This window comes from Bidens hawaiensis, unplaced genomic scaffold (genome assembly GCF_021521415.1).
Source record: "Bidens hawaiensis isolate Kalapana, Puna unplaced genomic scaffold, B.hawaiensis_p1.1 tig00030168_1, whole genome shotgun sequence".
Lineage (NCBI taxonomy): Eukaryota > Viridiplantae > Streptophyta > Magnoliopsida > Asterales > Asteraceae > Bidens > Bidens hawaiensis.
In genome coordinates, this window is record NW_027495007.1 from 79,669 (window position 1) to 150,672 (window position 71,004).

A 71,004-nucleotide genomic window follows, 5' to 3' on the forward strand; every position below is an offset into this window, starting at 1 on the left:
TCCACTTGAATTTGGTCAATTCAACTTGTATAGTACTTACTATACCTATACATTTATATGAAATTTTATATTAGTTTTGACATTTTTTTCACGCGTTACCGACGTTATTTCATTTCACACGTATAACTCCTACCCTACCACACTTCAGTTAATGCACGTATGCAATATGCTCATAGAAAAGTCCAAGAAACCTGAAGAAACACTAACCGGACCCCGGGCAGATTACTGGTAACCTGGGGGTTAGATAGATGTTTCCCACGAGGGGTTAGACCCTGAGAAGATGGTTCTTCTGATAACCTGCAAAACAGACACCGTGAGCTTGTCACTGAGAAGGGGGGGGGGGGGGTTCCTCCTTGTGACCACCCTCCGGCGTGAGAATCAGACTAGATTGCTCTTTAAATATAAATGTATATTAAGAGATTGCTAGAGCAGATATCAGGTATAATATGATGATAATATGTTAAGATGAGATGGTCATACCATTTGTGGTATTTATAGCCGAAGGTAGGTTTCCAAGGAGGTGTGGCCGGCTGCAACAGTATTCCTGTTCCACCAACAGTGGCCTACGCACGTGCCCTGCTGGTAGTTGGTGGGTAGGCAGCGGCTGATAGTGACCAGGCCTGCTGTGTACTATTCCTTTTCCACCAACTGCCGGCTATGCACGTGGTATGGCAGTAGTTGGTGAGTAGGCAGCGGCTAATAGTGACATACAGTACAGGAGCATGCTGCTCGCCATACTGTTGTCAATAAGCTGTCGTATCTTTAGTCAGATCTTTTTCCCATACCTCGTCAGGTACAGTACAGAAGATCTTCCTGTATCGTACGGACTGGCTTATTTGGGCGGGAGTATTCCCCCTCCCGCCACTGTGCGGGATTGTTCCCGGCTTTGCTCATTCCTTCAGGTGACACTGAATGATTGAGAGCTAAGTGCCTTGTGCGTGTAGCCTTGCTGCGCGAGTGGCCTTCCTTGATGGCTTGTATCCGAGGCTGCGGGGACAGGCGGAGTCCTTCACCATTGGGAGGCATTTCCTGCGGGAACAGCTTGCGTACTACGCGTAAGGACGTCACGTCTCTGAGCATGGTTGGTCCTGCGGATCCAGTTGGTTTCTGCGCAGACGTTCCTCTTCAAGGTGAGTCTTGCGGGTCTAACCGGGCTCTGCTGGGACCTACCTCTTCAAAACCTAATGAGTTTGTGAGAATCTGGTGTTGAAGCGTGGCTTCGTGACGAGGCGACAAGATCATGAGAATATAAGGGTGTTGATGACAGTGACAGATCCATGAATTTTTTTCAGGTGGTACACTAGTTTTAAATATTCTAATTTCATGAAATTGAATATAAAAATTTTGGATCGGTTTGACGATTCGTGTTGGTTCATTTTTACATTAGAATGTTTTACCACTGGTTTAATTTGCTAATTTGTAATTAAAAGTTAACAAATAGCTTAACAATTAACAAAATGAATCTAAGCTTATAGTCACGGGTGGAGGATTCGAGGAAGAGTAGCAACTAGCAAGGCTGGAGGAAGGCGGACAGCGGTGGTGTCGACCGGATGCCCGACTACTCGAGGAAGGAGTTGTGGCGCCTGTGTAATCATGGTGGAGAGAGGATAAAGGCATAAAACGAGTTTGTAATTGTATCTTTGTTTAAAAGTTTTGGTTTATGAAATCCTAAAAAACTGCATAAAAAGTTAAAAATATTAGTTTAAAGAGTTTCGAACCTATGACTTTAGTTATAGTTAACCAACTCATACGTTATCCACCAGACCATCAACTTATATTCTAATTAGAATGGTTCCTTTTAATTTATAAGGTGATTCACTATATTATTTTCTATATTCCAATACACTATTATTTCGAAACTCGTGTGGTTCCTGAGAACCACCCACAGATCTGCCCTTGGATGATGAGTATGTATTTGTCACATGGTATATCAATGAATTAATATATTATAGCAAACTTAAACATGTTTACATTTATAAGTTAGCTTAAGTTATTAAAAAGAATTGAACATATAAAAAACATTATGTATGTAATTATTGTATGTAATTATGTGAATGAATGACAAGATGTCTAAGAATTAACAACTTATTTACGTAAAATAAGCAAGTAAAGAAATGAGATCTTAAATTAAAATTTTCAAGTACATAACTACTTGTTTTTTATATTAACAAAGAAATCTTGTTTTCTAAATTAGAAAATAAAAGAAAAAAAATGGTTAGGGGAAGATTTGAAGCCCGGATCCTAAATAAGAATTCAACTCGTTTTTTTTTAAGAAAGAAAATATTAAATTCTTAACGTTGAAATGCCCATATTACCAGTAGGGGTGTTATTCGGGTTAGATATTGAAATATTGTTATCAAGATCTTTGTTTCGCATGCATCTCTCTATAATATATTTAATCTTTATTTTAGGACAATGAGTATGTATGCATAAAACTCCCGTGGGCCAATGTTGCTACTTGCTACATGTGAAACTAGAAGGGTCAACTAGATACCATGTCAATTGTCATACCAATTAATATGGGCTGCTGCTACTACTCTAGAACAAATAATTAAATAAAGACTAAATTCTTTGGCATAATGAATAATATTAAAAAATAAAAACGGTGACAATATATATATAAACATAAGAATGCATAACAGAATTTGAATGTTCTTTTTCTTTTAATAAATAAGCAGAGATACAATATGATAGCTCACCGAGAGTGTTGTAGAAATCTCTAGTTAATAGTTAGGCCGTGAAGTGAGAACTAAGGATTGATCAAGATTAATCAGAATTAATTAAACTGAACTTTAATGTATAATGATCTGTTTTATATATACACACAAATTTCTGTATATATTTTTTGTTTATATATATATACACTAACACATTTTGGCTAGAAATTAGGTGAAATCTCACTAGAAACCGCTGATTTCGGCCGGAATCTCGACGAAAACCGTCAATTTTGGCCAGATTTGACCATTGATCGATTAATTGGCTGACTAGCCCAAAATTAGCTAATGGTTGAGGACTAGCAATTAGTTGGGGATTAATCGACACCTATCGGAAATTTTACAACACTGTCACCAAGTATCAAAAGACACCTAGGAACTTGGGTCGCGTATTTTTTAAGGGCGCCAACAAGCTGAGCCATTCGTGAGTTACTCAAGACCAGGTAAATAATTAACTTGACACGAGCCAAGTCTAAGTCAAGCCAAACTTAGACTTGTTTAATGGTTTTATCAAATATATATAAATAACTAAAACACATATACATGAATACATAATAATAAACGAGCCAAGCTCAAGCTTGAAAAAACACTCACAAACCAAGCTTAAGCTTTAGAAAAAGAGCTCAGAATGAACAGAGCTCGAGCTCTCGTAAGTCAAGTCGTCACGTTTACACTAGACATGGTTTAATAACAGATGAACATAGATCAACAAAATAAATCTAGATCTTCATAAAGTCAAACTCAAAGCCCTAAATCAAGTAGTTTATTACTAGATAACAAATATTCTCAACATTTGAATTAAAATAAATATATGCTATAATGGTAAAATGTAAAATAGCTAGCAGCCTGCAGCTTCATTTACATAATTCCAACCTGCTACAAGTATAATTTTTAAACAAATCAGCTCAGCATCTATTTGGTGTCTGCTTTCTCTAAGCTTGCCATATATGTCATGTAAACTGTCCATATATACGCAAACGAGTTGCTCACCAGCGGCTGCAACATCACGAAATCAACTTCCTTATTTTTAGTAAACTTAAAATTACAATATTAGTTATTAAATAAAATGTTACCTGCAAATGAACCGGAATGAATCTGAACGTGATGAAATCACAAACGGGCCAGAACATAACACCATTGATCAATGTAGGCACCAAGTCACGTTTCAATCTCGCAACAATTTCCGTACCACTTTCACCTAACAATTTATTTAACATGATTAATCACAATTTTTTTAGACATCAAAATGTATGCAAGAGAAAGAGGCTAACGCGTACCTTGTAGACCGGCATTGACGGAGAAGAATACAACAGTCATAATAGGCCCGAATACCGCTTGGCCCATGAACATTTTCTTGAAAGTTGAAATTAGGTCCCTCTTTGGAAATAATCTTGACATAAAATTGAACCAATAATGCAGTGACGGGCCTAATACTATCATTCCGTATCCGGCCATGCGAATGGTTCTTACAAGATCATAAGACTCTTCAGATGACCCTGCAATTGTCTAAATATATAAAGGATAAAAATCCAAGCTTGGAGTCGGTTAACGAGTAGAATTTAAATTATCTCTAACGGGTAAAACAAGTAATCACTGGGACCGTAGTAAAAATAAATTCATGAATCCTATCAAAACAATTGCACATGTTTCGATTAAGGGTATTTGGGATTTGCTAATTGTGTTTCTTAAACATATGGCACTTTAGAGTGATTGGATGAAGCAAAGTGCTTATGCATATTTCCTGAGAAATTATTTCTTTTTGGCAAAACAAGTAGCGGTGTAATTCAAAACAAGACGATCTTAAACGAGCTCAAGACCTAGCACGAGCTTTTATCAAGACTCATTCAATAAACGAGCTTGAGCTTCACATATTGAGCTAATTGAACTTTATATTTGTATGAATTTTATTTAAATAATTTGGATAATAACTATTATTATATAAAAAATTATTACAAAACAATTCACGAGCCAAGCTTGAGCTTTAAAATTGAAGCTTTAAGCGAGCTGGAACTCGGATGGGCTCGGCATGTTTACACCTCTAAAAACAAGTAACCATAGGTTGTCCCATATTAAAATTGACCTCAAGCATTAAAACAATTGTAGTCATTTTGAATTGTAAATTGTAATAAACTGATTACTAAAAATAACTAACTTCACCATAAAATAATAATCAGCTAAACATAATAACTTTAACCTACATTTTACCAAATTTCAAGACTTTCTGAAAATTAAGCTAAAATAAAATAATCTTAAAATTAAAACAAAACAACTAATTATCATACAATCAAATAATAATAATAATAATAATAATAATAATAATAATATACCTGAGAAGATAAATCAGCAGCAGTATAAATAAAGGCAGAAGTAATGCTTTTAGTCAAAATGGGTCGGGTTTTGACCAGACCCAAATACCACCCGATAACCACATTATTCGAAATCGAAGAAAACCGTGATACACCCTTAATACCAGTAGCAGCAGCAAACGGAACCGAGAACTCAATCTCTTTCAGCTTTCTTTGAGTAGGAAATCTAGAATAATAAGCTTTGGGTTGTTGGAAAACGGGTGGTCTTCGGGTAATCGGAGCTCCGATTGAATCGGAAACGGATCGTGTCTTCCATAAGGTTTTGTAGAGGTGTGATTTGTTACTAGTGTTCTTAAGGAAACAAGCACACATTTTGATTTGATGATCAGAACAGAAATCCCCAAATTGTGGGTTTAATGGTTGAAATTGGCAGGAAGTCGGCTGGCTTTGTTTGCAGCTTCGGCAGTAAACACGTGTCATTGTCTAGAAAGTTGTTGAATATATACATGATGATAGGTCAAAAAAGGGAAAATATTAAATAAACTTTCAACAAATCAAAATTATTATTGCTACCCGAGAGATTTGGTGTTTTATTACCCTATATACTTGATATCGCTGATCTATCATCGTTGTATAAGTGATATATTTGTTATTGGTTTATTGTCGAAATACATAATATCAGTAACGATAATATCAATGATATTGACACTGATATTTGGTCGATGTATCACCGATATTCCCTATATCAGGGTGATGATGGGAGATTAGACGAGATGGTGGCTTTCAATTGTTGGATCATTAGAATGAACGATTTTTCTCACCGCATTGTCAAGCGAGTGTTCACAAACATTGGCCTTAGGTGAGGGAAAAGCATATGCATCCTGATGTGATGAATTTAGCTAGTAGCCTATTTGAAGAATTCGTTATGGTTAAAAAATTATATGGTTGCCATTTTTCTTTTTTGATTGCCTAGAAAATAAATTTATAAGGAAAAACAAAAACAAGGACCTTGGGTGAGGAACGAGAGGCCCGTAAACAAACAGTGTCCTTACAAGTTAATGACCGAAACAAAACAAAGAAACTTAAACACATTAGTTATAAAGGAAAATTTATGAAGTTAAATTCACACCAAATCTTTCAATATAAGCTTGCTCTTTTACTTCTATTTTACACCCAAAGAAACGAGAAGGCTTTTACATCTTCTACCAACTTTGAGATCAAGCACTCCTTATGTTTGAAAATTTTCTCGTTACTTGCTTTCCAAGTTAACCACAATGACACCGTCAATTTTGACACCTTATGTTTTTCAGGTAGTTCTAAAAATGATTGTCCCGGGTTATTGTCAAGGTTCAACAAAATTAAACATGTTCCTTTAAAAGAATTTAATTTTAATTTCTTGTCCAAAATGACGGATTTATGGTCGATGATATGGTCCAAAATGACTAGTTTGTAATCCGCTCCGTTGAATCTGCATTGTGTAATGTGAGAAACATAATCGCAAACAGGTGAAGTAAAGTACTAAGAAACATAAAACATACTAATATGTACAATTAGATCAAACTGACACATTTTTCTGACACTTGTATGGATTTTGCAAAGTATTAACAACAAATAAAATACAGTTACTCTGATAATGTTACAATTGTTGGCTTTCTATATAATAATATAATAATAACATAATAAATGTCACAGATTGTGACTTGTCTTTGTAAAGAACGCGTCGATTGGAATATGCTTACTGTTTGAGGGAGAATGTTTCGGTTTCTTCTTGCCTTTGCTTTGGCTAACATCACCCTCTTTCCGCCTCATCCTGATACAAAATTTATAGCAAACAATAAATTCGTATACGAAATTCAATACTCTGCATTATGCATAACTGCATACCTGTTATTGAGTGGAAGCGTGCACCTTGATTCTTCTTCCATCTGCAGCTTTTCAGCAAGATGAAAATCAAAATGTTCTTGCCTTTCTTCCGAAAAACTGGGAGGCAATTCTACACCACATAGTGAACACTTGTAATCATCCAACCATATTAATACTTTATCATATGATGATGAAGACACGGTTTCATTCTCGATCACGGTCAAACGATCTTGGTTTCTTCCCTCCAATGAATGTGTGTCTGTGACTGTCACGTTTGCAGAAGACTTCAACGAGTTCCCAACCTGAGTGTTCTCATTAATCTGTCACAGAAAATAAGTTTCTTGAGGCTAAATGAGAAAAGCGATGAATTTCATATATGTATATATATCCTATATTTCTCGATATCATAAAACATAACCGAAATCAACGAATTTGTATTTAAATAATCAAAATTGCCACTTTTTAACAGTACTATACGGCTATACGCTAAGTTTGTATTTTTAGTACAGGTACCTGGTGTTTGAATTCATGGTCTTCAAGACCATTATCCTCCATTACTTGCTCACTATTATCAATTAGCTCTGATAGATGGTCACGGGATGGATCGGTATGTGAAGCACAATGTGGCTCAGGGTCGTCTTTAACATCTGAATGTTCTTCATCAACAAGTTTCATGTTATCATCTCAGGGCTTCATATAATTAAGAAGTGTTCTTTGTGTAGGATCAGATAGAGTATCATCTTTGTCTTCATTGAAATGAGACATGCGTAGTCCTGCGTGAACACAAATTCATTATCCTATGTCAAAGGTAGCTTCTTTTTTTGCATAAAATACCAATTTACTTTCACTTTTGTCTTGTTTTAGTCATTGTGGTTTCTTTGGAATATCCAAGTCATTAAAAATGGCTTTATTGTCCAGTTTGGGCCATTATGGGGACGTTTTGTACCGTTTTATATGGGATTGTTGTGAAAGATTGTCTTGTTTGGGTCATCATTACAATATTATTGAAGCTTGCTGCTATAATTGAACATTATATTCTCGTAAATAGGATCAGAAGTATATGTCTTTATCCTATAAATATATAAACACCGCATGTTTTCTTACCAATGAGTCTAAGTGATACGGGCAATTCAGCCTTGAGAAGCTTTGAAGCATGCTTCAATATATCATTACTTGACTGTATATAACTTTGCAAAGTCAAAGCTCGAGTTTTGACCTGAACATGACCAAACTTGAAGATTATGAATCAAATCATTTCACTCTACACCAAAAAACGCACGAAACTGTACCTCAAAAGATGCAGTCTTTAGTTTTAGTGTTAGTGTTTGCCCATGTAGACCTTCTTTCTCCATGTCAGCAGAAAGCATCTCTGAAAGTTCGACTGCGAAATATATATAACAAGGGTTCTATTATATTTACATGTATATTGTCATAAAGTAATATGTCACTTGTTGCAACAAGAAAACAAGCAAATAAAAATCACGTTTGACAAATATTTTCTTTTACCTAATTTCTGATGGAAGAATGTTTGGTCCTTAGTTGCAGAAAATGTTCTCTCGTTGCTAATACTTTTCCTTGATCTAACTTGAGGTGCATCTGTTCCTCCAAGTCCTAAGCCCACGGATATAAAAAAGTCTGCTGATGAAGGAGAGAATAACGCGCAAAGGAAAGAACTTTTTTGCAGCAAGTCTTCACATGTTTTAATCTCAAACACATCTTTTAAGATATGTTCTGTCACTTTACCAATTCCCCCAATCTGAGTAAAGATTGCAAATATATTTAAACAAAATGCCATAACTGAAAATAAATCAATGGATATGATTTAGTACCTTTTGTATAGGAAGTGATGATATAAATGTCATGATAGCAGCCCGATCTTTAGGTAAAAGAAACTGACCATTTGGCTTATTTATATCCGAGCACACCTGATCATTATATAAATTCTAATTACAAATCCTACATAAAACTTGTGAAATGTGAAGTAAATAAAATTCAAGTTACATGCATTTTGAGTAATGACTAATGACGCATATTTAAACCAAAAAGAAAATAATTATATAATCAGTGACCATAGTTTCTTTATTACACAAAATACAACACCTTAGCAAGTAAGCGATTTGGAGCAACTCCATCACTACATGTCAATCCAGTAGCTTTGTACACATTTTGTCTAAGCTCTTCAGTGACCTTCAATAATACAAAATAACAATCGAAAGTGACTAACACTTAACATTTTCAACACGTAAGATTGTGCGTTTGTGTGTGTGTGTTTAACTTACTTCTTCAGCAGTCATATCCCTTTCCTTGCAGACATTAGTAATATCCAGGTAGGCCTCATCAAGACTAGCAGCCATGAAATTGGGATCATATACTTGAAAGACTGATTTAAAATAACACATTATTATAACATTGTATATAAAAAAAATAATAATAAATAATAATAATAAAAAGTATTTGCATATAACTTACAAAAAGGTAAAGCATCTGACCTTTTCTAGTTAAGTCACTATAATATGTATATTTCTTAAAATCTGTAGGCACAAATATTAACTCTGGACATAATTTACACGCTATAAAACCAGGCATTGCAGCACGAACCCCAAATTTCCGAGCCTGCAACGATTTCCCTTTAACAGAAGAACGAAAGTGGATTGCAATAAAACAAAACTTTGAAATTTAAACCTCATAATTAGCAGTAGATATCATAGACATGCCACCTACAGCCATTGGCTTGCCTTTTAATGAAGGATTGCTCAAGGTTTCAACAGCTGCATAAAAAGCATCCATGTCTACATGCAACCACGTCCTTGATAAATCACGTGTAGCTTCTAATTCAACAATTTTTTTATCAGCAACCTATATTAACACAAGGATTTTAAAAAAATCATTAAAAGTATAACTGCAAAGGTGGTTAAATGTTTTATAAACATACATTAACATACAAAATAACAATGTTACCCTTTGGTAATGAGATAAATCAGTAGGCTTTAGCTTTGCACGTTGAGCACGCATATTTTCGATCTTTTGTTTCATATATGCCTCCTTTCGTTCCTCGTTTTCAAAATACTTTGATCCTTTGCTCATTTCGTACACCACTCTTCGCACTTTTTCCTTATCAACCCCATCCATACCTATCAACATCATCATCATCATCATCATCATCATCATCATCATAATAATAATAATAATAATAATAATAATAATAATAATAATAATAATAATAATCCAGGCAAACTACCAAAACACCAAAGATGTTAACCTAAGTATAATCTTCATTTCAGTTTTAAGTGTCAAATTAAATAAGTTCAAACTTCAAATTTGAAAGATCTTAACTTGATTATGAAGAAATTTCCTATTAACTGTAAGAACTCATTTGAGCGGAGAAAAGTAAGTTACAACTAAAAGTATTTATATGAATTCAATAAAAATAAGATGAATTTGCTTATTATGTGGGAATGTGTAACGTTTTAGCAATAATCTAAGCTTCTATATAGGCCTATAAACGAACCGAGCGAACATGAACACATAATTGAACAATTTTGTTTGCTCATTAATAAAATGAGCATGTTCGTGTTGTTTCGATTATTAAATAAACGAACATAAACGAAGTTCCAGGTTCGATTATCAAATAAGTTTGAACTTCAAACTTGATAGATGTTGGGTTGATTATGAAGAAATTTCAGCTAGAAATCATTTGAGGTGAAAAAAGTAAGTTAGAAGTAAAAGTATTTATATGAATTCAGTAATAATAATAATAATAAGATGAATTAGGTTAAACGGTGCGGATGTGTAACGTTTTGGCAATAATCTAAGTTTCTATGTATGCGAGTAAACGAACTAAACGAACACAAACACATAATTGACCAATTTTTTTGTTCATTTAAAACTAAACGAAGAGTTGAGGAACGTAAACGAACATAAAGAAACGAACTCGCACGAACATATTTGAGGAAACATAAAACAAACTACAAGTTAGCATAATTAATTCATCCAAACATATGTATTTGTGTTTACATTTACATAAATAAAACTATTTCGAAAATAAAATAAATGATTGATCGTTTATAAACGAACATCCTGGCGAACAGTTGAAACAATTGAAATAGGTCTCGTGTTTAGTTACAGATGGAGATGATTATTAACTGGCGCAATGGTAAATAAATAGATTAAATGATTAGAAAGTAATTAGGTAGGTTATTAGTGGATTAGAATTAGTATACCTGCTTTGGCGTTGGTGTAGACAGTGTGATACGACTCCCATGGCCGACTACTACTTGATGTTGATGTTGATGATGCTTCTCCTTCGGTTTTCGCCATTGATGGATTAATCGATGTTATTCATTCAATTTTCCAATCCAAATGAAAATTAAATAGGCCCAAAAGAAGCCAAGGACCGATTTATTTTTTTTTCTTTTTCTTTTTAACAAGTTAAAATCAAAATTCGATTATTGCGTGTGCGTTTTGTTGAACGGCAAATCCGATCCAACTGAGGCAGCGAAGAGTTATCGTGCGCGACACCTTGAACTATTTTCATAAACGTAACAACATCAGGGGGCAAGAAACTCAAATATATATCGAAGAGTTACTGGAAAAATTGCTAAGCATGAGAAAACTTGTGTCGAGAATCAACACGCATTCATTCCTTTTACTTTCGAGTTTCAATACATTTGGGTCTTTTACCTCTGATGCTACTAGATTTATTAACCAGACATACCTTGAATAAACTCAATTTTTCACATGATACCTTTTCAGAGAACAAATTTTATAAAGTTTTTTAAATCAACATCTTATCTTTTTTGTTTAAGAAACTATGTAAAAGGACAAATACCATTTCTATTCAAAACTACACAATAAAAGGTTTTGAGTAAATTGTTTTGAAAGGAGGAAAATGATTTCTTTGATCACCTTAAAAACAATATATTTATTTGATGGATTTTGATAGACTGATATAACTAAACGCAAGATAATATAGTGATACGAATGGTTATCTATTGTTTATGGTAAAAGAAAAGGATAACATGTTAGCTCAATTCATGTTACTTGAACTAGTCATACAAAATATTGAACAAAATTATAAAGAATCACTCATACAAAACTCCAATAGAATTTTACATTATAATAGATACATTACTGATTGATGATCGTCAAAAGGTGTTCCCCGCACTTCGGTTATATCTTGCTCTCATTCATATCTAGGTTAGTTTATGACATAGATACGGTTCAAAGTTCAAACGGAACACAAAACTAGGACTAGTTTTCATTGTACAAACAAACATAACAAACGAACATTACCAAAAAAGAGTATGATGCCGTACTTGAAGCCTACAATGAAAACAATTTTATGCAAATTGAAAAACGTTATGGGGCATTCCGAGAATCAAAATCGGGACCTCTCGCACCCAAAGCGAAAATCATACCACTAGACCAAATGCCCAATGATGCTTTTTCTTGAATCTAACACAAATTATATTTTAGCATCTATTAAAAAAACGTTTTTAAACTTTTATACCTGCATTGTCTTGTCACAACTTATGGTACTTAAATCACAACTGTTCTTCCGTTTTTAACTTATTCATATATCACTGATGATTTCTTGATATGCAAACTTACCTTGTAATACACTTAACAAGGTATATATATGTGGATCATAATGCGAAGTTCAAAACTTAAGAATTTGAAGTCGAGTAGATAGACAACTTCTACTATTAATGGAATACTTTAGGGGTGTTTGGTTGTGTAGTTTTAGTAAAATAAAAGGCTGAATTATATGTTGCTTGAGATCATTTAAACTATAATTAGTAGTTTAATTTGGACAAATAATGGTTAGTTAAGCACTTAGATGTTAAAATAACTTGATGACCCATAAAGCTTCAAGCAAATTAAAAAATTTAAATAAATGCTAATTAAAAAGAAATTTGGCAGAGTCTAGAAAACAAAAAAAAACTAATCTTAAAGCGTAAACTGCTATGTTTTTCTTGAAGTTGCATTGATCAACTCTATTATCAAAATAATCAAAAAGGACGAAAGACAACAAGCTTTGTTATATTACATACATTGTAGTTGATTTTTATGTATATGCACAAATATATTGTCAAACAATCAATAGCCATTTTAATGATATATTGACTTCCTAATCATGTCTTTCAAGCTTATATTTATAACCATCATTGACAAAGTTTACATACTAACTTTGATTTCCTAAGTTATAATTATTTCATCAAACAAATTATCAAAACTATGACCAAAATAAGATATTTACAGGTTTATTATAATATTTTTCATCCGGTAATTCAAACAAAAAAAGAGGCGAGTTTGTTGATTGCATAAAAGTATAAAACTTTGCTTCAAGGTTTATAATCTATTTACTTTTTCTTCCCGCAATTCAAATAAGATATTTGTTGATTGTGTAAACTATGGTTTTTGGTTTTAAGGTTTTGTTGAAAGATTATGAATGTAAAAATACGGGGCATTCCGAGAATCGAACTCGGGACCTCTCGCACCCGAAGCGAGAATCATACCACTAGACCAAATGCCCAATTTGATATTCATTTCATGAGTGTTAATAGGTGTTCATTATGGCAGTTTGTTTTGTTAAACGAACAAAGAAACTATTGTTTTTTATTACCCAATATACAAATATCCTCTCTCAATAAATAACAAATACATATGTAAGGTTGTACGTAAGGTTGTACCAAGAAATATCATTAAGTTTTGGGCGATTTTTAACATAACCAGAAATGCAAATTATGTATTATAGATTCATAGTCACACCCATATCATACCTCCTATCTCATATCGATGCATCATAGCTCATACACAATGATGCATTGAATTCGCGAGTTCAAGTGCATCTCAAAATTGAAAGGTGCATATGACCCTACACCACACAACCGTAAAATAATTACATCATACCGGCCATAACATATCCTATTTCCTAAAATATAATAACGAAGGCTCTCCTATGATGACACGATGACATAACAAAAATGAGTTTCGATTAACTAATTACACCGTCAAAGATGTTGTCATACAGATTGTTATCTAGTGTCAGTCTTTGTTACACTCTATTATCCGTTACATTGATGTTTTGATATACTTGTACGACCCGTTGGATGTTATTATAATACATGATATTTTAGGCATAACACATGTTAATTTAGGTATAATCCATGTTAATTTTGGGGATTTTAGGGTTTACATGATAATTTTGGGGATTTTAGTTAATACATGTTAGTTTAGGTAATACATGTTAATTTTGTGGATTTTAGGTGTAATACATGTTAAATTTGTGTGTATGTGTGTAATTATGTAAATGTATGTGTGTATAATACATGTTAACGTGACACGAAGTCTTGAATTTGAGAACTTAAACCTTATAAAGCTAATGGAAAGATGAAAACATAGTTGCAGACCTGTTTTCGAAACATTGTATAAAATCAATAACACCCTTGTTTAGGGTGTATTATAGATTATCGTAAAGGCCTTTGGTTATACTTCGCTTCATCTTTGAACACTGGAAGAATATTCGGATTGTAAACGGGTCAAAACAACCGAATTTCATGGCTGCACCAAATCATTCAGCATGCTGATTGACCGAAAATAAGCTGCTGTCCTGTTTTTCAGATATTTGTATAAAATCAACCATAGGTTATATAAAGGTGTATTTTATATGGTTGGAAAGCTCTGTGTATCTAGTTTCTCCAGAAGTTTAGAACAATATAAAATATGGTCGTTTAGTAGGTCAAATCAGCCGATGAATACAGCTGCGCAGAAAGTTCTGCGCATGATTCAGCTTTCTAAAAACTAGTTAAAGATGGATGTTTAAACACCTGCAGTCCAGAAGATAATTTTTATGAATTTAATTTGTTGTGTTCACATATTAAAGATTTTCTAAAATAGCTTAGAGGTACTTGTAATTGTTGTTGATAAATATGATTAAAAGAGTTATGCAATCATAATAAAGATGGCATGAACATGCAACATGCTATATGTTGAAGTTAACCATGTATTCATAACTAGAACTTTTATTATGAGCTTGATTATAGATGTATTGTGAGTTGACTTCAGGAAGTCAACGTGGCAGAGGAAGAACCACCCAAGTTGCTATCAACCTACGGGCAAAGGTACGTTTATCTTACATCTAGCTTAAGAAGTTATAAGTCTTATTAGTATGTCTTTATTTATTACAAATTATTAAATGGATACGGACCGCCTTGACCCATTTAAATTGCAAGTTGATTCTTTTGACTATACATAGTGCGTACGGGTTGTTAGTTCGCTCTTTAATTGAGTGTTGTATGCTCTTTTAATCTTTATATGTCTGTTTATTTTACATGTTTCTATTTTTTTTTTAAATTTGATTATGCAATCTATATTTGTGATTTTTAGTGGTTAATTATCTTTAACACCATGTCATTAGCTTAGACTATCTTAAATGGTTTTGTTACTATTTAGATACAAATATTAATCAAGTCCTAAAAAGTTGTTTGAGTTGCTTAAGTGACTTGACCAACACATGCCAAGAATTCAATTCAGGAACAACTCTAGCATATGTTTATACGCAAGGAAATGATAAGAAAGTTCAGCAAAAACTTGATATTTTGATAGCTTACACTGATCATGTTTATTCTTTGCTTTTTCTTAATACATTGTGATTATCATTTTTTTTTTCAAACATGGATTTGTTACACTTGTTGATGTCAAACCTTTAATTTACTGTTTGGGTAATTATTTAGACACGGGGTTATCTTTATGAGTTTATTTGTCTGTTTGAAATACACATATATTGATATGAAGGTTTTGTTTTACAATTTTGATAGTTACACTGATGCTGGTATGCATATGTATGATTAGTAAGTCCTAGTTCTTGATGTTCACGTTTGTCAATTTGCCTCACTTTTTGTTATTGAAAAATGATTATTACTCTTTAGCTTTAATAGGTACAACGCTTATAGAAACAGAGTATTTTTTTATTAATGTTCTTTTTCGAATGCTTACCCATTCATCTAATTTTATAGTTTTCATAATTTACAGGTATGAGTGGCTTGTTCCTGTTGGCCAGAGATGATGGCCAATATATTATAAGTTCTTCATTGCTTATTGGCATTGCATTCAAAAGAATACACATTTTGTATTGATCAAGTAAAAGTCAACAACCGGTAAAAAAAGTTTATTTATTTATTATATATTATTTGTTTAGGAAATAGTTAGCATAGACTGAATTTGGTCAAGTTTTAATTATTGTGATAAGGATGGCACCCTTGTTTTCGCTTCATACTGGTGTTTCAGATTCAGGATAAACCTAACATGCTTGCAAAGAGATTCAAGTATCACAAATAGTATTGCATTGTGCTTGGTGCTCAACATCCATGCAGGTATCATATTGTTTTCAAGTTTTGGTTTTATTTACCTATCTTCCTATATATGATTATATTCAGTAGTGTGACATAATTCTTTTCACTCCAATGAGCTTCTCATGAGTGAACTATACGCCTGAATCTGAACGGTATTGCACTTATATGAAATTTGGCATCTTTTATTATGGATTAACGGAAGTTACTCTTGAATTTATTTAAGAGCCACAAGTTTTTGATAAATAATTTAATGAAAAATATTTGTGGAATTAAAGATGATAATCCATATATGTTGCCCGATATGTGACAACTAGGAGAACTTTTGATATTGGGAAATCAATAATATTTATAAACTCGCAATTCTTGAATAGGTCATCACCACTCGTATTGCAAACTCGTTGGACACAACCTCCAAGATGTGTGTACAGTCGATGCAACAGAGCATCCTTGGAAGGTTCCATCTAGCTTCATGTCATTGTACAAATTGCAATGCATGTTAACTAGTCGGACTATGTAAGAACTATTTATAGTATAAGTATTATAGGCTCAAGTTCCGTATCGATAATCAGCACACAAACTAAACGAATAACTCGTGTTTATATTAATAAGAAAATATCACTCTAAAAACTGATTACAAACCCTCAAACCCTAACTCGGTTTGACTCTTGATGAACCCTAACTCGGTTACACCAACTTCACCTAGATGAACCCTAACTCGGTTACATCTCGTGTGTGTCTCTAGATAAACCCTAACTCGGTTGCATCTCACACCACCACATGCAATCTATAATGTCTAACCATGACATGTTTATATAGGACTAACCTAACTTGCTATCAAAGACATTACCTATTATAATTACAATACAATTAGGAAACATAACCACTATGACCTACTTGTCAATATTGGTCCCTCAAGTTCATCGACTTGTGACTTGGAGTCTGAAATTACTTCCAACATAGGCAATCACGTGAAGTCCTTTCAAACATAGCTAAGTTCTCATTGTATTCCTCAAAAAGATTATCACTTGCGAGTTGTTTCACTGCTTATGTGCATTTTTGTAACACCGTGAACTCCTTTCAAACCTCATGCCGTAACCTTCCCAAAACGCGAAACTATTAAAATCTGGCCTATCGATATCCCCAACAATTTTTAAAACTAATTTGTACGACAAAAGAAATCTTGCTCTGAACGTCTTTCGTTGTACTTCGGGTTTTCAATGAAGTATTTATTAATTAGAATTTTATAATCCAATTCATAGTTATGATACTTGTCATAGTTATAGATTTCTTTCTTATGTAATTAACTATTATTACTATATTACAAATAAAAAGTTTGGTGCCGCAAGTGTATTATTGGGCCACTTGGCGGCACTGAACTAGTTCGTAAAGTTTATTATTTTTCTTTAATTCAGTTATCGTAACGAAAACTGCCTGAATGTGGTTTTCTGTGTTTATTTTTTGTTTTAGTTTCGGGATCAACAACAATCAGCGTCTACCAACGCTTGAGTTTTACCGATTGACGCCACCCCATTGGTCCACCACAACCTTTATACTTTTTTGTTATATATTTAGTTTTAATTCCGGTACAATAACACACATCACCGAAACCGACAAATTCGCTTCGACTTACCGGCTCAACGCTTGACACCGACAACACTTGAGTTTTACCACTGTCCGATTTTTACTAACCTCCCGGGCGCAAAGGATAAAAAAACTAGTTAACTAATAATAATAATAATCAACATCACTCGAAAAGTATTTATTATCAATTTTATACTAAATAAAAAGATCACAACTTGTGATGCTTAGGTCAGAATATTCGAATTTTGATCCTCTCTCATGAAAAAGAAGTGTTGTGGTTATTGAATCAAATGTTTTGTTACATAAATAATTAAAAATGATATATCAAAAAACATGTGTTTCCGACCCAACTTTAACTGGATTTTGGGGCTTGGGGCCGCGGTTATTTAAGGCCCTCCGTGTTGCGATAGAGACTTTAAAAAATGTTACAATAAATTTTATAAAGGAAGAAGTGTTACATATTAATGCCCAGTGTTAAATATGATGTAATCTATATTGCAAAAATAAATTGATTAAAATGATAAATCTTCTGTCTGTATTACAATAAAATTGTACCGTATGATTCGTCCAAATTTAAATTAATGTTAAAATTGAAGTTAAAGCTATAGTTAAGACTTTAAGATTAAAATTAGACAAGCTTTTAGGTGTATGCAAAACCGGATATATACCGAGTGTATTAAAACTTTGTCTTTATGCCTTCAATTCTTATACGAATAGTTTAAAAGTAGTAGAATGGTGATTATTTGCAATTGCATGATATATTATTGGGCCAAATCGGGTTAAACAAAACTATATGGACTGGGCTAAAAGCTTTCCAGGCTAGCTAGACTGCTGATCTTGGGCCACGGCCTTTTGATAGTTGCAAGATTCATTACATCTAATATTTTCGAATCTTGTTTTATATTTTTTTTTCTTAGGCCACAAAGTAGACATTTGTGGAGGTAACATGTAACTGGGCTTGGTCCACTAAGGGTAGGATTTCATAATGGTGGCAATGAAGCTATATAAGGTGTATTTTACCTATCGTCTTAGAGGAGGCTTTTGGCCTTCACCTTACTTTTTGTATCTGTGAATAGGGGAAACTCCCGGCAGTCACCTTCATTCTCTCACATTTCCTTTCTTCGATGGCAAATCTAGAGCAAGCACGAGAAGAAGATCAAAATGTCGCTTCATTCATCTGGAATACCGGAGAACATTTATTCAACCGACCCCGTTTGTCTCTTCACTTATATTTGTATCCTCGTCTTTCTACAACTTTAATTTGGCCCCAAACACACAAAGTTTTAACAACTTTAATTATGCATGAGTAAGGTTAAATATTTTAATTGAAAATAAACATTTTTAACAACTTTAATTATGCATGAGTAAGGTTAAATATTATTGACATGCAAACAAGACATGCATTTAACACAAACTAACTCCGAACCCGGCTTGAATTACAAAAGTTACATGGGAAATCCCAGGAAAAAACATACATAAGAAAAGTAGAGACTACGACTAGTACCCTATCAGTTGTCTCATTATCGTGAATAAACATGAGGTTTTCTTATTTGGGTCGGCAATCCTCGTATCATCCACTCTTAAGTTGGAGGTGATAACTCTTTTGAGTGTACGTTTTTGTTTTGGTTTGTAGTGTGGTCCCCTAATCCCTATAGGGTTTTGTAGAATGGATAGCATTCATTTTAAACATGCATTTGCATTACATGTTGTTATATTAGTAACATTGCACTTGTGCCAACTATTTTGTTTGTTTTAACTAAAGCACAAAAGAAACATAATCCAACACTAACCATATTACATCACTCCTTTAGGTAAAACTTCTTGTTTACGAGACAATTATAGGACAATTTTAAATATACTACATTGTGACAATTTAAAAATGTAGTATCTTAAGATATATAGTTATAAAATATAGCAAAAGACAAAGAATATGATTATAGTTGTACCCATCCCTTGGGCTTGGGGCATATGACACTTAGGTGCTGTTTGTTTTTGCAGACATAAACTGTCTGCAAGCTGATTTCATCTGTTTTCATGTCTGCAACTGAAGATGTGGTCTGAAGATCTGCAAGCTGAAAATATAAGACTGTTTGTTTTTATAAGCTGATACTGTCTGCATAACTGTCAAACTTATCTCACAAGATAGAAGTCATTTATTCAAGTTACATCTAGTTTTTAGTCTTTGCTTGCCATGCCGATTTGGTTTTGGTGGGTGGTGGAAGGTGGTGGTGGTGGATGGTGGTAGTGGCGGCGGACGGTGGGTAGTGGCGGTGGATGGTGGTGGTGGACAATGGGTGGTGGTGATGGATGGTTTTGGTTGGTGGTGGACGGTGGTGGTGATGGATGGTGGTGGTGGTGGGTGATGGATGGTGGTGGTGGCGGTGATGGATGGTGGTGGTGGTGATGGATGGTGGTGGTGATGGATGGTGGGTGGTGGACGGTGGTGGTGATGGATGGTGGTGGTGGTGGCGGACGGTGGTGGTGATGGATGGTGGGTGGTGGACGGTGGTGGTGATGGATGGTGGGTGGTGGACGGTGGTGGTGGCGGTGATGGATGGTGGTGGTGGTGGCGGTGATGGATGGTGGTGGTGGTGGGTGATGGATGGTGGTGGTGGCGGTGATGGATGGTGGTGGTGGTGGCGGACGGTGGTGGTGATGGATGGTGGGTGGTGGACGGTGGTGGTGATGGATGGTGGGTGGTGGACGGTGGTGGTGGCGGTGGATGGTGGTGGACGGTGGCGGCGGGGTACGGGGGTGGTGGTGGCGGCGTACGGTGGGTGGTGGTGTTGGCGGACGGTGGTAGGAGCAGTGGATGAGAGGGTGGCTGCAAAGGTTTTTTTGTGAAGATGTTTTAAGCAAGATTTCCTTGCTTTTCTTTTAAGATGAAAGAAGATAACTTCAGATCTGTTTTAAGAAAAAAAACAAACAGTCTTCAAGGGTAATGTCTGCGCGCCTGCAGACATTAGCTCCCTTGAAGATGTTTGAAGAAAAAACAAACACCCCCTTAAATGCTGCTCTTAATAAGTTAGCTCAACCCTCTTAAAACTACCCTACTCAAATCAAGGGCCAAAATGAGAGGAGACTTGACCATTATTGATGGCTTCCTTCACCACAAGGTAATTGATTTTATTTGCAAGAAAATGACAATGGCCACCTTTGGAAGGTGACCCATAACACTCATGCATTAAACACACAACTTGACTTGCATTTTGGAAATTTGTCAAGATAGCAAATTCTTTAGGCTCTATATAAAATATAGAAAAAAGATATAAAATCTTCCATATATTGTTTTTAAATTGTCAAAACAAGTTACGAACATAATTGAGCGAACAAAATCAATCTCTTTCGGCTTAATACGCGAAAAGCGGTTTTAATGCATAAGGATTTGATAACAAGAGTCCTAAAATCTCTAGTGATTTTTTAACAGCGTTCGGATCCGAGTTAATATAAAACTTTTAGAAAGTTGATGCTTAATAATGAAAGCATATAATATAATAATAATAATCACTTTTTAACAGCAACCGGAGTTGTTATTCTCAAATCTGAACTCAAATATCACAAAAGTTACATTTTTTTGTTTTTTACACATACCCACCCCATTATAAACTTTTGCAAAATTTATGTCCTATTTTCTTCTTTCACCTTATCTTTTAGATCACACGGTGTGCACTTTAAAGGGTCGGTAAAAGGGGGTGGAACACTGTGTCGGAGAGGTAAGGGGTTGAGGCTTTATTTAGACGAAGAGCGGTATGGGGAGGTGTGGTGGGCCATGAGATGATTTTCAATCTCTCATACATACATGCATACATACATACATACATATAATGGGACGGTAAGGGAGCTTTAAACTACAATAAGGCTTTATTAGTGAGAGCTTTAAAATTTTGTTTTCTACGTGACGGTGACGTAAAATGACGGTAAAGACCCTCTACAACGCACATGTTCTTACGGTGACAAATTAAATCATGTGGCTTTGACAAACTTTTGAGGCACATGGGATGACCTTAACTTCGGTTAATCAATCCTTATTTCACCTAAAACAAACTTAACTTTTAGGTATAAACGATTGTAATGATGATAATATGAGACTAGAGTCATCAAAATAAAGTTTTTTTAGTTGCTTTGAAAATATATTACGCTAAAATTGCAAATGTAGTAGTATCATTATTTTCCACATGAAAAATATAACTTTATATTTAAATTGTGTTTATATAGTTAAATGTTATAGTTTTTATATAATTGTTTTTCGTATCATAAAAATAAATTATTGTGATGACTCATGTGGACCCTTAACCAACAAACTGCATTTAAAACGCGATCTACCAAAGATTTTTGTATAGAATATTTCCAATATTAAATGCCTAAATGAAGGACTTTAATTTAATTATAAAATATAATTTGTTTTAGAGTTTTATTTAGAGGTTTGTTAAGATGTATGAATCGAGGTTGGCTTCTAGCTTTTTCTAATAAAATGTCGCAATCACTTAAAAAAATTGCCACTTTTTAGGTTATTGCTTGCAAGCAGTGAAATAATATTATATTGTGCAACAAAATTTCTAGAAAAGTTATAATTAATCTACCCGTGGTAACTCACCACGTTTACCAATCCAGTTATTACACTTTATCAATCTGTCGTTCACACATCATTTCACATTTTAAAAATAAATTTACTAATAAAAAGATATGTCAATATAAAGACCTTAGACCGACTCAACAAACCTTTTTACGAGTTTTAGTGTATTATATAATTTATATAAATGCACTCCAAATCAAATCCCATTCAGTATACTCATATTATCAAAATATCTTAATGATTTCCGAAAGTTAACATTTAATGATTCGCAAAGAAAACTAGTTGTGATATATCTCAGATAAAAGTTAAAACAAAAATTAGGTGTTAAACCAAAAATTAGGGCAACAACGTAATGTAATCATAACAAGGCGACGTCTTTGTAATAACTAATAACCCACCCTACCCTATATTTTACGAAAAATGGCTTGGCATGTCAATTATTCGAGTGTACTATTACGGAAATGATATTAAATATCGTTCCTATGCTATGTAATGTAAACGTCAAATTGTCATGGCATGTGGCCGACCTCAAGACTTGTATTTACTGAAATTTGTAGATGACAAGATGATGACATCTTGAAAGAGGTACGGAACTCACTCTTCAATATATGAATCTTTTTAAGTTACACAAATAAATCCAAATAGTTTATTTTTAGAAAAAAATAAAAGGAAAACTATAGTCACTCAATAGTATTCGAATATTTTATTTTATTGTAATGTGTAAAATATAGTTCCATGTAATCTTATAAAAAAAAGCTAATACATTTTTAACAATACAAACTATTATTCATAAACTTATATATTTAAGTAATGCATTTCTAGCTTTCATTTTAGTTAAAAAAAAAGCCTCACATAACAATTATATTCAATGTTATAAAAATTTCGTCCAGGCGGCGATTAGTCTCTCATCAGATGCATGCCGCACAACTTTTGCTAAATCAGTCAAACTAGGCGACAATGGCCAAAATCAGTTACAATCGGTAGAAAGTCACCAAATATCATACCAAAATTGGGGCTAGGGTTTCTCCCGGTTGCATCGTATGAACGCCGAAGGAAGGTGAGAAGAAGAAGCAGCGTAAATGTGGTGTGGTAGGTTAGGACGCTGATAAGTTTAGTTATGTTAAAGTAATTTAACATTAAAACTCTCTTAATCTTCACTAGTTTACATTTGCTTCCAAATATGTAAATTTATATACATAAAAGGTCTGATCCGATTAATCAATAGTCGGTACCTGTCAAAATTAAAAAATAAAACTCTAGTGTCCGGTATTCCACGACATCTAGAGGTTAACTCCTCAAAACATAAGCTTTATATAAATGCATGTAAATACACTCCAACCTTATTTTACAAGCAAGCAAACAAACCAACCCTTTAACACCCCAACCATCCACCGGAAAAATGCCCGTCGGCTACGACGGCGCGACCGTCGCCTTCCTAAGACGCGAACTCGAAGCCTCCTTGTTCAAAATCGGTTCACTCGAAAAAGAAAACCACGAACTAAAACAAGAAACAACTCGTTTAAAGTCGCAAATCACCGCATTAAAAGCGTATGATCTCGAAAGGAAATCAGTCCTATGGAAGAAGCTACAAAACACAATGGATGAGCCACCACAAAAGCCTAAGCTTCATATTGATGTACCCGTAGTAAATAAACCAAATTCATGTTATGAAGAATTAGAACCAAAGCCACCACCACCTTCGCCACCGCAGTGGCTGCAGAGACGAGTAACGGCTCCACCGCCTCCACCACCACCGTTACCGTCGACCCCAGTTGGGTTGAAGGCGGTTCGAAGAGTCCCGGCGGTGATGGAGTTTTATAGATCGCTTATGAAAAGAGAAAGTACGTACAAAGAAAACAAGAATGGTGTGACCGGGTTGGTACCGGTTACTTATTCTCGTGATATGATCGGAGAGATCGAAAACCGGTCCACTTATCTTAGCTCGGTAAGCCTTCTTTATTACATGGATGATGGATCATCCTATAGCTTTGAAGATTATTGGTTCAAAACGGCGGTTTGGACAATATCTACTATCATGGGTTGAATTACGAAAATTATTGGTCAGATCAGTCATTCGGTCAATCTTCGAATGCTAACAAAAAAGTCAAACTTCAAAGATTCTTTGTCGGAACAGCTGTTAGGCCAATATCCGAGCAGTGAAAAAATAAGTTTGAAGATTATTGGTTATAACGATCGTTTTAATAATATTCGGACGTTGTTCTGACCATGGGAGGTCAAACTTTGAAAACAATTGGTTAGGACTAAGGGTGTGTAAACAAGCCAAGCCCAAGCTCGACTAGGCTTGAGCTCGGTTTGTTTTAACTTACGAGAGCTTGTGCTCAAGCTTGAGTCGTTTATGCCCTTTTTTATAAAGCTTGAGTTCGGTTCGTGAGTTGTTTTTTAAAGCCCGGGCTTAGCTCAATATTATTTATCAGCTACATTATATTCTCTTTTACTTAAAAAAAATATATTTTGAGAAAAAAATTAAATGAGCCTAAACACTGCTAGAGCTCGTGTAACACCTTAAATGAGCCAAAGCTCGGTTGGCGCTCGGTTGTGTGTATGAAATTAATACATAGAAGTACAAAATAGGCTAAACTCAAAAATACACTAAGGCTTGACGGGCCTAAACAAGTTTCCATACAAGGCTCGGGCTCGAGCTCAATAATCGTTTCGAGTTTTATCGATCTCCACTTGAGTAGCTCGGGATCGGCTCAGCTTGTTTGCACCCTAGTTAAAATGGTCGTTCAGCCAAAATTTGGACGACCTTGTGATCATTGACAATCAAACTTTGAAAACATTATCTAATTATAACTCCTAAGTCTTAACATTCCAATCTTGTAATCTAAGTTTCATACAACATTTGAAACATATATTTATGATATGAAAGAGTGACTATATTAATTGTGACATGATAGATAAAATCGGATGTGGAGAAATACGGTGAACGGTTGAATTTTGTGATAAGAGAAGTGGAGAGTGCAAGTTTTACAAAGATTTCAGAAGTGGAGACATTTGTGAAGTGGATTGACGGTGAATTATCGTGTCTAGTGGACGAAAGGGCGGTATTAAAGCACTTCCCGCACTGGCCAGAGCGAAAAGCAGATGCCTTGCGGGAAGCAGCTTTCAGTTACCGAGATTTAAAAAATCTTGAAACTGAGGTTTTAGCGTTTGAGAGTTATCCTACGCAAGTGGTCTTTGAATCGTTAAGGAAGATGCAAGCACTTCAAGACAGGTAATTAATTAATTAACTAAGGTTGATTAACCCTTTTAACAACTAATATCTACTACAAAAGCTATTTAACCTGCTTGCAGGATTTGAACTCTCGACCTATAAAGGGAGGGGTACATATTACATCATCTAATATCATTGGGCTAATTCCCTTAGGTTAATGTTGATTAATTTAATTAGTGAATGAAACTATAATAATTAATTTGCTTTTAGATTGGAGTCGAGAATTAGTGGAGTGGAGAGAACGAGAGAAGGTACGAGTAAGAGATACAAGGAGCTACAAATCCCATGGCAATGGCTCATGGATGCAGGACTCGTCGGTCAGGTAATGTTATTTTACACGATATCTCACGAGGTTTTTTTTTTAATTTTTTTATTGGATGCACATGATTTTTAAAGCTAATTAATTTATGGAAACATATAGATAAAGCTAAGTTCACTTAAACTAGCACGAGAATGCATGCAAAGGATAACCAAAGAATTAGACCATATACGGGACAGGGATATGTTGCTTCAAGGTGTTCGATTTGCTTTTCGGGTTCATCAGGTAATTGTTTAACAAGATAGTTAAGTTTTCACATATATTTTGGAAGTTAGTTATGTTTCAAATAGTTTTTCTCTTTTTAAAAAATAAATTTCATGGGACAAACTTTTTACACAAGAAAATGAATAAACCCTAAATAGTGAAATATATTATTTTTGGAGGAAAAGTATTGTGTAACTAAATGTTCCATGCATCTAGTTTGTAGGAGGGTTTGACACAGAGACTATACATGCTTTTGAAGAACTTAAGAAGATTGGGAGCATAATTAAATCATGGATAGGAGATTAAACATGATTAATGTTCTAATTTAATTGCGAGGATATGTGTGTATGTGTATAAAGTTATGGAAAATAGTTACTTGGTTTTTGAGAGGAGTGGTTTTGATGAGAGGAGTGATTTTTTATAGAAAAAATTTTATTTTGTATGTAGCTATTACACTATATAACATTACACAATATGTATATGTTATATACAAATTAATTTTTCAAGGAATGGATATGGATTTCTGTTAATGGTATCTTTAAATTTGAAAGGGGCTATAACATAAAATGTTTCTTTTTCTTTTTGTAATGACAATTTAATCTACTTTTTATAATACTACACCAATATCAATCACGAGACTTGAAACCTCGAGTTTCAAGTAAAAAAGATGTTTAGCGTCATAAAGAAAATAATACAGACGGTCTGACCGGTTCGGCCTAAAGCCCAAAAAGAAAGTTATATTGGGCCTTTGTAGACATCTAGTCCATGAGGTGATGAGGAGAGCATTTAGAAGATTAGATCTACTAGAATTCTATCTTGGCCGAACAACATCAACCTATTTATTCTAAATGCCTGTACACTAAACCGGTCCGGTCTGGTCAGGTTTCGCTTTAGGCTATCGGTTTTTAATAATATAGATCGAGTATTAGGTATTACACGTTCTATCATTTCCAACCCGATACATGAATTTAACGCCTTTAATTTACCGTCTACAACATTTAACTGTCAGTTTTCAGGCGACAGTAAACTTTTTGTTTAAATAGTTAGTTTCTATGCATTACTTTGTAGTGTGTACATTTTATATGTGCCACTGTGTGTATTTATAATATTTGTTTTAAAATGAATATTGTGCACATGGAACTAGAAGCTTTGACCAAGTCAAACACACCCACTGTTTCCTTAATTCTTGTGTCTCCAAAAACATGATCACAATATTTATTTAAGAAAAAAGCTGGTTGATCTTCATAACAAATCAGTATTATATATGTTTGTTGTTTGGAGCCGTGCTAAAATAACTAACTAAGATTCAGTCAGCGAATTGGTTTATTTTTTAATTTAAGTCATGTTTCAAAGTATAAAATATGATTTAAAAAGCAGCTAAAATATAATTATGAGTCATGACCGTATAGCTTAAAAGGACATATTAATAATTATTCAAACAAAAGATACTTGAAACCATCAATATACTTGAAAATTTGTGAAAATCATTTTTAAATACTAAATTTTTAAATACTTATTATTTCATTCTTTTTATATGTCATAAACTTTACCAAAATCAAAAAGATTACAAAATATATATCTATTTTGTGAAATTACCTATATGTAGCTCATAATCTACATATATTTACCTCGCATACATATATGTACGTAACTTCGCAAGATACACGTATCTACGTACTTCCGCAATCTATATACTTTTTTTTTGGGTTTGACGAAGATTAGTAACATAAAAAAAAGAATTAAAAAAATAAAATTGTAAAGTTAATGTTTAGAAGTGGGTTTCACGAGTTTTTAAGTTAAATGGGGTTTTCGTTAGAAACCTTCTCAATCTCAATGAGTATTCTGAGAGTTTTGTATAAACTATATCTCAAAGCAGAGAATTGCATGCTAATACTTTCAATCATTTATATTTCTCTCATTGCAAATAACCTAGAATATGTAATTAATTAGGTTTCTAATTATGGTTATTATTATTATTTTGTTCTTTTCTTTTCTTTTTCTTTTGAACGGGCCATGTCTTTTTGTAACCTCAAAAGATCCACATGATTGATTCAATGTATATAAATTATTATTCATCAAATGTTGTCTTGTTCTCTTCCTTAACTCTATTAGTTACGTGTTGAATACATAATACACCTTTCAAATAAATTTATATAACACGCTATGTTCTATATATTTTATAGCATCTCCAATGTTAGTTCCTATAAAACTCCATAAACTATGTAGCTCACGACCTTGAGCTCCACAATGCAAGCAGGTCGGTCTGGTCGTCTTTTCTTGTCCGGCCTTCTACCACATCATCCAGATCTTGGGTTCCCACATACGTTTGAGATGCTCAAATAATATTAATATTGGGCAAGTAACTATTTATGGTAAATGAGGTTAAAGTAAGTAAGATTAAAGTTAAGGATGTTTGAAGGAGTTCATGTGGGACAACACATGTGTGATGAAAACTGAAACCTAAACAATGGCATGATTGCATATGGCACACGTGGAGGCATGTGTTTCTGTGTACTAAAAGATGCATGTGGGATTTATGAACAAACAAGACACAGATAGTACTCCACGCTCCAAGAATTGTACCTACCATTAATACTAGTTTAACCTAACACTCTTACTCTTACTACAAGAATGTTGCCCACACGTGCGATCCCACCTTCCACGGATCCTCCAAACACCAACTCTTTTATTTCACCTTCCCTCAATCGTCACTATCATTAACTAAACTTTTATTATTATTATTATTATTATTATTATTATTATTATTATTATTATTTGTTATTATTGTTATTTCATCATTTATTTTATAGGTTTCATGAACGAGTTGATATAATTCATAAAAACTAAAACGCACAAAATGATTATTGAATAACTTGTTATATTAGATAAGATACAAGATATAACTCGAACTTTTTACACATAACTCATTGATCAACCCTGACTCGGTTGTTATTCAATGTTTAACCATAACTTAGTTTATTTAGATTAATCTTAACTTGTTATCGAAGACATGACCATTTTTAATAGTAAGGACCCGAGCATCCTGACAAAAGGATCACCCTCTTGCCCAAAGAACATAAGGTGGTGACTAGGGCCACTCACGCAGAGGTAAACTCGCAACCAAGAAAACTGTTTGGCTCAACCTGGACCAACTTGCTCTAGGAGAGACTTGAACCCACTAACAATTATGATTACAACGCAATTAAGCTATTAGTTATGGGCTAACTAGCATGTGTAAGTTAAAGCATCACTATAGTGCCACCTGGTTTCTTGATAATGGGCATTAACACAATAACGAAAATGGGGAAAAATGTTAAACGACACCCTTGATTTTTGCGGCGTGGTATTTGGGGTGTGATCAAGCATACGTGGTACCAATAACACCCCTAGTTAGCGCACAACACCCAGTCTTAGTCTATATATTGTAATTAGGAAAAATAACCAGCTTGTTAATATTGATATCTCAAATTATCAATTTAAATACAGTACAATTAGAAAACATAATTAACTATTACCGACTTATCAATATATGTCTTTCAAATTCACCGGACTATAACCTGGAGTCTGAAATTACCAACAAATCTTGATTGGTGTCTTTCTTTTAATATGTTTGTTTAGTCGTGTTTTGTTATTAATTAATAAATTATTAATACAATAAATGATGGGATAATAAGCCCATGCATTTGATTTGTCTAGGTACGGCCCATATCTATGGTCCTAACTCCTAATGGCTACTACTACTACTAGCCTACGTGTGCCCAAATAATTATTGACCCGAAGCCCACCGGGTATGGGTATGGGTTTTGCCAATGGCTAGTACAACAGTGTCTAGCTGTCCTCCATGTGATTCTTTATCACTTTCTTTTTCCTTTTATTTTTTTCTTGTAGTATTTACACTTAAACCTATAGATATGCAAAACCTATGGATATGATGCATAACCTATAACCACAATTTCTTCAAATTATTGTGACACATTTTATATTTGTTAATTGTTAAACTTATAATATTATTATTGTTGTTGTTGGTAACTTGGTATTAGTTAATAAATATTAAACATGAGAGAATGGTTTGACACATTTGAAATATATATAAGATATAAGATATAGAGACAGAAAAGAGACATACATAAAAGATAAAACACACCTACGGAGACCAACACAACTGGCACTTTATGATTTACTTGCTTACTTCAATTGCTGTACATGACGACAAAATTAGTCTAAGATTTCCCTCTGATTTATCTTTTGTTCTTTCTCATATACAAATTAAATTAAATATCAGACTACTCAACTCAATATATATGCACACACAAACATATGTAACAAGTCACACAACCATCTCATTACACATACACAAATATTTATTTTGGTTCTTGATAATTAATAACAAATGGAAGGTTTTTTTGGTTCAGAAAGTAGTAGTGGGTGTGAATCTGGATGGACTGTGTACTTGGAACACTCACATTCTAACAAAACTCACAAGAATAATGAAGATGGTTACATATGTAAACAAGACTCATTTACATATGTAACTGATGAACAAGAAGAAGAAGATATGTCAATGGTTTCAGATGCATCTTCTGGACCACAACATGTTCAAGAACAAGAAGATGAATGCTTTAAGTATAACAATAACAACAATGGTGGTGCATACACAAATGGGAAAATGAAAAAGATTCATAAAGATTCTAAATTTAATAAAAAGATTCATGACTTGCCTTTGCCTTCTTTTCTTGATGATACTGCCAGCTCACCCTTCTTCAACTTCTCAAATGTAAGTATTTTTTTTATAAAGATATGTTTTTTATTAAAATTTTTTATAATTAATTTATTGGTTTCTTGACAGAACAATCTAACAGTGCCAAGCAAGAATGGTTCAATGGTGGAAAATGAAATGATAGACTACTCACAAGGCTATTCCACAACCTACTTTAAGGTACTTTATATTTATTATTATTTTTTTTAAATAACTAGCATTATTGGGTTTGATATAAATAGAATGATTAGAATTTACACCAATTAGTTGTTGAATTATGTAGGGAGAATCTGCATTTCAAGATCACTTTGGGTTTTTCCACAATGTCTCTGGTGCTCAAGTGCAACAAAACCAGTTAAGTTCACTGTTTTTATTTTTATTTTAAATTTTAACATTGTGGACAAATAATAAAATGTACATATGACTATATATGCACAGATGGTTAGCAGGCAAGAGGTGGGGATGAAATTATTCAGTTTCAAGTTCTTGAAGTTGTTTACAAGAAGTGGCATGGTTTATCACAATAGGAATTAAGATCCAAAATGAGAGATCTTGTTCCTATTTTCATTTTGCAATTTTTTTGATTTATTTTTTATTTTGTTTTATTTTTTTGGGTTTTTTAGATGTTAAGTTTGTCAATTGCAATGAAAACAAGGTGAGGGAAAAAGATATCTTGTGAAATGATTTCCTGTGTTCACCAGAAATTAATTTTCTTGTCAACAAATGTTTCTCCAAGTACCAGAGTAGAAATAGCTAAATTCAAACCATTCAACAAATCTTAATGCATGAACTATGTACAATAAATTTTACTTCACGTCTATTTTTTGACACCATTTTTAGTACTTAAACCATTTTGTCATATATGCATTTTGTATAGTTGTCCACTAAAATATGTTTAAAAAAGGATATGACCAAACAAAGAGAGTGCAATAAAATATCTCTTGTGTTTTGGATTAACTACTTTGTAGAGAGATTACAATAAAAGATAAGTATAGCTAATAGACTAATGATAACTATAATGTCTAAACTCAAAGATAACTGAAATAATACATGTATAATCAAAATATCGCGTAATACACTCTTAGATGTAAGACGTTCGGAGCAACATGTATTATGGAATACAATGTAGCAAGTTGAGTAAAGAGTCCCTTGGTGAGGATGTCTGCAATTTGAATAACAGTCGAAGTGTAACGAACTCATAGAGTCTTTGGTAATATCACATTCTAAATGAAATGTAAGTCAATCACATGAATATATGTTGTGTATAGGCATATCGATCAACAGTATTCTAAAAACTAGAAACTCTCATTGTCTTAATGATGCTCCCATCTAATGTTTCCATGAGAGATATTTCTCGTTGGTTAATTAACAAATACAAAGCGTTCAAGATATGTAGAATTTGCTTGTGACGGTGTTGTGGTAGTCAGAGTGGCCGTAATTAGGAAGTGACAACTTTTGAGGGGGGCAGGGAGGGTGACGGTTCCCGGCCTGATCATATGATGTTTACTAGAAATAACGTATGATTTACGAGTGAGAAGAAACAATATATCACAAACAGTTGGTAATTTGATACATTTTGTAACAATTGCGTTATAAGTTAAGAATACGTGTAATAGTAGAATGTTTAACATATGATTCAATGACGTGTTATTTGATGCTCTCATTGTATCCAATAAGAGCACTTGTAATAAGCATATCCGTACATATCTGAATGGTGAGGTGAAAGACAGAGGGTGAATGGGTGTCTAAAGATTAAATACAATTATCCAACACGATAATCGTAAGATTTGAACAGCAATTGCATGAAATAACATATATTTTACCCGTGGTAGTTTATAGAATTTTGAGATTATTGATAAAATAATTAAGCAAGGTATTTTTTTTTTACTACATGAGGTACAACTTGGTAGGCCTCAATAAAACATTGGGAAAAGGCATTTGTCTCAAATATTAACTAGGATGATGTCTCTTAATGTCCTGACAGAATTCACCCTCTTATTGTTTTTGAGTGTTTAATTTTGTTGAATATTCAAGATCTGCATGCAAGTATTTATGACTGCCATTAGATTTTAAATCCAGTTAAACTTCATAGGTTTCTAATAACCAAACTTCATACATCCATTATACCATTGACAATTAAAAATAAACAAGTTGCAAAGTTTAATCTTAACTATTGTATGATATAAGGGTTTAGGTGGAATGTGACAATACTATAATGAAAAGTCTAGTTTTAAAAATGTTACTGGTATTAGGGAATATAAGTTAGCTTAAGAAAGATTAATATCGGCATTTAGATAAAAAGACAGAAATAATGTCACGAGAAAGGGTTGATGATATATATATTTTTAATTTAAATATAGAAAAAGTCAAAGCGTTATGATAATTTGGAGCTTAATGCAATTACAGCTGTACCTTACATCATCTTGATAAAGACCTGAGATCCTGCTTGATCCAACGGAACATGCTACTCATTCTTGGAAGTATATACATATATTATATCTATCTATTACCTCTATAGTCAAGACTTTAACTTCGTTTCTTTAATATGATTATTATATGTTTCTCTTTTTTTTTTTGAATGGTGAATGCTACAAACATAAGCATACAATCAATACTAAGACCTAGGTGAATTAACAAAATTAAAATAAACTAACTTGACCATAAAAAAGATGAAAGTTTCTTCATGTTCTTCACCTATAGAACATGTTTGTCTTGATTTCCTCGCATATTGTTGTTGAAACTTTGTCCTGAGGTCGCCATATAAACCAACAACCGGATGAAAAGGTTTGAGTTGATGTTTCTCTTTGAGAGTTTCCAACGAGGAATTTTGTTCATATACACCACCAATGGTATTTTATTTGTTTCACAATGAATTGGATTGAAAGTCAAAGTATTACTCACTGGTCGTAATAATCCATATTCATTGTCGCTAAAGACAATCCCAGCCTAATTTTCATTTTGATGTTTCAAAACATTCTGATTGTCATAAAAATCAATAAATTGGTTTTTACAAGAAAACGTAGTTGCTATTCTAGTTAGATTGTAATTACTGATTACATATTAAAAAAAAAGAAAAAATTAAAAGTGTCATTATTCACATTGTCAATATAAATTATTATTGAATAATAGGTTATTGTTTGGATTATTGCTAAGTAAATTAACTATGAGCAACATGATCAAATTTGTTTACATTATTATTGCACACGAATTGAAGTGATAAGAATCCAAAAGGAGAGGAGAAGAGAAGAGAAGAGACTAGGGCATGGGAGAAAACATTCATGTCTTATCATCCAAAAACATTGGTTGTCACAATTCATTAAAATTGGTACCATATCACCGCTACCAATTGTTCCCGTTTCTTATAACATTATGTGTTCTCCCATCACACCATACCTACATGCATATGTCATTGCCTTCCATTCCTTTTGGTCTAAATCATAGTTATTATTGTTAGGGTGTATGCACACGGAACGGCGGAAACAACGCACAATCAATGATCATCACACATAAAATAAAACCAACACGAGAACACACAATTTCCATGGAAAATCTACTTTCACATGCTGCAACCAGGGTTTAACTTTTACTACAGTGCAAAATGTACAAACTATGACATAGAGATTACATATAGGGATTCTAACTTATGCAACAAGAAAACTACACGGGCTTAAATAATATAATTAAGGTCAGCCCTGTCGTATCGTGCTTTAATAAACCAAGCTCGATAACCTCTTTGTTGCCTTCAAACTAGGACAAGAATGAACCTTCACCAACCCAACAGTTTCCTTTATTGGCTTACATAACTATTCACTTCACGTACACATCAACCATAAGCTTTAGTTACTAAAATGTGACTATTGATAAGTAGGATCAAAGAAGACTTCAATCCGAACTCGTTCATATGGGTAATAACAAGGGAAGAAAGACAGGCCTTGAATCACTTGAATGAGAAAAATGGTGTAAATTTTCATTTTAAGTACGTAATATTGTTTATGAGTGCGAATATGTTTCGGTGATGTAGTCTTGGTGCTTTTAACTTTTTAAAGGCTAGTTACTTGCTAGTCCTCCTTGTTTTTTTAATGATATTGGGTTGTTAAAGAAAAAAAAAGACAAAATTAAATAAACAACTGGCACCCATAGTCTCATTGGAGTTAGTTTGTTCATGACATAATTTATAGATCCAACAATATAATGTTTGGATGAAAGAAGAAAATCAGATTTTACCAAAGCAAAATCTAGTACAACCTCCCAATCAGATCTTTTAGATTTTGCTGATCCACCAAATGTAATCCAATCATGATAAAAAGATTCGGGGCACATGTTTCTCATAAATGCGCATTTTTTGTGTCACAATGGTTATAATCATCAAATGATTTAGATAAAATCAAACATGAAATATATAGTTGGATATATTGAAGTGACACTTGAGTTTCTAGGCACAAAACGAAACTAAAACCACCGACGTTCGTTATGTATCTCTTATATGTTCTTGCAAGACTGATTGCACGTGTTATGTAATGCTTTTAGTTTGTGACGGTTAATGAAAAAAATGTGCGAGAGGTAGTGATCTGCTTGGTTTGAATTTAGAACCTTACATTATTAGAATTACGAAAAGGCTAATGTTTGAGTTTTTGTTTTGATTACTTGTGCATTACTAGTTTACTACTCACGATTTGCTTTTGGAAAAGTTAATACCGAGACTTGGATATAAAAAGGAACATTGCAATGACACACTTGACATTTTATTAAGATTGTACCTTAGAAGTTATATAAGAAAGGCAAAATAGACGCGAAACTAGTTATTATAATAAAATAAACTAAAACTTTAGAAAGAATTTACTTGGAAAACTTGTGCATTAGGGTATAAATAAGCTGTAAATAACTATTCATGAAGGCACATGTTTTACGGTACAAATGCTTAATTTTATGCGCAATATACTTGCGTTAATGTGACACGAAGCTTAAATTAATATAGGACATTAGGACTCGTGTCGTTGTATTGTTGGATAAAAATCATTTGTAAAATAAAAGGTTCACAGACTATAGTTTCAAATCAAGCCCAAACGAAGATGCAACTTTATGTGACCCGAACTGATCCAATCCAAATCAAGCCTAGGCTGCTGCTTTTCAGCCTCTTTAATTCCCATGTTGCCGGGCTGCACCATGTTTTCCTTGTGGACTGATAGGTGGGCTTGCATGCACTTGAATCTTGATTCCTATTTCTTCTTTTTATTCGTTTCTTGCACCACCGGGGATGGATGAAATGAGCAAATTCGGTACATGTACCGATTTGATACCGTCGTTAGTGGTACCGAATCAGTATCAAAGTTTTGAGTTTTGGGATCGATACGGTAACGGTATTTCTCGAAATTTTACATTCAATACCGGTAACGTCCTAGTACCGTAACGATACCAGTACCAATAATTTGTGATTTTTGGGATTGATATTTTCGGTACGAACGACTCCAATTAAATCATGATGATGATCCAGGTAACTATTATTTAAGGGTGTGTTTGGGATTCCTTATTTAAGTCCAAAAGGACTTTATGTGAAAATGAATTATAAACTTATGACTTTTTGAAAAGGAGTTTGTATAACAGTGTTTGGATTAACTTATGTTAATAAGTTGTTTTTTAAGGAGTGTTTGAGAATATTATACCCTTTAAGTTAATAAGTTAGAGAATCATAACTTTTCAAAACCCTCTTATTTTGCCTTGGCCATAAATTAAAAACCATTAGTCCTTATGGTTTGCCAAACACCTTTTACACATTATTAACTTTTCAAAATGTTTATAAGTTATAAGTTGGTGGAAATAAGGAATCCCAAACACCCCCTAAATAATATCTGTTGATCAGATTATGACCGGTTTTTGCCCGATTTTGACCGGTTTCTATTTAATTAACCGGTTTTGGTGTAGAAAATTACAATCATCATAAACGATTTTACATAATCAGTTTTAAACCGGTTTGATTTCAGCTCGACTTTCAAGTTGATTCAGTTCAATGCCCCCCCCCCCCTCCCCCAACCCCCAAGCTGACTTAACTAAATCAGTTGGTCATAGTCAATTAGTCGTGAGCTAAAGCAGTGAAGTGTGTGTGTATGTGTGCCGTCCAAAATCGCTCACCACCACCATGACAGCCACAACAGCATCCGCATCTATATCACCGTCGTCCATTTTCCGACCAAAATCACTACAATCAGCGATCTCCGGTAATATCTCCATCCAACAGCCATTCAAACGCCGCACTTATACTCTCCGTCTCCAAGCTTCCCGACGTCCTCAGGTTAATTCCACACACTATATAATAATAATAATAATAATAATAATAATAATAATAATAATTTGATTGCGAATTAGGTTATTAATTTGAAGCTATGAATGAATCAGGAAGGTGATAGGAATAATAATTGGAACCGGAATCGTATTGATATGACTTTTGCCGGAGAATACGATGACGAAGAGGATGAAGATGAAGATGATGATGAACAAGATGACCGGAGCTTGGATCTGTTAATTAGGTTTGTTGAGAACGTGTTTAAGAAGGTATCGAAACAAGCTCGAAAGTCGGTTCGATCGGTTCTGCCTGTCAATATCCCCACCAAACTGGTACTGTTAATTTTCTAGTGTAGGAGCTTTAATTCAGTTGAGATGTGTAATTTGTTCAAGTGCTGCTATGTTTTCATGTCTGTCAGTATGGTAGTGGTTCGGTTCGGTTTATTTCGGTTAATAACCGATATTAAACATGGGCTAAAATTTTGCTTAAAAATACATGAAATGAATGCTTAAGTACATGAAATGAAGGTATAACTACATAAATAAAGGTATAAATATATGAAATTGAAGAAACACTAAGTGACCCGGTACAGATTATAGATAATCTGGGGGTTAAGTAATGTTTCCCACGAGAATGAGGTCCGACAGAGACGGTTGTTCTTCAGGGGACCTGCAAAACAAACACCGTAAGCTCGTCACTGAGAAGGGGGGGGTTCCTCCTTGTGACCACCCTCCGGCGTGAGAATCAGACTAGATTGCTCTGAATATAAGTGTATATTAAGAGATTGCTAGATAACTGGATAGCAGATGATCTTACCATTCCAAGATGTTGGAGTATTTATAGCCGAAGGTATGTTTCCTAGAAGGTACAGCCGGCTGAATAGTATTCCTGTTCAACCAACAGTGGTCTATGCACAGGCCATACTGGTTGGTGGGTAGGTTACGGCCAACAGTAACAAAGTCGGCTGCACTATTCCACCAACTGTAGGTTATGCACGTCCCACCTACTGTGGATTGTACGCAGGCCATGCTGGTTGGTGAATAGGTTACGGCCAACAGTAACACTATTCCACCAACTGTAGGCTGCGCATGCCCCACAGTAAGGGTTGGTGAGTAGGCAGCGGCTAATAGTGACAAACAGTACTAGAGGGTGCTCCTCCTCGCACTGTTGTCGGTGAGCTGTCACCCTGTGATTGGCTCATGGGCTGTTCTGGTCAGATCGTATGTCCTATCCATGCCTTGGTAGGTATAGTACAAAAGATCTTTCAGAATCAGACTGGCTCATTTAGGCGGGATTGTTCCCGCCTTGCTCATTCCTTCATGTGACTACTGAAGTAGCTAGTGTCTTGTGCGTGTAGCCCTGCTGTCTGCGGGTAGCCTTCCCTGATGGCTTGTATCCGCAACTGCGGGAACAGGCGGGGTACTTCACCATTGGGAGGCTTTCCCTGCGTGTACAGCTTGCGTACTGCGCGTAAGATTCTATGAGCATGGTGGGTCCTGCGGGAGTAGATGGCCTTTGCGCAGACGTCCCTGTTCAAGGTGAGTCTTGCGGGACCAACTGGTCTGTGCTGGGACCTACCTCTTCAAGTCCCCCCAGTCCAATGTTCTTCTCATGAATGTTTAATAAAGTGAGGTGAACTTTTGGACTTTAAGCAAGGGGTTTTGAAAAGGGTTTTTAGTTTTAAGGTTCTCCGTGGGGATTCTTCCCGCGGGTTTCCTAAAGTCACTTGCAAAAATTCCCGATTTTTTTTTTGCTTGATCTTTGGGTATGATGCGGGTAGGTATGTAACCTTCTCGCAAGTCAGGAGCGTTGAGTCTCACTTGTGTGGATTCTCCTTGAGGTTTTAGTGGTTTTGAACATAGTGATCAATTATGTTTAAACCACCAATTCCATCCTGGAGCCTCAAACAATGTAGTTCTCGACGTTCCCGCTATGCGGGGATGTTATTTCCGTTTCCGCAAGCATTGCCCAAAAGATCCTTCTTGGTTTCAATTCCCTGCGGAGCGCTAGGTATGTGAAGGGTTTTGCCTTAACACTGTACCTGCGTTCGTCTTACGGTTACTTTACTTTCAAGGTACCCCTGGCGTCAATTCCCTGCGGGTGCTAGGTATGTGAAGGGTTTTGCCTTGACACTGTACCCGCACCCGCCTTATAGTTACTTTATTGCCGGGGTTTTCTTGGCTTCAATTCCCTGCGGGTGCTAGGTATGTGAAGGGTTTTGCCTTAACACTGTACCCGCATCCGTCTTATGGTTACTTGGTTGCCAAGGTAAGGGGTATTTTCCCGCTTACTTTTGAATCTTTTTGAATTTTGAATTTTGAAATTCGAAAGGTTGGTGAGGATAAGAACAGTCCAAACATCTGAAACGTCGTGCGACAGTTTCTTCTGACTGTGTCAGGACGTGCAGGAAGTTATGGTGACGTGACAGTACATGGTCATTCCAGACGCTTTTTCAGGCGCGTGGGCACGAATTTTCGGGCGCGTGGCCGCGAAATTTCTGGCACGCGTACTTTTTACAGATGTTGCCAGCTTGCTTTTTGCCACGCGTCATAGTTTCATTGCACCCTTGATTTCTCTCTCCTCCGCATTAAATTCACCGCATTAATTGCGATTAGTATATAAAGGGGGAGAGGGTCCTTTTTAATTCACACCTTCACCCTTCTCTTCTTCTTCTTAGCGATTTCCGGCAAATACTCCTCTTTTCAGGCAAGCATTTTCCCGAAATCGCTTTCTGCAAGATGTCTTCACATGATCTCGAGTCTACCACCGATGACAGGAGTACTGCTGGCGAGTGCCAGTGTGCTCTGCCCGGCGATCAGTACCGGTATGTTGTTAGGAAGTTCATGCTCGATCCTTTCGAGCCTGAGTTTCCTGAACCCCATCAGACCGTGTACGATGCCCCCCGAGGCAAGATCGGGGTTTATGCAGCATTCTTTGTCTATGGGAATCTTAGGTTCCCATTGACGAAGTTTGTTTACCGTGTCCTTGAGAGGCACGGTGTTCATTTGACCGAGTTGCACCCCATGGCGATCGCCAAGATTCGCCATTTCGAGTGGGTGTGCCGGATTCTGGGCATTGAGCCCTATGTGGACCGCCTGATGACCTTCTATACTTGGAGGTGCATCCAGGGGTGGTACACCCTGACAACCCGGATCAAGGGTTTGAAGATTTGCGCGACCGAGCGCAGTCTCCGATCGTGGAAGCGGGAGTTCTTATACATTTCTGCCCGCGCCATCCCCATTGCCATGAAGTTTAAAAATGGCCAAGCAATTCCGAGCCACCACGCCACCAACTACCAGGAGGCGGAATGGTTTGCAAAGATATCCCGGGTCCAATCTCCGGTTTACCGGTTTGCGGAGTCCGGGATGGTGATGCTGGGGATGAGCCGGGTATGGAAGGAGGCGTCTCAGGTTCCCATCCTTCTCGAATATGGTTTGAACTCTACTCCTTATGGTATGTCTTGTCTTTCTTGCTGATATGAGTTTGTCTTCTAACTGTTTCTTTTCTTTCAGAGGGGAACAATTTGGAGTCGCTCCTGTACCCGCGGGAAGCTGACGATCCTGTGCGGATGGGTACTCGTGCTCTTGATGAGAACGAGTTGCCCATCCTGGAGCAAACAGTGGATCGGTTTGTGGAGGTTTATCCGCTAGGCCACGAGATGCTGAGCCACCGGCGGCCAGGTAAGGCGTTATTCTCTCCTCCACCCCTCAGTGCTGTACCCGCTGCTGGAATTCCTTACACCCTGTCTTCTTCTGAGGAATCCGCAGATGGTCCTCCGTTAGTGCGGAAGAAGCGGGCTGCCGGCGGGAAAGGGAAGGAGAAGGCGGCCTCCACAGCCGATCCAGTGCTCCTATCTGACACTGAGTCAGATAGTGAAGAGGCGGGGGGGAAGCCCGGTGGTGAGAAGACCACTATTCCGGAGGCTACGACTGTTACCTCTGGAGAACAAATGACGACGACGGTGACCGGCATCAAGAGACCGGCTCCATCGGGTTCGTCCCCGCCCGTCCGTACGTTCAAGCTGAAGAAAACCTGTAAGTACAACTCTCTTAGCTTTTATCTTCGTAGTTTAATCTTCAAGTCTTTTTAACACTTTTCTTCTTTACGCAGGTGTGGATGTTGGCGCATTCCAGGGTGAGGGGCCGAGTACAACCTCTCCGCCAATGACGGTAGGCTTGGTCAGCCTACCTGAGGCGTCGACCCAGGCGCCTGCGCCTGCTTCCGCTGGTTCAGTTGCTCATACTGAGCCGACTGTTCCAGCCGAGATGACGTCACCGCCGGCTGTGAGTGCGATTTTTACAGCATCCTTCACAGAGCCGGCGGTTACTTTTGCCGCGGATTCTGCGGCAGCGACCGCGGCGGCGACCACGGCGGCTGCTACCATGCCCCCGGCAACGACGGCCGGACCCTCAGGTACGCGTGGGGCTTCTCGCATCTTTCCGCCACCTTCCCATCTGCCTGACCTCTTGGATGGATTTCCATTGGGTTCAGGTGATGGGTTCGGCGGCTATCGGCCTGTAATTGATCCTACAGGTGCGTAGGGTTCCTTTGGCCCTTTTTCACTTATATATTTTATCATCTTTTCCTAACTGCTTTTTGTTTTCTGCAGTTTCGGATTTCAATGAAGTGTATGTTCCGCGATGGAACATACGCCGAGGAACAACCCTTCGTACCCCTGTGGAGTGCGTGGACTGGGCTCGCCACGCTGCTCCCCATGGTGCGTTGGGGGAAGCCATGGCTAGCTACCAGGAGGGTAGGCTAACCAACGAGCTTCGAGTTCTCCAAGCCCGGATGCAGCCGCGCGTCGAGCTGCTTTGTCGTGAAAACGACAAGTTGAAAGCAGCTCGCGCCAAGGAAGTATCCCAAGCGCGGGCTCTTCGGGAGGAGAACCAAAAGCTGTCCGCAGCTGCTGCGGAGAAGGAGAAGGCCTTCAAGGCCCTCGAGGTTGAGGTTCAAGCGCGACTCGAGGCCCGCTCCAAGGCTGCCCAAGCTGTTAACGAACAGCTTCGGCTGGCTAAGGAGACTGCGAGGAACGCAACCGAGAGGGCCACCAAGGCTGAAGCCGTTGCTGAGCCTTTGCGTGTGGAGAATGAGGAGCTCAAGGCCAAATTAGAGGCTCTCCAGCGTGCTCATGATGCCTTGGCGATGGAAGATGCCAAGAAGCTCCAGGAGATCTTGGACCAGAGGGGCGTGCTTGACCATACCGAGCGGAAGCTTAAGGGCGTCGAAGAGGCTGCCGCAAAGGAAGTTCTACTTGCCAATCTTAACAAAAGCGAAGCCGAACGCGCCTGCACCCAAGCTCAAGCCGCCCTTCAAGAAGCTCTGGTTGCCAAGGAATGGCTTCTTCGAGAAGCGTTGTCTCAGGTAAGTCTATCTTCATGTCTTCACGCTTTTCTTTGTAGATAGGGTGCTGACACTTGTATATTTTCTTATGTAGGTTGTGCATCGGGTCTTCTCAGAGACATCCTACGACGATGCAATGAGCGCAGCCCTCAACGCTTCTCACGAGGATGGGAAACGGGTCGGCTTCCTGCTTGGTCTAGGGTTTGTTGAGAAAGGCGTCCAGCCATCCAACTTCCCTTTGTACAATGTAGATACCGAAGCCATATATGACCAAGCAGTAAATCAATACGCCGCCTTCCCGCATCCGGTGGTGGAGAAGGTGAATGAAATTGCTGCTGCTGATGACGGGCTACCTATCCTTAAGGCTTACCTTGAACAGCCACGCTCTACTGACGGCGCTGGTCCAAGTGGAAGTGGCCCTGAAGCCTGATCCTGAAGATCCCTTCCCACTACTAGGATAGATATAGTTTGTATAGATTTACTTTCTTGTAGGCGGGTAGTTACCCGGCCATTCTTGTAACGAATATTTATGAAATGTAAATCTTTGTGCGGCTAAGACCGCTTGATTCATTGGATTCTTTGCTTTATAAACGTTATGACTTAAGTTTAAATTAGCAATTTTCCAAGTGTTTAGAATGAGTTAACCTTTGAACGTGGTAGATAGGTGTGAAGTTTTGCTTCCTCTTCCGTGATTGTGCGGGTATGACCGTCACTTGCACGTAGTAGGATGGCTAAACTTTACCATCTGACCTGTGTGTAGGTTTACCTTATTTGAGGATAAGTTAACCTTTGAACGTGGTAGATAATAGGTGTGAAGTTTTGCTTCCTCTTTCGTGATTGTGCGGGTATGACCGTCACTTGCACTTAGTAGGATGGCTAAACTTTACCATCTGACCTGCGTGTAGGTTTACCTTATTTGAGGATAAGTTAACCTTTGAACGTGGTAGATAATAGGTGTGAAGTTTTGCTTCCTCTTTCGTGATTGTGCGGGTATGACCGTCACTTGCACTTAGTAGGTGTGAAGTTTTGCTTCCTCTTTCGTGTAGGTTTTCCTCTTTTTTTTTTTTATTTTTTTTTTTTTATTTTTTTTTAGGATAACCTTTGAACGTGGTATATGATAGGTTGAAGTTTTGCTTCCTTGTTCGTGATTGTGCGGGTAAGACCGTCACTTGCACTTACAAGGATGACTAAACTTTACTTACATCATACCTGCGTTTAGGTTTCCCTTAACGTTGTGTTTATGCGGGTTTTTTCCGCCTTCCACACGTAACGACTTACTTCTTCCCGTTTACGCGGTGAATACCGGTATCAGTGGGAAGTTCATAAGTATAAAGGTAAACACATTATGAAAGGAGAATCATTTCCATTAGAAGTGGCTCTAGGCCTTTTCTTTACAAGTTTTGGAATTGATCTACATATAACATTTGCGTAATTGAGCTCCATTCCATGTTCTTGGGATGGGAGTGCCATCGAGCCTTTCGAGCCGGTATGCGCCCTTTCCCAGGATTTCTTTGATGATGTATGGCCCTTCCCAGACCGGGGCCAGCTTTCCTGGGCGCTCTTGGTTTGAAGCCTCGTTGTTACGCAGTATGTAGTCTCCTATATTAAAGTTGCAGAGTTTTACCCGCGTGTTGTAGTACTTTTGCATTTGTCGTTTGTAGTTTTCTTCACGCACTGCGGCTAAGTCTCTGCGTTCCTCGGTTAGCATTAGATCCAACCGTCTTTCCGCATCATTGTCTTCTGGCTGACTCAAGACCCTTGGTGAGGGTAGACCAATTTCGACCGGGACCATGGCTTCAGTGCCATAAGTGAGGCTGAACGGGGTTTCTCCCGTACTGGCCTTCTTCAGCGTTCTGTTTGCCCAAAGGACGTGCGGAAGCTCGTCCACCCAGCCGGATCTGTGTTCCGATAGTCTCTTCTTGATGCCTTCGACAATGCTCTTATTTGCTCTTTCCACCTCACCATTACCTTGCGGGTGTGCCACTGAGGTAAAGGTGTGGGTGATTTGAAGTTCTTTTAGCTACTGTTGTAGCTTCTTGTCAGCAAAGTTGGTGCCGTTATCGCTCACCAAATTCTGTGAAAGTCCAAAACGACAAATAATAAATTCCCAAATAAATTTTTTGATATGTTTCGCGGTTGTTTGGGCTAAAGGTTTTGCTTCTATCCACTTGGTGAAGTAGTCGATGGCTACCACTAGAAACTGAACATTTCCTGCTGCTGTAGGAAATGAGCCTGTCACATCGATGGCCCACTTCTGAAATGGCCATGAAGAAGTGACTGGAACAAGTTCATTCTTTGGGCGGTGCGTGTTGGGTGCGTAAAGCTGGCAAGACCTGCATTTTCTGATGTATGCCAGTGCATCCGTATGCATCCCCGGCCAAAAGTATCCCGCGTTGTTTAGCTTGGCTACAACAGCGCGAGGACCTGCGTGTACTCCACAGATGCCTTCGTGTACTTCCCTTAGGAGGTAGTCAGCATCTTGGTTGTCCACGCATCTCAAGAGTGGACCAAGAAAGTTACGTCTGTAAAGGATGTCGTTGACGAGCTGATAATTTAGTGCTTTACAGCGTAGTTTTCTTGCCTGTGTTTTTTACTCTGGTAGTGTTCCTGCTGCAAGGTAATTTATTATTGGTGTCATCCACGTTTCTGTACCGGTTTGGATGACACAAATTTCCTTGTGCGGGACTGATGGTGCTTCGAGGAGTTCAATGCGGATGTCCTTTCCCAAGTGGGTGAAGGCTAGTGATGCAAGCTTGCTTAACGCATCCGCAGATTTGTTTTCGCTGCGCTTGACGTGTATGACTTTACAATCATTAAAATCACGCATAAGGGTTTTTGCCTGGGCGAGGTACAGAGCCATTGTGTCGTTTACAGCCGTGTACGTCCCATTTATTTGGTTGGCCACTAGCATGGAATCCACGTGGGCTTCCAAATTTTTCACTCCCATCTTACGCGCAATTCTCAAACCGGCCAAAAATGCTTCGTATTCGGCTTCGTTATTCGTACTTGGAAAATCCAACCGAATAGCGTAAGTATATTCTTGGCCTGCTGGGTTGGTTAATTTTAACCCTGCGCCTGAACCCTCGTTATTGGCTGCTCCATCAGTGTAGAGTCGCCAGACATCATTGATGTCCTGTGTTGGGGAGGGTTGAGCCTCCTCCTGGCACTCTTTTTCCCGCGAAGCGGGGACTTCTGCAATAAAATCGGCCAGGACCTGGCCTTTTATGGCTGGTCTTGGCTTGTACTTAATTGCATATTCTCCCAATTCAATTGCCCATTTGGCTAGACGTCCCGATAATTCGGGTTTGCCTAGAACGTTTGAGAGTTTGAAGTTGGTGAGAATGGTGATTGGGTGGCCCTGGAAATATCGTCTTAACCTGCGTGAAGCGTGTATAAGTGCTAAGACCAATTTTTCGAGGGTAGAGTACCGGGTTTCTACGTCTGTTAGTACACGGCTAACATAATAGATTGGCATCTGGATGCCTTTTCGTTCTATTAGTAGGACTGCCCCGGTTGCTCTATCTGTTGCGGAAAGGTATAGGATTAACTCCTCTCCCGCTTGTGGTGCTGTAAGTGTTGGGAGTTCGATCAGGCGTGACCGAATCTCCTGAAAAGCTGCTTCCGCTTCTGGTGTCCAGCGGAAGTGCGTTTTCTTTAAGCAGTTTCTCAATGTTGACACGAAAGGAAACGACTTATCCGCATGGTTTGCCAAAAAGCGATTAAGTGCGACTAGTCGTCCATTCAGTGTCTGAGCCTGTTTGATGGTGGTAGGTGATTCCATTTTAACAATGGCTTCGACCTTTTCAGGGTTCGCTCTGAAGCCATCTTTAGTAACAATGACTCCCAAGAACTTCCCTTCTTCCATCCCAAATGAACACTTGCTCGGGTTGAGCTTCATGTTTATCTTTCTGAGCGTGTTGAAAGTTTCTTCAATGTCTTTCAACATCGCTTCTGGCTCGGGGCTTTTGATGACCAAATCATCCATATAGACTTCCAAGTTTCTCCCGATTTGGGCATGAAACTCTTTGTCCATCAGTCGTTGGTATGTGGACCCTGCATTCTTAAGTCCGAATGGCATCATTTTATAACAAAATGTACCATCGGGCGTCCGAAATGCGGTTTTGTCCTGGTCATCTACGGCCATGTGTATTTGATGGTACCCCTTATATGCATCCAAGAAGCATTTAAGGCGAAATGGTGCCAACGAATCCACCTTAAGATCAATTTCTGGTAACGGATAACAATCTTTGGGGCATGCTTTGTTCAAATCTTTGAAATCTATGCACATGCGCCATTGTTTGTCATTCTTCGGTACCATTACGGGATTTGCAACCCATGTTTGATATCTACTAACGCGTATGATGCCTGCGTCAAGGAGTTCCTTGACTTGGGTTCTACACGCGTTAGTTTGTTCAGGCCCCATTACTCTGCGCTTTTGTACGACTGGCGTGACAGCCGGATCGCACTTGAGCTTATGCTCCGCCTTACTTCGGGGTACACCAGTCATGTCAGCTGGTGCCCACGCAAAGATGTCAGCGTTTTTCTGCAGTAAGCGTTTGAGTAAGGTGCGGGTGGGATCAACGATTGTTGGTCCAATGGCAACGGCCTGGTCGGGGTATTTGCCATTGAAGGCCCATTTTTCTGGTTCGGTTATGGTTGGTTTAGCCATCTTTGGTTTGGGTTTAGATGAGACAGATGCGATGCATACCTGGGGAATGCCAGTGATCATCGCTACACCCTCAGCTGTTGGCCATCCCATCATGCCGTGGACTGAAGATACCACGGCGTTGAATCTTGCCATTCCGTCTCTCCCGAAGAGGATGTCGTACGTGTGGTGTGGCTTCCTCATCACGACAAAGTCCACATCCTCTGTGCGGGAGTGTTTCCCATCTGTAAGAGTGACGGGGAAAGATAGGATACCCAGGGGGGTTTCCGTACTGCCGTCAAACCCTTCCATTGAAGCGTAGACCGTTTCCAGGCGTTCTTTGTCTTCATCATCCAGCTTGTCAAAGAACTGCCTGTACATCACTGTTGACGAAGCGCCGTTGTCAACAAGAGTGCGGGAAGTGATGTAATGCCCCAGCTGGCTTTTGATGACGATGGGGCCTTCTTTGCTGGGGCCTCCTGGCACTCGCGGGAAGCGCACCTCAGCTTCCTTCCACGCGCATGGTTCTGTCATTCGTCTTTTTCTTCCTCCGACCTTGCCATGAACCATGTTGATGCTGATATCGACGGGCTTTCGTCCGTTACATCTGTACCGGTTGTCATTCCTTCCTCCCTTCCTGATTGATGCCACGAGATGTGCAAGTCTTCCATCCTTGACAAATGCTTCAACAATGTCTTTCAAGGATGTGCACTCTTCAGTACCATGACCCTTTGTCCCGTGGAAATCACAGGACTTGCTTTGATCCGCATTAGGTTTCTGCCGGATCAATGGGGCTTTTGGCCATGGCAATTTTTCCGTGGCAAATATCTCCGTGACGCTCTTGGTGAGTGGTGTCCACCGGTTTTTTCGGTTTGAAGGGTGTGTGTTGTCCCTTCCGCCAACAAGAGGGCGAGAGCTGGATGAGGTGTCAAAGTTTACCCTTGACTGCCAAATACCTAGCCGCCTCTTTTTGTTCTGCCGGGCGGTCCTAACGTTGTTCTCCCTTGTCCTCTGCGTGTAGAGGTGTGTACTCTGGGGAAGATCCCTTCCCAGTTGCTTTTCCGTCTCGGCAAAGCGCTTTGCCGCCGTCATGATGGCATCCCAAGTTGATGGCATGCCATCCTTACCCGTCAATGTGCGGATAAGTTCTGGGTATTCGGCGCCTTGGATGAAGGCGGCGCGAACCAGATCCTCACTTATGTTGCCGAGACTTAGCTTTTTGGAGTTGAAGCGGGTGATGAAGTCTAGTAAAGATTCATCCTCCTCTCTTATGCAGTTGAGGATCGTCCACTGCTCTTCAGTGTACTTCCTCTGTTGGCTAAAGTGCTGGCTGAACTTGTTCTGAAAGTCCGCCCAGTCGTATATGTGGTGGACCGGTAAACGATCGAACCATGCCCTGGCTGCTCCGACCAGAGTCATCTGGAACATGTAACACCACGTGGGTTCCGTCCAGTTACTGACGGTAGCCCCCGCAATGAACCTGTTCAAATGGTCGTCTGGGTCGGATAGACCATCATAAGTGCCAATGTTGGACATTTGTTTGGCACTTCTTGGGGCGATTGCTTCCGCAATGTCCCTCGCAAATTTTGACTTTCCTGCATTCGTAGCAGTTGGTCTAAAGGTTTTGGAGAAGTCACGCGGGTTTCTCTCCGCATTTGTTGGTTTAAAGGCTTCCCCAAAATTCCTTTTTGGCTGGGAGTCCGTTTCCTTACGCTTCCCTTTCGCCTTATGGCGAGGGTTTGCGTCGGTATCGGACTCCTCCCTCTCGTCGTCTGAGTACTCGCCCTCGCTGTTCATAATGAGGTGTTGGCGAGTACTGCCGAATTCGTCAGCCTGTTGAACTGAACGCAAGCGTTCGTCCAACTCAGCTTGGAATTCCTTCTGACGTTCTTCGGCCCACGCCTTCACTTGATCTAGTGTTTGGCGAGGGACCCTCGTTCGTTTTTCCAGCTGGGTATTGGTGAACCCCAGTGGAATATTTACTCCACTTGCCCCGGCTTGGGTAGTCGGGGTAGTGTTCGTAAGGATTGTATAACCGCCGGTGTTCCCCCCAGTTGCTGGGGTTGTTACCGGGGTTTCTTGGTCGGTTACTGGCCTTTGGACCGGAGTAACGTTAACCATTTCTTCAGAAAATTCGAAAAAACTAAATTAGTTCTAGCTTTTATGCACGGATGGCGCCAATGAAGAAACACTAAGTGACCCGGTACAGATTATAGATAATCTGGGGGTTAAGTAATGTTTCCCACGAGAATGAGGTCCGACAGAGACGGTTGTTCTTCAGGGGACCTGCAAAACAAACACCGTAAGCTCGTCACTGAGAAGGGGGGGGTTCCTCCTTGTGACCAACCTCCGGCGTGAGAATCAGACTAGATTGCTCTGAATATAAGTGTATATTAAGAGATTGCTAGATAACTGGATAGCAGATGATCTTACCATTCCAAGATGTTGGAGTATTTATAGCCGAAGGTAGGTTTCCTAGAAGGTACAGCCGGCTGAATAGTATTCCTGTTCAACCAACAGTGGTCTATGCACAGGCCATACTGGTTGGTGGGTAGGTTACGGCCAACAGTAACAAAGTCGGCTGCACTATTCCACCAACTGTAGGTTATGCACGTCCCACCTACTGTGGATTGTACGCAGGCCATGCTGGTTGGTGAATAGGTTACGGCCAACAGTAACACTATTCCACCAACTGTAGGCTGCGCATGCCCCACAGTAAGGGTTGGTGAGTAGGCAGCGGCTAATAGTGACAAACAGTACTAGAGGGTGCTCCTCCTCGCACTGTTGTCGGTGAGCTGTCACCCTGTGATTGGCTCATGGGCTGTTCTGGTCAGATCGTCTGTCCTATCCATACCTTGGTAGGTATAGTACAAAAGATCTTTCAGAATCAGACTGGCTCATTTAGGCGGGATTGTTCCCGCCTTGCTCATTCCTTCATGTGACTACTGAAGTAGCTAGTGTCTTGTGCGTGTAGCCCTGCTGTCTGCGGGTAGCCTTCCCTGATGGCTTGTATCCGCAACTGCGGGAACAGGCGGGGTACTTCACCATTGGGAGGCTTTCCCTGCGTGTACAGCTTGCGTACTGCGCGTAAGATTCTATGAGCATGGTGGGTCCTGCGGGAGCAGATGGCCTTTGCGCAGACGTCCCTGTTCAAGGTGAGTCTTGCGGGACCAACTGGTCTGTGCTGGGACCTACCTCTTCAGAAATAGAGAAATTACTCATATTAGTACATGAATTGGAGATGTAAATACATGAAAATGATAGTACTAAACTATTAATACGTATAGTACAAGAAATAGAGGAAAAAAGGCTGGAAAATATGATGAATATGAAGAGGTCGGTGTGGTTCGGTTATTTCGGTTTTCGGTTACTTCGGTTCGGTTCCGTCGGTTTTCAGTTCGGTTTCGGTTGACGATTAGGTTATTGCTCACCCCTAAGTATATGTATGTGTAGAATTTTGGCTATTACCGATTAATAGGTTGCTATGTTTTCAGGAATTCTTACACTTAGCAGGAGCTAGTCGGCCACTGGCTAGCGATTAATAGGATTTAATCGGGATTAATCAGATTGGACCTTTTTTTATGTAATTTTTCAAACTTTTATACACACACATTGAATTTGATAACTTTTTGTTGCTTTTTTACAAACCTCAGCATTTTGAGCCCTTGTTCGAGTTTGATCATTTTTTGTTGCTTAAAGCTTGAACTGGTAGATATCGATGCTTAAACCAAACGACCGATTTGGACCATCTACCGATTTTTGGTTCTGGTTACATAGAATTACATTTGTAGAGTAGAGTACGATTAGCGATTAATATCTGATTTTTACGGCACTCCTATTACTATGTGAATTTAGGAACTTCGGTTTTCCGTTAAATTTGTGTTTATGGTATCGTATGATTCTTCGGATATTTGCGTAGTTTATAGCCGCCAAGTGTCATCTTTATTTTTTTAAGCCATTCATGAACCTAGTTAAGTTAGTGATTCATACTTTTTCAATATTGAACATTGGACATATAATAGTTCCAGATCGAAGGTTATATGATAGGCAGCACCTAATTTTTCTGAGTTACCTCTTCACTAACTTATTATATCCTATACAGGTAGGATTCTCTGTTAACGGAGTTATAATTCTAGCATTTTTCTGGATTCTAAAGGCGTTTCTTGAGGTAAGGCATTTCAAATTTCTCTATATGCATTCTCGTGTAAGTTATTCACTTTAATAAACCTTGTCTTCAGTTGTGTTGCTAAACATCTAGTCCTTTTGTAACTATAGGGTAAATATCAAGACCATATTTGTTATTTTTATCTGAGATACATGTGGTATCTGTTTTTTTAAAACTCTTTGCTTGACTGGTTTGTCGACTTAGGATTTCTAGCCCCCAATTTGATTTTTAACCTGAAATATGTGTGTAACTAAGGGTAGTAATATTTTGATTGTTTCTAAATGGTTTTCTTATATCCTTTAGAGTCACTATGTGGCAATGTTGTCGACAATAATAAGATATTGAAGGCAACTAATATATTTCTTAGTCATAGGAGGTATAATAATGAAGTTATATCTCCTAGAATATTATACATTAGTAATTCTAATATTTTAATAAAATCTATCAAGGATTTTCAATGTTGTATACATTAAAAACGGACTCTTGGTGACTCTTTAACGTGTTGTTCTTGTTTCTTTTAGTAAGCTTTTTTTAATTGTCTTGTGTTGCTTGCTTGAAATTAAACACACCCAAATTGACTCATTCATGGCTAAATGGGTCTGTCACCTTTAATATTTAGCTACTTGATTCTTTTACCTTATTCTAGTATTCTAGCACCAACTGAAACACGAAAACGAGCCTATTTTAGTGATTAACTGGTAATCATGTTTTAGTGCCTGTCACCTTTTTGCAGGTTGTTTGTACTCTTGGAACTGTAGTTTTCGTGAGCATTTTAGTTGTTCGTGGGGTATGGACCGGAATATCATATTTTCAGGATGGTAGGACAAACAATTTTGATGATGGTAATCAGGCTTGGAATGGTACTCAGCCTGTAGCTTGACTCATATATATCCTCATATAAAAGATTTAAATTTCATATTACTTTTTAATTTCTATAATATCTTTGAAAATATCATGTTTACCCATTCCATATTAACTTATAATATGTTATGTTTTAACGAATAAACGAATGGAGCGTATACATACTTTTATAAATAATGGGTAAATATAGTATTTTGGATCCGATATTATGAATTTAGAAGGATATTTGTGAAATTTAAAAGAGTTTATATGAAATTTAATAAGCCAATGTTAATCCCCATGGAGAGCAAGTTAAAATCTTCATGGTTCCTGCTGATGGAATTGGGAAGAAGTGAAAGACCAATACATTTTTGTTTTATTTAGGGGTTGTTGATTGACTTTGTATAATAACAGCACTACGGCAGTCACCAGTATGCATGTAGATAAGATGTGGACATTCATATAATCATCAAACAGACAGGAAACAGATAACAACCTTTTACATAGATTTTGTTACTGTTTATATAGGTGCAAAAACTGGGTATTTTTAGAACCGGTTTCGGGTATGGTCAATAAAAGTCGAAACCAGGTCGGGTAGGAACCGGTTCTTGGTATAGTCGGGTATTTGACCGGCTTAGTCTGGTTTTTTTGGGTTTCCGGTAAGGTTGGGTTTTGACTGGGTAAACGTGAAACAAGTTCCTACATGTCTGGGTTGGGTCCAGTGGCAGACCCAGAAATTTTTTTAGTGAGGGGCGGAAGTTTTTAATAGTCGGTTGTGTCACTAAATGGTAAGCGAATCTCGGGTCGGGTCGGAACAGAGCGGGACACATAATAAAAGTAGTAATACACTAATACTAAATTAAATTACAAGTACATAATAAAATCATATAAGTCATCATTACATATCAATCACAAAAATATAATGTCAATACATTATTTTCTAAAAGTTTTATATTTTAGAATCGTTCATTATAATATAACAAATAAATTATTCAATGAACTATTAATTAACAAATACGAACGTAGATTATATATTTGTTTAAATGTTTTAATAATTATTGAGCCTAATTTATCAATGAAAATAGTTGGATTAACTTATAGTGATTGGTTATAGTTTTTTCAAGAATTTTTTTTCATATGACATAGTGAAAATGAATCGGAAATTTATAGCATCTAACTATATAAACTATAAGAATTATATTAAATAAAGCAACAAATAAATGAAGAAAGATATAACTCAAGCTAAAATCAAACTATGGTTTTTGAATTAAATTAACATACGGTAACATGTAAAATTAAAAGTCAATAAAAATAAGTTTTAAATGTTATAATTGTAGTGGATGTAAAACGTAAACTATAATAACCAAAGGAACTCTTTAAATCTTTAGTGTATGAAAGAAAAGAATAGTATACTGAACTAGTAAAGTACAATTATTATTAATTGAATGAAAAGTTAATAAAAGCAATGTTAGTCACCTATGTCTTTCTCTTTCTTGTTCATCTTCTTTTTCTTTTCATATTCTTTCATATCTTTTCTAAACATTACCAAGAAAAACTTTAAAATTCACAAGTTTTTCTTCTCTTTTCACATAGATCCTCTAGTAGGTTCGATAATGGGGTGCAGTGTCAAAATTTCATGGGGAGCGATTGAAATAACTCACACATATACTTAAAGAAGATAAAACATTAAGGTGGGCGGCCGCCCCCCTTATCACCATAATAGGTCCGCCCCTGATTGGGTTTGGTTCCGGATATAGGTCCAGGGAGAAACCCAGTTCAGGCCATACCCGTGGGTTGGGTACGAGTAGGAACCGGTTCTGGGTTGGGTCCATAATCGGGTATTTTGTGCACCTATAACTGTTCGTGGTTGGTGTTTCATCAATGCTTCTTAAAACTATAAATAAATATTTCTTGTTTAAGTAGACCGATTTATTTAAGAAGAAATGAATTCAAATAGGTTTGTAAACAAACTAAACCTCTAACAAATTGTTTGGTGGGAATTATGAATTATTTAATAAACAGAAAAAACATAAATATGAACTTTTGTTCGTTACTTAAACAAAAGAACATGAATATATATCCCATTTGTTTATATATATTCCTTAACATTTGTTTACATACTCGCTTAAATTTATATGTAAACTTATGTGTAACGCGTATAGAATATTAGAACATAGACCATTAGTTTAAATTTTTGTCAAAATAAATATGGTGTCTTTCTTCTTGATTTTGACCTCTAACCTATCTGGTGGGTAATATTCGAGTTCACCAACTTATGATATGATGCCCTCTCGATTAATGTAGGTGGGACCAATTGGAAGTCTAAACTTTAAGAAACCATTCAATTATGACATATTGATTTTGACCCTGAAACCTTTATTTGGTGGTTATGATTTGACCATTCCCCAATTTTAAAATCATATTTTTTGGAATTAAATTGAATTGCTCCAAATAGAATTAAATCATTCAATGTTAATTTTTTGGTTAATACCTATGTTATAGACTTATAGTCAAGTCACACATACACAACATACATGCATACTAGAGGGTATAAATCTTGACTATACTTGAATCATGACATTAAAGTACTTAGGTTTTTGATCTTTACGTGAACTTGGCCATGTTCGGGTTAAATCGTTAACTTGCTTATACCAACTGTTGTGTTTGACTTGACATGTATAATCCATTTAATAAAAACAAGTCGATATATCAACATGTTCAGACTTAGAATAAAAAGGAGGGTCTTATGATAGAGACCGATTTGAGATGGTTAATCTCTCGATAGACCCGTAGAGTAGGTTAGACCTCAAGAAAAGAAATGAAAGGAGAGACGTCATAACTTTTCTTTTAGATCCCTTTCAAAGGCAATTTACAAGAGTTCAAATAAAAAAAAATATAGCCTACTAACTAATGTGCATGAAAAGTGGAACATTAAAAGAAAACATGGATGCAATATGAAAATTAAATCCTAAATTAATGCGTATAATGGGGGGAGCTTGATTTGGTGTTGAGGATCCATAAACAGTTCATGGAGGATCCTTATCATCTTATGTCAATCTATTGACGCTCTATCGTACCGTCTATGACTTGACCAAAGCCTCTTTACAAAATGTTAACTTGCTTGACTCAATGACTCATATAGAAAAATGAGTTTATTGGGGCGGTGTTTGGATTACACAAGTTTAAGCATGTCCGTAATAAGGTTTATGTTGTTAACACTAATCGATCGAACTGTATCAACAAAAAACATCAAATGCTAACTTATATATCATATAAAACATTAGTAGCAGATTCCGTTTTTTTAGCGTAACAAACACATATAAGCAGTGTTGTAAATATCTCCAGTTGCTAGTCAAGCAATTGGGTAGGGATTAACGATTAATTAGGATTGAACTTTATATATGCATGTACGCATTTTTATATATACACAAACACATTCTGACAAAAAGTTATCAGGAATCTTGCTGGAAAACGCTGTCGATTTTGGTTGAAACCTCGTCAGAAAAAAGACCGAATAAGTCCAATTAATCCTGATTTTTTTCGGATTTGACAATTGACCGATTATCCCAAAATTAATCATTGAGGTGGAGACTAGCGATTAATTGGCGCATAGTCGGATTTTTACAATACTGCATATAAGAGGAGTCGAAAACTTCGAAGGGTGGTTTTGGCATTAACATATAGTCTAGGGACGCAATGGGAAGCTAGTAAAGGCCAAACAAAGCATCTGTCTCTGACAGTGGGCGGCAAAAGAAAAGAAAGAAATAATAATAATAATAATAATAATAATAATAATAATAATAATTTAAAAATGTAAAAGCCAACCAAGTAACCATGGTTAACTACCCATGTTCACTCTGAACTAAATCTCAGCTATAAATTCAGAAACCCTAACTCATTCAACTAACTTAGCATTTGAAAGGCGTCTTAATAAACGCCGTTCGACTTTTTGTGTTTAGAAAATGAGAGAGTGCATCTCAATTCACATCGGTCAGGCCGGTATTCAGGTCGGAAACGCCTGCTGGGAGCTTTACTGCCTTGAGCATGGAATTCAGGTCCATTTCTTCTCTCTCTCTCTTTATTATTATTATTATTATTATTATTATTATTATTATTATTATTATGTAACTGCTTAATTACCGATTAGTTGTTTAGTTATACTGTAGATCTGATTAGTTATGTTGATATTAGTTGTAGATCTGGTGTTTTTGTTACTGTAACTACGAATATATGCTTATTACTTGTAGATCTAGTGTTTTTGTTACTGTAGCTACGGATGTTATGCTTATTGGTTGTAGATCTGGTGTTTTCAGTACAGCAGCTATGCGTTTATGCTGATTAGTTGTAGGTTTGAGTAGTAATGTGGATATTAGTTATAGATATGCTGTTTTTGTTACTGAAGCTATGAGTATTATGCTTATTAGTTTTAGATTTGACTACTAATGTGGATATTGGTTGTAGATCTAGTGTTTTCAAACTAGATGTTTGTATGCTGTTTATTATTCTGTTCTGTAGATCTGGATATTTGATTAAATGTAGTTGGTGCATAGTTTATTGGATTTTCTATTGTTTTTTATTTAGTTACTTGGATTACTCTCTACAAGTTAGTGCATAGATATATTATTAATGATACACTCTTTATCATTAAACCAGTGCTCAAGTTTTTATTCAACTTAAGGTTGATCATTTTATGGTTGTTTTTATATCATATTTCAGATTTGTAGCTATTAGGCTTGGAAATGAACATGGACGGGGGCATATTCGTGTTTGATTATTTAACTTCAACTGAACATGGACATATAGTCAATGGACAAAAAGTTTTGTTGATGTTCGATTATGTATTAAATAAACAAACTATCTGTCAAACTGTTTTATGAGCATTTGGTTTGTTTAAAGGCTTAATTTGAAAATAGCTGTATATTTAATTGCCTAATTGGAATATATTCACAGAGATCTCTCTCAAGTCTTAACATGTGGTGGTTTTGAAACTTGATATTAATGAAAAGCAAAATGTTTGAATTAACATATTAGTATTATTATTAATTTATTTTTATTAACATTGTGTAATTTAGTTACCAGTTCTTTTTGAATGGTTTTTGTATTTGCATGGTTTGGCTAAGTGTGTTTAGATTTGACATTGATGATTTGATCATCTATATTCACAGCCTGATGGCCAGATGCCAAGTGACAAAACTGTTGGAGGAGGTGATGACGCTTTCAACACCTTTTTCAGCGAAACTGGTGCAGGAAAGCATGTTCCTCGTGCTGTCTTTGTTGATCTTGAACCCACTGTGATTGATGAGGTAAGAACTGGTACTTACCGCCAGCTATTCCACCCTGAACAATTGATCAGTGGCAAAGAGGATGCTGCCAACAACTTTGCTCGTGGTCACTACACAAGTATGAATTTGTAACCGATTTACCATTTTTAGTTTAAAAGGTTGAACACTTACTGATGTTTCTTGTGTGTGTTTCAGTTGGTAAAGAGATTGTTGACCTGTGCTTGGACCGTATCAGAAAGCTAGCTGACAACTGCACCGGGCTCCAAGGATTCCTTGTTTTTAATGCCGTTGGTGGAGGTACCGGGTCGGGTTTGGGTTCACTTCTCTTGGAAAGGCTTTCTGTTGACTATGGGAAGAAGTCAAAGCTTGGGTTCACCGTGTACCCATCTCCACAGGTTTCAACATCAGTAGTTGAACCATACAACAGTGTTCTCTCAACTCACTCTCTTTTGGAACACACCGATGTTGCCATTCTTCTCGATAATGAAGCTATTTACGACATCTGTAGGCGCTCTCTTGACATCGAGCGTCCCACCTACACCAACCTTAACCGCCTTGTATCTCAAGTTATCTCATCGTTAACTGCTTCTTTGAGGTTTGACGGAGCCTTGAATGTGGATGTCACTGAATTCCAGACCAACTTGGTTCCATACCCGAGAATCCACTTCATGCTTTCGTCCTATGCACCAGTGATCTCAGCTGAAAAGGCCTACCACGAGCAGCTCTCGGTTGCTGAAATCACCAACAGTGCGTTTGAGCCATCGTCCATGATGGCTAAGTGTGACCCACGTCACGGAAAGTACATGGCTTGCTGTCTGATGTACCGCGGTGATGTGGTTCCTAAAGACGTGAACGCTGCAGTTGCAACTATCAAGACAAAGAGAACCATTCAGTTTGTTGACTGGTGCCCTACCGGGTTCAAGTGTGGTATCAACTACCAGCCACCGACAGTGGTGCCTGGTGGTGATCTGGCTAAGGTGCAGAGGGCAGTTTGCATGATATCCAACTCGACTAGTGTTGCTGAGGTGTTTTCTCGCATTGACCATAAGTTTGATCTGATGTATGCTAAGCGGGCCTTTGTTCATTGGTATGTTGGTGAGGGAATGGAAGAAGGTGAATTCTCTGAAGCGCGTGAGGATCTTGCTGCACTCGAAAAGGATTACGAGGAGGTTGGTGCCGAGGGCGGTGAAGATGATGAGGGTGATGAAGGAGATGAGTACTAGAGTTATTATCTGTTGAATGTTTGTTTTGTTTGAGTGACTTGTGATTTGCTTTGGGGACATTATTTGCTTCAAGTATTAAGTTTTACCTTTGGTTTGCTTTATTTGTTATCTATTTAAACTGCTTGTTTATTGATTATTTACATCATTGTTGCTATTACCACTTAATGAAATTGTTATTTTTGAACTCACATTTTGTTATGGCATCTCTGTTCAAGTAACAACTATCATTTTAATTTCACAAGCAATTTCTTTTTTAACAAATCTGAATATAATAATGCTATGTAACTTAGTACGTGTATTCAATTCCAAAGACAGATGTGTGAACATTTACTTTGAAAAATCCAGAGTGAAGCAATAAATGTACATTTTAAGTCCAGTTGCAAGTATTTAAACTCCCCAAGCTGTGTTAGTATGTATTCATCCTCTCCATCAAACATGGATAACATATCAAGCCTTTCTATCACTGAAACCAGTTATCTCGGTGATGAAAAACACGATGATGATGGGCAGATAAAAAGAACCGGTAAGTAACTAATATATCTCGATCAACTCATGGTAATTGGTAAGTAACTGATGGGCACAATAATTGTTTTAATTTGTATTGCATGTAATGTAGGAACATGGCAGTCCGCAAGTGTCCACATAATAACGACTGTAGTCGGCTCTGGAGTGTTGTCACTCTCTTGGTGTTTCGCTCAAATGGGTTTGATACCCGGGATCATCACTCTCCTCTTCTTTTGTTTCATCAGTTTGTTCACTTCCATCCTATTATCGGATTCTTACCGATCTCCGGATCCTGTTTATGGCACAAGAAACAGCACATACATGAATGCTGTCAAAGCCACTCTTGGTAAACAATTCATTCATTCATTTCTCTTATCATTTATTCAGAGGTTGACTTATATTTCTTCATTAATTGATTTTGAGTCATATATTTCATTTAACTAATGTTCACAACAGTCTAGACACATTTATGCCACTGGACTAGGTAGGTTGTCACTCACTTTTAGGCTTTCAAGTTTTCATACGTGCTACTGTTCGAGCCGGGGGTCTCACCGGAAGTAGCCTCTCTATCCTTATGGGGTAGAGGTAAGGCTGTCTACATCTTACCCTCCTCAGACCCTACCATAGCTTTGCTATTGGTGGGATATACTGAGTACGATGATGATGATGATGATGATACGTGCTACTGTTTTATCTATTTTTTTTAATAACAAATTTTTTCACATAAAATCTCTTTAACCTTACACTTGCAAAGATTCAAATCCATACCAAAAATGTGATATTTTATAAAAGTAAAAAAGCAACTAGTTAAAAATGCAAATGTTCCTTTATTATAGTTACTTAGACCGTTAGACCACCCAATTTTTATACACTAAACGAAAATATAAAATACTTTCTGCATTGTGGCATACAGGAATGCAACATTACAAGCTTTGTGGCATAGCTCAATTAAGTGGTCTTGTTGTAACCACCATCGGCTACACCGCTACCACCGCTATCAGCATGGCGTAAGTTTATCGCATTCATATATATACATTTTTTGTTACCAAGTTCACATCCATTGGAATAACTAATCAGTGGCGGGACTTAAACTTAAACTTGTACATAGGGTCCCATAAATATTAAAATATTAAGTTCTTACACATAAAAAAACCAATTTTTTTTCACCAAAAAAAAATTAAAATAAAAAATCATATATTACCACTTCTATTACTGAAAAAGTGAAAATATAGTTGTGCTATTGGTGAGATATACTGAGTACGATGCTGATGATATATAGACTGTAAGAGACTTTCTTTAATTACTTGTCTTCATCAGGGCAATCTACAAATCAAACTGTTATCATCAGCACGGCCACCACGCGGACTGCCGTGTCCGCAACAATCCGTTAATGATGATGTTTGCTATTATTGAGATATTCTTAAGCCAAGTTCCCAACTTTCACAAGCTGTCCATGCTCTCACTGATTGCTGCCATCATGTCATTTATGTACTCCACTATTGGCATTGGTCTTTCAATTGCTGAAATTGCCCAAAATGGAATTGGAAAGACAAGTTTGACTGGAATACCCATCGGGAACGGCCTCAGCGGGATGGAGAAAATGTGGAGAATATTTTCAGCTTTAGGAGACATCGCTTTCGCTTTTGCCTTCAATTTCGTGCTCATTGAGATTCAGGCATGCAATTTCCTAAACAAGATTTTTCTTTATAGTAGTTATATGAGTTTCGTTGGTTCTTGATCTTTGCGTTTTCATCTTGGATCCTGTTCTTGGTTTGGTTTGATTATAACTTCAATAACAATATATTGAAAAATCTAACTACTATATTAACGCAATACATAGTTTCCACATGACGTACATTTAACTAAGCTATTCACATAGGATTTCACCTCAATAATATTCAAAATTATAATTTACACCTAATAAGCTATTTAATTTTAATACTATTACCATTTATATAATTACAAACAAAGTTACAAATATAACTTTAAATGTTGTATTAAATGAGGTTTTTAGATATTTATGAATTATAAAATTTTATTTATCATTATATATATCTTATGAATTCATAAGGTATACTATTATGTCTATTATTAAATTTAATTATTTTGTTGCGCTATTTTGACCACCAGTGTATTACACGGATTATATCTAGTTACTTGACTATTACAACAAGGCTTCCAAAACCAAAACAGAAAATAACAAAATAATAATAATAATAAAAAATACAAGATACACGAAAACCAAAATACATCATCATCATCATCATCGTCGTACTCAGTATATCCCACCAATAGCAAAACTATGATAAGGTCTGAGGAGAGTAAGATGTAGACAGCCTTACCTCTGCCCCATATGGATAGAGAGGTTGCTTCCGGGAGACCCCCGGCTCGATAGTAGTTTTGCATCAAGCCTTGGACATAAGGCACATAGCACTCAATCGTCGGGACACCGGCTGATTGGTGCATGTACCCTTGTCTTTCGACTATCAACGCCACCACATGATGCCTGATTAACTTTCCGTCACTTTTAACGTTATTTTCACGAGATTAGTAAAATAACGTCAAATTAGAGCAATTTCAATTTTGCTCACCCGAGGGTTCACACATATATACATTATATGCGCGCACCGCAAGCAGGGCATTTGAATACGCTAGGGATAGATTAAGATTAATAAATGCATTGTATGAGCCGTATGGAGACTCATACACTTAAAATAGAGCCATACGCTCTTGTGAGAGCGTATGGGGGGCCATATGTTGGAGCCATACAACTGGGAATGTAAGCCTATGGCATGCCTATTTATAGGTTAAACCCCAAGCGTATGGTCAAGAGATCTGGCTCATTTGTTCATTGTTTCATACTGTTACCATACCGGATTCTCTCTAGGATGATAGGCCACCACATATAGCGCCTATACATTCCTGTTTTTGCAACAACCGCATACGTTTATGTACTTACAAAAGAGAATGAAATTTTGCATGCAGGACACATTGAAATCAAGTCCACCAGAGAACAAATCCATGAAGAAGGCGACGACGGTCGGAATCTTGACGTGCTCCTTGTTTTACACAATGTGTGGTGTTCTTGGATATGCGGCTTTTGGAAATGCTGCCCCTGGGAACTTCTTAACAGGATTCGGCTTTTTTGACCCCTTTTGGCTCGTCGGTTTTGCTAATCTATGTGTGGTTATTCATCTTTTAGGTGCTTATCAGGTAACACCATTGGATCTATTCCTCACAAGTTACTAATTCATGTATGAGATTTTATTAATTTGGTTATAGGGGAGAGTTCAAATAAAACCACCAAGATACTTAAAAACTCCTGAAAACCACTTTTAAAAACTTATTTTGTTTTAATTTTTCGTTCTTTTTATATGCTGTTATATCTTTACCAAAAATAAAAAGATATACAGTTACATATATGTAACTCGTAATCTACATATATTTACCTCGTATGAGATACATTTATGTACTTTGGCAATCTGCATATTTTTTTGGCAAAGATTAACAACATATAAAAAAATGAAAAATAAAATTTTTTATTTTTTCTTTCTTTTTATATGTTGTTATATCTTTACCAAAAATAAAAAGATATACACAGTTACATATATGTAACTCGTAATCTACATATATTTACCTCGTATGAGATACATTCATGTACTTCGGCAATCTGCATATTGTTTTGGAAAGATTAATAACATATATAAAAAATGAAAAATAAAAGTTTTAAATTATTAGTGTTTAAAAGTGGTTTTCTTGAGTTTTCAAGTTAAAAGATGGTTTTATGGAACCTTCCCCGACATACATATACATGTACAGATTATAGCTCAACCGATATTTGCGTTTATGGAAGAATGGAGTCGAAAAAGATGGACCAAAAGTAAACTGATAACAAATAACTACACGTTGGTAGGTTTGGAGTTTAGCTTATTCCGGTTGATTTGCAGGACAACATATGTTATACTGATGACAATAATGGCAATGTTATTTCCTTTTTTCAATGAACTTGTTGCATTGATTGGTGCTTGCACATTTTGGCCACTATCAGTTTACTTCCCAATACAAATGTACATTTCACAAGCCAAGATTCCCAGGTTGTCTTACACTTGGATCTTCATGCAAGTAATAAGTCTAGTGTGCTTCATAGTGTCACTCGTCGCTGCTGCTGGATCTATTCGAGGCCTTGTTAATTCGGTTGCGGTCTTTAAGCCGTTTCAGGCTGTGTCTTAGCTTTTTTAAATAGTTTGTGTTTTTAGTTTATTTTCGTGATGTGGCTGGCTTATAATAAATTTGGCTAATCAAAACGTGATTGGTCATGTAATCGTTGGATCATTAACAATCAACTTGTTGTTGTCGACGAAGCTTGTTAGACGCTATTACTACATTTTATCGATCTTATAGTTAAGTTGTTAATAATTTCTTCATTTTATTACTACGTTTATTTACCGACAATGTTTGGTGTGAATTTCCATTTGAGATGTTATATTATTGTGTATATATAAACTTCATTTAGAAACCTTTCTAAGCTATAAAAAGACAATTGGACGATATATATATGGAGCTTAATATGTTAAAAGTACCCACTTCAAGTATCCCATGAATATAATTAAATGGTAACACTTGACAAATTAATGAATTTCATAACTAACAATAGAGAACATATATTTATTTAACACTATGAGTGACAAAAGGAAAGAAAATATTAATATTATAAGGTTTTCGGCAGCTGCTAACAATTGGTGGAAAGTGGAAACCTATGTAGGATATCCAGTACTTGGTTCTGAGCTAGCTAGCTTTCAAATACAAAGTCAGTAGTAACACATGCTAAATAATTACTTAAAAGACCTTACCAACCCCACGCACAACATATATATGACACACACATAAAGTAAGACGTTGTAATGTTAGTGTTTCATTTCATCAGCCATCTCCACTTCATATGCCCTATTAATATGTTCGTTCACACCCACATGCTCTTTGCCATTGTCTCTTCTTCGATAGTTCACCTAGCACCAAAGAGTGCAAGAAAAATAATTAAGTTCTATAATGGAAAAAGGAGATGCCAGTGAACTATACGATGACGATGGCCGAATTAAAAGAACAGGTAATAATTTAAAAATATTAGGGGTCCCAAACACCATGGCCAACCTAATTCCAGGGCGAGCCAAACTCCTGGTATGGGCATGTTTTTCCCGAGGGGACTAAATATATATATTCTTCCTCCGTCCCATTAAAAGTGTCCATATTACCTTTTTTATCTGTCCCATTATAAATGTCCATTTACAAAATTTTTTAGTTAATTTCCAAGTTTACCCTTAAACACACACAACTAGCATTAATAAACATTATCGACGGACCCAATTTCCAATGACATTATTGTCATTTGGTAAGCCAAAAAAGTTATCATTCAATCTACCTTAGACTTTGTGTTTTTCAAACCATGACACTTAAAGAGCGACGGATGGAGTATTAAAATATAAACCCAAAAAACTTACTATGCCTTTGCATAAAACTTTGAAACCTCAAAACTAGTACTATAAACCTAAAATTTTATATAGCTATTGTGAATATTTTGTTTGACATATATGATTAGTAATTTTTAATGGGTTGTAACTTGTTATATATATGTACGAGTGTATTGAAGGAAGCTTAATGAGTGCAAGTGCACACATAATAACAGCAGTGATAGGATCCGGAGTGTTGTCACTAGCGTGGTGTTTTGGTCAACTGGGTTGGATTGCTGGGAGTGCTTCTCTAATGACATTTGCAGTCATCACTTGGTTCACATGCATCTTGCTTTCAGACTGTTATAGGTCTCCTGATCCTATTACCGGTACCCGAAACTACACTTACATGCAAGCTGTCAAAGCTAATCTAGGTACGTACGTGATAATATATTACTTTATTTTTATGTATAGTTTTGCATAATAGTAACTTAACTATGTTATCAAAATAGTCCTAACTTCACACTACGTACTTGTGTTGTGGTAAGCATATGCTCTCAAATCTCTAAAGCATATATAAATTAATAGTTATTGTTTAACTAAGTTTTCTTATAATAGCATTTTTATATTCTAGTTATATATAATACATAAGAGTGGTTTTCATTATTTTATATGATACCGGAATTTTAGGATTTTTATTAAATTCTTCTTGTCTCATCTCTTCTTTCGCACGTCTCTTTGTTGCCTATTGCGCGGATATTGGTTGACCGTTGACCCTCTTCACTTTTAATTGACTTGTGCGAGACTTTACACTTTTTTCTACCTTTCGTCATGTTCTGGGGAAGGATTGCACAAATATATTGATTATGTTTTATTATTTTTCCTCTTGTTTCCGCAGTTGTATATGATGTTATCGCACTTGTAGCTCTTGTCACCATATATAGTTTGACCTTCGTGCCTATTGTTGTTGCGGTTACGACCTTAGATCTTTCATTGCCCTTGTTGCCACAAAGTTTTTGACTATGTATATTTGTATAGTTCTTTTTATTACTAAAAAACAAATTGTTTTCGCTCTAGTCTAAGCGTTCGATTTTCTCCCGCTATGACTGACTGTTGGGTGACATATTATTATATGTTTATTACGTATTGCAATATTTTATTTTTCTCCATAGATAGGTCTTAGGGTTCTCTTTATGCTCATCAAATATGTTAAAAGGACCATTTACTTGATTTACACAAAAATAAACATAAACCTACTATAGTAAAGGAATCATGGTTTTATTAGGTAGGTTATGAAAATTGTCCATTCCACCACACATGACACAACTTGAGCTTTTTAGTATCAAAAATTCATTAATTGAGCCTACAGGTTTGCTTGGGCCCATGCTCATTCTGTTTTCTGACATCATCACTTTATTTAATAAAATAACATGTCAAAACCAAACCAACAAGAGGGCAAGTTTTATATTGGCAATGGTTATTCATATCCTTTTTTATTATTCATACACCCTCTTAACACACATCCTATTTAAATATACACCCTATAAAGGGTGTATGAATAACACATCCTTTTATATTTGTAACAAAAAAATCTTATACACATGAAAGAAAAAACATTCAATCAACCATATATATGTTGCATGCACAAAAAACATTATAGTTATATATTTACAGACTAACAAAAGGCGGGTCATGATGATAATATGCAGGAGGATTTCATTACAAAATTTGTGGAATAGCTCAATACGTGATTCTTATCGGAGCAACCATAGGATACACCGTCACCTCTGCCATCTCCATGGCGTAAGCACAACCTTTTTCTTTTTCTTTTTCTTATGTTCGTGTATAAATTCTAACATGTATATTTTCATTTGGTTTTAAATTTGGACAGAGCAATCAAACGGTCAAACTGTTTTCATAACAAGGGACACAAAAATGGGTGTCACACATCAAACAACTCGTATTTATTTATGTTTGCCGTTATAGAATTGTTTTAAGCCAAATCCCAAGCTTTCACAAGCTCACTCTCGTTTCCGTCTTGGCAACCATCATGTCTTTCACCTATGCTACAATTGGCATTGGTCTCTCCATTGCAAAAATTGCAGGTTAGCATCTATTAGAGAATATAGTATTAGAGTCTGAGTATTATATTAAGATATATTACTATCATGATTTAAAGATGGTATTTGATTATGTTTTTCTTGTATTTATCTGTATTGTACTATTATTTATAGTTAGTTGATTAATAATGCATAACAATATAACACCTCACGGGTTTTCATTATTTTACAACGTCTATAAAAGAAAACTTTGAGTTGCCCTAGCGTAATTAATATAAATTTGTTTGTTTGATGTGTATTAAAGAAGGTGGACATCCAAGAACAAGCCTAACAGGAATACCAGTTGGGAAAGACATGCCAAGTCTTGACAAAATGTTAACAACTTTTTCGGCCATCGGTGACATTGCGTTTGCCTATTCTTTCTGTCCGGTCCTCCTTGAGATACAGGTATATATGTATATATACACACACACACACACATGCTTGTGAGTGTTTGTGAGTTATGCTAATAATTAATATATATGTTACAAATGTAGGACACATTAAGATCAAGTCCTCCTGAAAACAAAGTAATGAAAAGGGCATCTACTGTTGGGGTCTCAGCTTCTACCTTATTCTACATGATATGTGGAACCCTTGGTTATGCAGCGTTCGGTAACGATGCACCTGGGAATTATTTAACCGGCTTTGGATTTTATGAGCCGTTTTGGCTCATCGACTTTGGTAACTTGTGTATTGTAATTCATCTGCTTGGAGCCTACCAGGTAATTATTATACATATTAAAGACTTTAATATCTTTGCCATGTTGAAAAAATAAGTAGAGGCAACAATTTGGAAATATTTACCTACGAATAAATCAACTCAATGTTGAAATTTAGAGAAAATGACCAAAATGTTCATTTGACTTACCGGTCAAAATAAACATTTTGTCCATTTGAATAGGGTTTTCGCAATATTTACATCGCCTGACTACTTAATAATCATCACCAGACTAGATTTCTCAAACAACCAAGTCATAACACATTTCATTGTCCTGTCAAGAAGTCCGGAATTTTGAAAAAAAAAAACACTCGTTGAACCGGCAGATTTTAGGCATCCCGGCGAGATTTATTTTGGCATCCCGTGACAAGATTCAAGATTTTTTCGTCGAAAGATATTTTTTACCTGTGGCAGAATCCTGTCGATTGAAAATCTGGTCGGGTGATGATTATTAATTAGGCGAGTGTTCAGGAGTGGTGGTGGACATTGTAAAATGATGATCAAATTGACATTTTGTTTACTTGACTGGTAAAATGAGCATTTTGGCCATTTTTCCATTTAGCCTGAAACAAACATGCCAAAACATTTTTTTCAAGTTACTTTTGCAATTATATTGTAAACTTGTTATTTACCACAACCAGCTATCTATCTACTTAATATGCAGGTGTATATTCAGCCATTCTTTGCATTTGTGGAATGTTGGATAAGTGAAAAATGGCCTGAAAACAAATTCATAAGAAAAGAATACACAGTGCGCAAATTTACAGTCAACATATTCAGGGTGATATGGAGGTCAGCATATGTGGTTTTAGCAACACTGGTTGCCATGATATTCCCATTTTTCAATAGTTTTCTTGGGCTTATTGGTGCCACCACATTCTGGCCATTAACAGTTTATTTCCCCATTGAGATGTATATTTCAGAAACCAAGATTACAAAGTATTCTTTCACATGGATTTGGATGAAAGTATTAAGCATGGCATGCTTGGCCGTGTCACTCGTTGCTGCTGCTGGATCTATTAGAGGCCTTGTTGTGTCGGTTTAAGCTTGTCCATTCAGTATCTTAGACGCCGTATTGTGAAATTATTTCTAGCAACATTATTTGTACTTTTTTCCATTTCTATGTAATCTTCTTCTATTTAAGTTTTTAATTTTTCAATCATCAGCGCATTGAATTAACAAGTATATCTATGTCGCTCCCTTAGGTTTAATTTCTAGGTCAATCACTGAACGTAATTGACGGAAATGAACTAGAAATCTATGCTATTAAGTGAATAAGTTGTCAATGAAAATAAACGTAAAAGTCAAAAGCATTACTAGTTTAATTGATAGTATAGATTATGATTAATTCTTAATTAAAAAAAAACAAAACAAGAAAGGAAGAAGAAGAATATTAACTTATTAAGCAATGGCGGATCCAGACATTTAACTCAGTGTGGGGAAAATTATCAATAAAAATATAAAGTGAACTACATTAAATATAGAAAAACAAAATACATATTACAGTCGTTCTATACGTGATTTTATTGTTTGAAAACGTTCAATTACAGTTATTTGAAAACACTTTAAAATGCTTCTTTTCGATGATACAAATTACACAAGCATTCAAAAAGTCCTTGCCATTTCGATTACGCAAATTTGTCGTTAAAATCTTCATCGTTGAAAAAAATCTTTCACCATTGCGATTCCAACGGGTAAAACTATTTCTCCAAACGAATTTGATATTTATGAATCGTCTGCATGTCTGTCTTCTTCGTATAATAATTAAAATCTTTTTAAATCGATCATTTCAGAAAAAAGAATGGGATTGTTTAACACTTTATTGGGTTGGAAGAAATACAGAATATGAGGCTAATTAAAAAAACAGAAGAGGTCTTAATTAATTTTTTTAATCCAAATTACCACTACAAAACTTAATTATTACAAAGGCTCACTAGATTTAAGTGGGTGACTAACCCCCACTGGGCTGGTGTTCAATCTGCCTATGTTATTAAGTGATGCTAGTTGAAGGGATTTTGTAAAGAAGCTAGTTAACGATGGTTAAGTTTAAAGGTGGTGGCGGTTCCAACGTTGATGGAACAAGAATACATGTCACCATTCACGGCAACCATTTGGTTATTGATGAAGCTTTTATTCGCCGTAAGTTTTACTTCTGGTTTGCCTTTATACTTATCTGTTATTTGTTAATAGATCATATAAATCATTATTGCTATTACCACTTCAAGTCACATTTTTGTTATGACATCTCTGTTCATGAAATTGTTAATTTGGAAGTCACATTTTTTATGGCATATGTTCAAGTATATATTTTAAGTGAAATCGCAGAGCGGTTGTTATAACCTATTCAGTTTTTAAAAACTATGGTAGTAATTTTCTAAATGTAAACTTGTGAATCATGTTTTGGAAGGATTTGATTTTTTAGTAGTAAAGAGTCCTTTCACCTTTTGTAAGCTAGAGGATGTTAACATTAATTACTAACCTTTGAACCCGTGTATTACACGAGATTTGTCAAATGACAAAAAAAAATAAGTTCGGTTATTTGAAAAAAAAATAAACAAAATTAAAGGTAAAAATAAATTCAATAAGTTGGGAATGATATTTTAATTGTAATTCTTAAAATACTTCTCATGATTGAATTTGTATGTAGCTTAGCATAATATATAATAAATTGATGATAAACCGAGTTGCTATAAATACAAGATCCTACATAGGCCTTTGAGGCTATATTAGTTTTAACTAAAGTAGTTTTGACTTGAACCAAAGTAACCATTTTTTAAAATGAGCAGTACGTATTCGATGAGTGTCTCAGGTCAAATCAGAACAAAACATGTGATACAATTGTAGTCCAAAATGCGACAAACACAATATGGTAATAGGATTGCATGTCTGAAAGGTGTCTTCACATTAAACACAACATGTGATACAAATTTGTATACGAAGAAGTATTTTCAAATTTGTAATCATCATTTTAAGGTCTCATTTAACATGTAAATTAATGTATTAGACAAAGTATCTTGATTATTGACCTCTGAATGGAATGCTGGGTCAGAGGAATTGACCTCATATTGAAGCCGGCGATTTGATGGGTGAACGGTGGGGTGGTAGTGGTGTGATGGAGTGGCTATTGGCGGGTGCACAGGTGAGGGGTTGAATTGTGTAATATCATTTTCTTTCTCATTAATATTATAACATTTTTTTTATTTGTGTCCCCTCCTTTTAAACATTATTTCTCGCAAACCATAACTTATTAAAAGGAAAAATAAAACCAATCTCACGTTATGTTACGGATTGCTTATGTTGCATAATTATGTTATGGAAGGGTAAACCAAAATAGACATTACATACCACATATTGTAATTAAAAGGTCACTAAGATATATGATAGAAGATGAAAAACAGCTATGAAATACTTAACATATATATATATATTTGCTTTTTTGTTCTTGATTGCCAATTTTTTCCGGTAGCTTTAAGATCTGAGTTTAACTTAGCCATTGTTTTTACATTTTCTTCATGTGCGTAAATTTTGTTCAAAATTCTGGGTAGTGGGTATGATAA

General features: G+C 36.5%; 6 protein-coding genes, 1 non-coding gene and 2 pseudogenes across 11 annotated transcripts; 6 read left to right on the forward strand and 3 right to left on the reverse strand.

Annotated features, from left to right (window-relative positions):
- Positions 1-3,451: 3,451 nt before the first annotated feature.
- LOC143579929 (uncharacterized) lies at positions 3,452-5,424 on the reverse strand. Its single transcript, XM_077063104.1, has 4 exons — positions 5,042-5,424; positions 3,992-4,220; positions 3,788-3,912; positions 3,452-3,710 (listed from the first exon to the last, which is right to left on the reverse strand). The coding sequence occupies exons 1-4, from the start codon at positions 5,390-5,392 to the stop codon at positions 3,627-3,629; spliced, it is 789 nt and encodes a 262-aa protein (XP_076919219.1). The 5' UTR covers positions 5,393-5,424; the 3' UTR covers positions 3,452-3,626.
- Positions 5,425-6,570: 1,146 nt separating this feature from the next.
- Positions 6,571-11,211, reverse strand: LOC143579912 (DNA polymerase kappa-like; annotated as a pseudogene). The gene is made up of 13 exons (XR_013143550.1): positions 11,104-11,211; positions 9,842-10,014; positions 9,566-9,739; positions 9,373-9,496; positions 9,163-9,263; positions 8,984-9,070; positions 8,713-8,808; positions 8,390-8,639; positions 8,173-8,264; positions 7,988-8,099; positions 7,397-7,656; positions 6,905-7,185; positions 6,571-6,830 (listed from the first exon to the last, which is right to left on the reverse strand). The product of XR_013143550.1 is annotated as a DNA polymerase kappa-like (transcript).
- A 2,135-nt stretch (positions 11,212-13,346) lies between these two features.
- On the reverse strand, positions 13,347-13,418 carry TRNAP-CGG (transfer RNA proline (anticodon CGG)). Its single transcript has one exon. It is a non-coding gene; the product is annotated as a tRNA-Pro (tRNA).
- Positions 13,419-23,651: 10,233 nt separating this feature from the next.
- On the forward strand, positions 23,652-26,654 carry LOC143579930 (INCREASED PETAL GROWTH ANISOTROPY 1-like protein 1). Its single transcript, XM_077063105.1, has 5 exons — positions 23,652-24,335; positions 25,309-25,625; positions 25,836-25,947; positions 26,047-26,169; positions 26,365-26,654. The coding sequence occupies exons 1-5, from the start codon at positions 23,790-23,792 to the stop codon at positions 26,452-26,454; spliced, it is 1,188 nt and encodes a 395-aa protein (XP_076919220.1). The 5' UTR covers positions 23,652-23,789; the 3' UTR covers positions 26,455-26,654.
- A 3,636-nt stretch (positions 26,655-30,290) lies between these two features.
- LOC143579931 (protein SOB FIVE-LIKE 5-like) lies at positions 30,291-31,585 on the forward strand. 2 transcript variants are annotated; one of them, XM_077063107.1, is made up of 4 exons: positions 30,291-30,922; positions 30,995-31,084; positions 31,188-31,263; positions 31,343-31,585. In XM_077063107.1, the coding sequence occupies exons 1-4, from the start codon at positions 30,539-30,541 to the stop codon at positions 31,348-31,350; spliced, it is 558 nt and encodes a 185-aa protein (XP_076919222.1). In that variant the 5' UTR covers positions 30,291-30,538; the 3' UTR covers positions 31,351-31,585. The 2 variants fall into 2 exon arrangements, with proteins under 2 accessions (XP_076919222.1, XP_076919221.1); XM_077063106.1 differs by having other exon boundaries at positions 30,293-30,922; positions 31,188-31,258.
- A 5,379-nt stretch (positions 31,586-36,964) lies between these two features.
- On the forward strand, positions 36,965-52,308 carry LOC143579932 (uncharacterized). The gene is made up of 4 exons (XM_077063108.1): positions 36,965-37,190; positions 37,295-37,513; positions 51,272-51,337; positions 52,068-52,308. The coding sequence occupies exons 1-4, from the start codon at positions 37,038-37,040 to the stop codon at positions 52,212-52,214; spliced, it is 585 nt and encodes a 194-aa protein (XP_076919223.1). The 5' UTR covers positions 36,965-37,037; the 3' UTR covers positions 52,215-52,308.
- A 3,729-nt stretch (positions 52,309-56,037) lies between these two features.
- LOC143579913 (tubulin alpha-1 chain-like) lies at positions 56,038-58,863 on the forward strand. Of its 2 annotated transcripts, XM_077063087.1 has the most exons (4): positions 56,038-56,229; positions 57,340-57,574; positions 57,652-58,481; positions 58,567-58,863. In XM_077063087.1, the coding sequence occupies exons 1-4, from the start codon at positions 56,137-56,139 to the stop codon at positions 58,693-58,695; spliced, it is 1,287 nt and encodes a 428-aa protein (XP_076919202.1). In that variant the 5' UTR covers positions 56,038-56,136; the 3' UTR covers positions 58,696-58,863. The 2 variants fall into 2 exon arrangements, with proteins under 2 accessions (XP_076919202.1, XP_076919201.1); XM_077063086.1 differs by having other exon boundaries at positions 57,652-58,863.
- A 216-nt stretch (positions 58,864-59,079) lies between these two features.
- On the forward strand, positions 59,080-63,539 carry LOC143579933 (amino acid permease 6-like). Its single transcript, XM_077063109.1, has 6 exons — positions 59,080-59,202; positions 59,296-59,529; positions 60,097-60,190; positions 60,501-60,858; positions 62,169-62,396; positions 63,003-63,539. The coding sequence occupies exons 1-6, from the start codon at positions 59,091-59,093 to the stop codon at positions 63,411-63,413; spliced, it is 1,437 nt and encodes a 478-aa protein (XP_076919224.1). The 5' UTR covers positions 59,080-59,090; the 3' UTR covers positions 63,414-63,539.
- Positions 63,540-64,074: 535 nt separating this feature from the next.
- Positions 64,075-68,507, forward strand: LOC143579914 (amino acid permease 6-like; annotated as a pseudogene). The gene is made up of 7 exons (XR_013143551.1): positions 64,075-64,287; positions 64,828-65,061; positions 66,337-66,430; positions 66,519-66,732; positions 66,992-67,134; positions 67,224-67,451; positions 68,112-68,507. The product of XR_013143551.1 is annotated as an amino acid permease 6-like (transcript).
- Positions 68,508-71,004: the final 2,497 nt, after the last annotated feature.

Bases quoted from the DNA above. Each gene is read 5' to 3' on its own strand.
- LOC143579929 (XM_077063104.1), bottom strand. From the start codon at position 5,392: ATGTGTGCTTGTTTCCTTAAGAACACTAGTAACAAATCACACCTCTAC. The intron at 4,221-5,041 runs GTATATTATTAT...TTATATATTTAG, and splicing joins CTGCTGATTTATCTTCTCAG to ACAATTGCAGGGTCATCTGA. The intron at 3,711-3,787 runs GTAACATTTTAT...GTGATGTTGCAG, and splicing joins TCATTCCGGTTCATTTGCAG to CCGCTGGTGAGCAACTCGTT.
- LOC143579930 (XM_077063105.1), top strand. From the start codon at position 23,790: ATGCCCGTCGGCTACGACGGCGCGACCGTCGCCTTCCTAAGACGCGAA. The intron at 25,626-25,835 runs GTAATTAATTAA...ATTTGCTTTTAG, and splicing joins ATGCAAGCACTTCAAGACAG to ATTGGAGTCGAGAATTAGTG. The intron at 26,170-26,364 runs GTAATTGTTTAA...CCATGCATCTAG, and splicing joins TTGCTTTTCGGGTTCATCAG to TTTGTAGGAGGGTTTGACAC.
- LOC143579931 (XM_077063106.1), top strand. From the start codon at position 30,539: ATGGAAGGTTTTTTTGGTTCAGAAAGTAGTAGTGGGTGTGAATCTGGA. The intron at 30,923-30,994 runs GTAAGTATTTTT...GTTTCTTGACAG, and splicing joins CCTTCTTCAACTTCTCAAAT to AACAATCTAACAGTGCCAAG. The intron at 31,085-31,187 runs GTACTTTATATT...TGAATTATGTAG, and splicing joins ATTCCACAACCTACTTTAAG to GGAGAATCTGCATTTCAAGA.
- LOC143579932 (XM_077063108.1), top strand. From the start codon at position 37,038: ATGACAGCCACAACAGCATCCGCATCTATATCACCGTCGTCCATTTTC. The intron at 37,191-37,294 runs GTTAATTCCACA...TGAATGAATCAG, and splicing joins AAGCTTCCCGACGTCCTCAG to GAAGGTGATAGGAATAATAA. The intron at 51,338-52,067 runs GTAAGGCATTTC...ACCTTTTTGCAG, and splicing joins TTCTAAAGGCGTTTCTTGAG to GTTGTTTGTACTCTTGGAAC.
- LOC143579913 (XM_077063086.1), top strand. From the start codon at position 56,137: ATGAGAGAGTGCATCTCAATTCACATCGGTCAGGCCGGTATTCAGGTC. The intron at 56,230-57,339 runs GTCCATTTCTTC...CTATATTCACAG, and splicing joins GCCTTGAGCATGGAATTCAG to CCTGATGGCCAGATGCCAAG. The intron at 57,575-57,651 runs GTATGAATTTGT...TGTGTGTTTCAG, and splicing joins TGCTCGTGGTCACTACACAA to TTGGTAAAGAGATTGTTGAC.
- LOC143579933 (XM_077063109.1), top strand. From the start codon at position 59,091: ATGTATTCATCCTCTCCATCAAACATGGATAACATATCAAGCCTTTCT. The intron at 59,203-59,295 runs GTAAGTAACTAA...CATGTAATGTAG, and splicing joins TGGGCAGATAAAAAGAACCG to GAACATGGCAGTCCGCAAGT. The intron at 60,191-60,500 runs GTAAGTTTATCG...TGTCTTCATCAG, and splicing joins ACCACCGCTATCAGCATGGC to GGCAATCTACAAATCAAACT.